Here is a 72089-nt window from a genome sequence, read left to right on the forward strand (position 1 = left end):
TCTTGTGGCAGCACTGCTTGTAATTGTGCTCAGTGATGACAGGACAGATCCTCTGATATGCAATGCCAAGGAATTTAATGTTACTGACCCTTTTCACCTCTGTTCCCCTGGTGAATCTCCTGTGATCAATAGTCAGCTCTTTAGTTTCGCTGACATTGAGTGAGAGGTTGTTGTTACGGCACCGTTCATCCAGATTTTCAATCTCCCTCCTATACGCCAATTCATCATCATCTTTGATTCAGTCAAGTCATCAGCGAACATAAGTATGGCATTGGGGTTGTACTTAGCCACACAATCATAGGTATAAAGTGAGTAAAGCAGGGGGCTAAGCACATAGCCTTATGGTGCACCTGTGCTGATGGTGATTGTGGAGAAGATAGTGTTGCCAATCCGTACTGACCAGGATCTGCTAGTGACCTAGTTGCACAAGGAGGTATTGAACTCTAGGGCTAGGAGCTCAGTGATTAGTTTCGAGCATAGTGATCTCATATTTTACACTAAGGTTAAATATACTACCTACTCTAATGCAGAATATTTGCACAGGTCTGCCAATTCTGCATGAGACCATGATCTTTTGTGCTCCCCAATATGGATGTGCCACTAGACTTTAAGATCTAATGCCAAATGAGTAGCAGGGGCTTGGAAAGTTTCCATAACGGATTAGATGTCCTCCTAAATTCCATGTGGAGTATCACCTCTCAAGATTGTTCCTTTTTAAAATGAAGGAGCTTACATATCAGCTTACATATTTAAAATGTAGATTGATGAGAAAAAAGGTCAGTTGTTGTGTTTCCCATATCACAGCAGTGAGTGCACTTGAAAATATAACCACATTAGCATAAAATACAGAACATCCTGTACATTAAACATAATATGAATGCAGCTGTTTTATACATTATAAAAAACCTGTTTTATTTACAGTGTTTGAAACTGATTTGATACTTTACATGTGTAGGTCCTTATCACTGTGCACACTAAGGAAGTGTGGTGAATAGTAGAATTATACTCCATAAAGCATTATGTTCAGCAAGGTGTGGGATTAATAAATATTGGGTGCTATTACACGCAAACCAAGAATTGCTCAACGTCAACCTGTTTGATGACATTGTGTGGGCTACTGGCCATTTGATCACAGCATGTGGACTCGTAATCAAAGAAGTCAGACAGTTGATGGGATTGAATGCTGCCAGCAATCCTCAGGCAAGTTTGATTAATAATTATATGGGCTTTCATGTGAAAATTGAGTGAAGCGACAATACAGGAAACAGGACGATGAAAAATCACATGCCAAGTCGTAGGAAAGGCAGAAATAAAAATCTTCATTTACACAACGCCACTCACATTCTCGTAGTGTTCCAGAATGTTTTGCAGCCAATGAAATATTTGTGAAGTTTAATATAATATAAGAACAATGGTGACCAACTTACAGACAGTAAACTCCCAAAGTAGGAAAGACTGGGTAATCTGATTTCATCATGTTGGTTAGGGGATGTATACATGCCAGAACACAGGGGAAGATTCCTCTTCAAAAGCCAAGGGTACTTCTAACTGTTCAGTGCTCCCTCATTAGCCTGTTAGTTCTATGTTTGGGACAATAGATCCACCACCATCTCACTTAAAGGTATCAATACCATCAACTGTAAAGGAGCTGGGAAGCTCATGGTGGAAAGCCAGGATTTACACCTCAACTACAAGGAGCAGACCCTTCATTACAGCAGTGATTACATTTCAGAATTCATTCATTTGCTGTGGGATATCCTGAAAGGAAGATGAATGGTGTCTTATAAATGCAGGTTTAGTTTTCTTTCTTTAATGCTGTTATTGATTATTTCTATCTACCAGGTGTCGTATTTTCTCTAATCGCTCCTTGTCATTGTCATTGCTACACCACATTTGATGTGTAAGGAAGGAAAAGCCAATCCATCATACTTACAGCTCTGCTCCACCTGCGAGGAAAGGTTACATTAACAGAGACGTGTCTCCCATCAGCCCAGGATACAGGTTTCAAACTGGAAGAAAATCAACTTGGTGTGACAACTGCATTACCTAGAGTGCACCGTCTGGCATCTTGGTAAGTAGTCAATGGTTCATTTCCTCTTCAGAAGTACTGATCTTGAAGTCTTACACTCAGTATGTAACAAGAAACTTTTTGATAGTGTAGATAGTTTCAGCATATTGTTTGAGACATTTTTTTAAAATCTAGTCATCACAAATGTGAAGATTATAAGTGTTACACAGTGGCATAGTCAAGGGGGACAAGTCAAAATTATGCTACATTTTGTGCTGCTTTATCATGGGATCATAGAACTATACAGCACAGAAACAGGCCTCCTCAGTCCACTTTGTCCACGGTGATGGTTTTGCCACACCACTCTAATCCCATTTTCCTGCATTTAACCCATAGCCTTCTGAACTATTCCAATGCAAATAGCTGACCAAACCCAGTAATAGTATCTAGCTCTTACTCAACTTATTCCAAATATTTATCATCCTCCAATGTGAAAACCTTAGCACTCAAATAGCTTTTAAATTTCTCCCTTCTCACCTTAAACCTGTGCCCTCTAGAGCAAAAGACAAACTGCTGGAGAAGCTGGCGGATTAGGCAGCATTTTGTGGAAGTAAAGAAATTGTCAACGCTTCAAGTTGAGCTAGTACAGTCCTGATACACGATCTCAGCCTGAAACGTTTCTTTCTCCGCAGACGCTGCCTAGCCCACCAAGTTCCTCCAGCAGTTTGTTGTCTTTTTTAGCTCTATGTCCCAGCTAAGATTTACAGTCTCTAGTGTCTCTGTGCTCTCCAATTCTAAAATAACTAGAAAAAAAAAAGATTCTGATTATCTATTCTATCTGTGCTCTTCATAACTCTGCAGACATCTACAAGGTCACCATTTGACCCCCTGTTTCCCAGTGAGAATAAACCCAGTCAATCCAATCTCTCCTTACAACAACCTCCCTCCATTCCAGGCAACATCATGATGAATTTCTTCTGCAATGTCTCTGTTGTCCACATCCTTCCTATAGTGTGGCAACCAGAACTATATACCAAGTATTGTCCAACCAATGTTAGATAGAAGCATGATATCCCAACTTTTATATTGAAAGTCTTGGCCTTCAAAGGCAAACATACCAATGTCATTTTCACGACTATATCCATCTGTTTTGCCACTTTCAGGGATCTGTGTGTTTGCATCCCAAGATTTCTCTGTACATCAGCGCTCTACAAGTCCTTGCCATTTACTTTATGTGCCTTACCAGATTTAGACCTCCCAAAATGAATTACATAACACTTGCATTTATTAATTTCCACTCTACCCAACTTTCCAGCTGACTTAATTTCCACCGTATCTTTGAATAGCTTCTTTGTTATCAAAACTCCACTAATTTGTTGTCTGAAAACTTCCAAAACACACACCCCACATTCTCACCTAACTCATTTATATACAGGTATAAAACCCACTTTTCCTGGGCATCTGTAGAAATGGCTTGTTAGCCCCTCACTAACAGCTACCGGATTCAGCACTGAGAAAACCCACCTTTCTCCTGCTTCATACACCTAGGGTATATCCAGCTTTGGTCCCACCAAATCCATGGGATTGGGATATGTCACACCCAAGCCCCAGTTTGTGTGAGTGCTGTGTGACTTACTGCCTGTTACAGTCCATCGGCAGGAAACAACAGATCACACACTGCACAAATTATGAAGAAGTATATTTGTGAACGTTAATTTAACTAAAGGGTTAGTAAAGAAAAGAAAGAAAAGAAAACAAAAAGGGCCCATTATAATTAAGCAGCCAAATGGCTACAGGTTGGAGCTCAAATCTTCCAAAAGCCATATTCACTGATACTCAGTAGACTCCCGTGCCTTGGCTCCATCGAATCACGTTTCCCACCGGATCAATCCTACGACCAGTTCTCTCCAACTTCTTCTCTCTTCATCTCCCACCGAATAACATTCACAAAGACCAAGACCAACCTCCGTGCACCTCACAAAGCTCTTCGCCCTGGCATTCTCTGGAACCTTCTCCCAGTTACCCTAATTGGATGGCAAACATTCTTAAGCATCCCTCATCTTCCACAGTAACCCAAACAGGCTGAAAGCAAAACAGACTGCTCTTACAGAACTGCTAAAATGAAATACCTACAGCATGGCAGAAAAAATGTGCACCAAGGTGTTACAGGCATAGTACAAAACACAAAGATCCAGCACCAATCCTTGTGTGCACCATTCAGGAAAGCACCCATCCATCACTACCCTCAGTCTCCTAACAGCAGTCAGTTTTGGATTCAGTTCACCAAAATACCTCAGATCCCTTGTGCCTTAACCTTCTGGACCAGGCTACCGTGCATCTCGTGAAGGTCCTTACTGAAGTCCATATAGACAATATCCATTACCCTGCCTTCACCAACCTCCTTTGAAATCTCCTCCTTGAAAACTCAAACACAATTGTGAGAATGGTCAGTTCTATGATTTCTTTAATCTTAGAAGTTTGAAACATCTAAGTAAATTCATTATCAAAGCACGTATACCATATACAACCTTGAGATTTATTTTCATGCAGGCATCCACAGGAAAGCCAAATACAATAGAATTCATGAAAAAAAACCTACATAACAGAGACTGTCAAACGTCAAATGTGCAAAAGAGGACAAATTGTCCACATAATAAAAGAGTAAACAAATAATACATGAATGAGCTGATGAGGCAAATGAAGCTGATCTGGAAGCCCGATGGCTGCAAGGCAAAGACTGCTCCTGGACCTGTCATCGTGGGACCTAAGACGCCTGCAGATGCCGCCCGACGGTATCAGTGAGAAAATCATGGAGACGGGTCAAACATAGGCAGGTGGGACAGGCTCAGGTGGGGGAACTTGGCTGGCACAGGGATAGCAGTGCTGAATACAGATTTGCTTTCCACTCTCAGGACTTGATGCTCTAATTCGGCTATCTCTTCCAAGGTTTGCCAAACTTCATCTGCTTCAAGGTGCTGTACCTGCATTTCTGACAGTTAGGTTCACCGAGTCCCTTCGGGAGATCGTAAAGTCTCTAGTTTGTTTAGACAGTTCAAAAATATGTTTCTTAAAGGGAAATTGCAGGCGGTGGATTGCACTGATCGTAGCTCATAAGAATTATATCTAATAGAATATCCAGTAGTTTTGTGAACTGTCTGCAAAACATCATCATATATTGCCAGCACGATCTTGGGAAAAAACAGTTCACGCTATGTTTTAACCACTACCATTCAAGGAGCCCTGTCTCTTGGGAGAGGAGATCAATTTCTCTTTTCTTTGTTCATCTGCAGATGTGTGTCAGTACATCAGAGGAATGTGACCAATAGGAATCTCATATCCAGGTCCATTAGGGCTTATGGCATGGTTTGTGATAGTCTGTGGGGAAGGTTTTGTGAGCACAAGGTGGAAAATAACATTGGCATTACACAGAAGTTGCTTTCTCAGCTCTGACTTCACTCTTGTGACATAAGCAAACTTGCGTGCTGAGGTGTAAATGACTGCCCAACAAAGATACAAGGGTGTAATCCCCCTTTTAAATGGCAATATGAAAAGCTGGCCATCTCCAAGTGACCTAACTTGCATCTTAATCATATAAAAATGAAAGCGCATTACACAAGGATCAATGGCAACTGCATATTCTCTCCATACTCCCTGCAGAGCGTAGTGCTTCCAAAAATTCCTTGTGCTGTATGATGTATATTTTCTATCACTTTACTACAGACAATAACAGAGAAACTACAGGAACGTTGCTGCACCCTACAGAATGCCCAGCTCTATATGCCTTACGTGGACGCAGTCTGAAAGACAAATGACATAGTTACCCTTTGCTATACTTTTATAGAATGCATGTTACATGAATGTTTACATGCCACATTGGAGGCAATGATTACACTGTTTTGGGGTTCCGATTGATTTGTGAAGCTATTAAGGAGCAATAGAACTAAGACTTCTGCAGTTATTGGTAATCTGTAATTAGTTTATTTTCGTCACATGTTGCAGTGAAAAGCTTTGATTGGCATGGATATCCAGGCGGATCACCCAAAATGTACAGTAAGTAGATCAAGACAGGACAAAAGCAAAACAATAACCAAATGCAGAATATAGTACAGTGCAGGTAGATAAACAAAGTGCAAGAGGCATGCCGAGATGAAGTGAGATGAAGAGTTCATCTTTATTGTACAAGAGTCTTGTAACAGTGGAACGGAATCTTTCCTTGCCTGTGGTTTTCAAATTTTCGTAGCTTCTGCCCAACAGAAGGGGGGGGGGGGGTGAGACAACAGGATGAAAGAGGAGGGAGTTAAGAACTCAAAGTTAGTAGGTGTAAATATCACCAACAATTTGACCTGGTCCAACCATGTAGATGAAATGACCAGGGAAGCAGTGCCTCTACTTCCTCAGAAGAATAAAAAAAAAACAGTGTTTGCCTGATGACCCACACCAATTTTTAATGGTCCATCATAGAAACTATCTTAATGGGGTGCATCACAGCTAAGTACAGCAACTGCTCTGCTTAAAACCATGAGAGATTGCTGAGTGTTGTGAGCACAGCCAGCATATCGTGAGCAGAGCCAGTACATCATGAAAAACACACATTGACTCTGACTACATTTCCTGCCACTTTGGAAAAGCTGCCAAGATAACGGCTTCTTCTGTAGATTGGGAAGTATATGTGTATCATATCAGGTCATGTTACTCCGAAATTTATCCCTAAAATAAACATTAATCCAAAAAATCTATGCTAGCAAATCCTATTGAACCATGTTGGCTAACCAATTTAGACACAATTAGGCAACTGGGAAGTAACTTAAGCTAACTCACAAAATTAAAAAGCACTCATTAAATATCAGTTGCTGCTGATGTTCAAATGGATTTGTCTTTTAAAAATTTGTTATTTCATCTGTTTAAGACAGAATCAAGTATTACCATTAATGTATCTCAAAAAAGAACTACAGCGCACCGACTGAATATGATGGACTTCATTTAACAATATAGAAGTTAATAAAACCATAAAGTAAATGGGACGATAATGTGAAAGTCTCATTTATTCCTATTATTTTCTGTTAGGAAGATTAATTCACTATAAACGACGCTATTATTCATGAAAATATTACACTCTTAATTAGTTATTTGTGTATCTTGCCAAAACACTACTGTAATATTTATCACTTCTTTCTTAGCAACCTCAGTACCCTGAGGATGAGTTTCACTCATCTCAATACAATAATAGTTCACGGCTGCTATTCAACAATGAAGCTCATTGGTAGCCCTTCCTATTCAACCACATGCACCAATGACATAACATGTCCATCATGTTTTATAAAGTGCCACATAATAAATTGATAGCAAACTGGAAGCTCCTGTAATGAAAGGGGCAGTGGTGACAATAGTACGAGACGGACTGATGGAGATAATGCAGCTAATAGTTGCAGGTGGTTGTTTTCTATATTAAAGTATGAAGTCAGGAGGTCCTTTTGGATGTATATTAATAAGCCAGATTTCAGTATGCAGGGCACATTGCAGCTCTGATCCAATGCAACAAAACACTGAAACAGATTACAGCACTGCAGTTTTGAAAAACACTAACGGACTGTGGGAGCAAAGGAAGTAACTGAATGGAGTTTTTGTGCTACTTTTTAGAGAACTGAGGGAAGACCCTGCTCTTCCGTAACATGTCGGGCAGAACCGTGACACAGCTAGTAGACCTGCTGCCTCAGAGCCCCAGTGACACGTCCTGACCTCCGCTGCCCTGTGTGGCGTGTGCACGTTCTCCCTGTGTCCACATCTGTCTCTCCTGCATGTCTTAGATTCATGGAGTCATAGAATCCCACAGCATGGAGACAGGCCATTCAGCCTAACTCACCCATGATGACCAGTGGGCATCCTCCCTTAGTAATTCCATCACACAGCACTTGATTTCCTCATACTGTCCAAAAGCATGCAATTTGGCAGGTTAATTGGTCTGTTGACTGTGCTTAGCATGTAGGTGGGAAGTAAAATCTTAACGGACTTCATAGGAATGTGAATAGATTAATATGAAAATGGGTGCTTGAGAGTTGGTGTTGAGACAGTGGGCCAGAGGGCCTGTTTCTGACTGTATGCTGTGTAACTTCCAAGCATCCCAAAGCTGTTTAGAACAAAATATTCTGATATATTTACATTGTTGTAAATCAAAAAAAGCAACAATTTTAATGCAATTTTAAGTCGCAAAGGGACGAAGTTGAATTTTATTTGCTGATGGAGAGATAAATATTTACTAGGATGCAAAGCATGATTCCCTTGCTCTTCCTTGAAGGAGACCTATGAGAATTTTTAAGTCCTCTTCAAATAGCAATTGGCAATTCAGTTTAACATCCCATTGGGTTACGTTAGTTTTGAAAATAAAATTGGGCAGGAAATAGAAGAAGAGAAAACTTAAATAAAGCAAATTAAAAGTGCTTACATTTTAAGTGATAATTGGTGTGGCTTTTAAACCCTGTTATAGAGAATAAATGTTACAATTTGAAAGCTGCTCCTGGCTGTAATTTTAATCCTGCAGTGTTTGTGTCTGTCAGGGGGATCAAAAAATATCTCAAGATGGAACTAACTTCTCCCTGGAGCCAAAGGCATGCAAATGGCAACAAGAACAGAAAGACATAGATTACCAAAATTCATAATTACACTTTACTGGAAAATATAGCATGAATACAAAAAATATAAATGTGCTTCAGAAGAGATAATGAGAACAGACTGATCCTTAAATTTAATAAGCAGCTACATAAGTGTATGATTTTCCAATTATATTTAACTGCTCAGTGACAATGCTATTAATTGATGCAGATTTTGGAACCCAGCTCAAGTTCATCCATACTGCTGGCAGTATCCACACCCAGACCAGCTCCTATTTATCCATTATATTTTCACTTGTTGACTTTTGCTGACCTCTAGTCCAGGGAAATCCCAAATTTTAAAATCTTTACCTTCATTTTTGAATCCCTCCAAAGCCTTATACTTCTCAGTCTTTGTATTCTCTTGTGGCTGCTTTTTCTGTTTTTCTGCCTCCAATTCGGTCTACCTCCAATTCTGGCCCCTTGCAAATCCTCAGTTTCTATTGCTCCAACTGAGGCAACTAAACTCTAGTCTAGGCACTAAAATACCAATATTCCCTTAGCTAAACCTTGTTAATGCTCCCTTTTCCTTTCTATCATTTCTTCACACCTTTCTCTTTAGGAAGCCTGTCAACTGCCCTAACACTCTACATGTGGCTCAGTGCCATATTCTATCTGATAACATTGAACTAAAACACCTAGGAGACAATTTGCATTATTAAAGGAACAAACTAATTACAACATGTTATTCTCAATGTACCCAACACTAATTCTTCCTCGAGGTGGAGAAGGCAAAACTTTTTATTTATGCATGAGATGCAAGCTGCACCAGTGATGTCTGCATTTATTGCCCTTTGGTAATTGCCTTTACAAAGGTGGCAATGAGCTGCTGCTAATCACATCTATTATTAAGACTGGGAACCTTACTTGTACATTTTTGCCACGTTTGTATTTTTAAAGTGTATCGATCGCATGGTACAAACCAAGAATGGAGAAATGAATGAGCTAAAGCTAAAAGAAATCACTGAAAATTCTTGAAAAATGTATTAAAAACACGACAAGGATGGAGAAAGAGAAAAAGCTTAATGCTTCAAGTCAACAATCTGATGAGTAGATCTGCAGGAAATGCACCCAGCTTCAGCTCCTGACTGACAAAGGTCAGGGAGTTGGAGCTGGAGCTGGATGCACTCAGGACCATCCAGGAGGCTGAAAACTTCATCGATGATACTCTTACTGAGGTGGTCACACCCAGAGTGCAAGTTTCAGATAGCAGATTGGTGACCACCAGGAGAAGTAAGGGGAGTAAGCGGTCAGTGCAGGGTTCTCCTGTGGGCATTCCCTTCAGCAATAACTATACCCCTTTAGATACTGCTGGTGGGTGGAGAATGACCTATTATGGCAAGGCAGCAGCACACAGGCCAGTGGCACTTTAGTGGCTTTGAGGCTCAACAGAGAAGGGTAAAGTCAGGAAGAGTGACAGTGATAGGAGACTCAATAGTTTGGGGATAGACAGCAGATTCTGGGGCTACAAAAGAGGAGCCAGGATGGTGTGTTACCTCCCAGGTCCTAGGGTCCGGATTGTTTCAAAGTGGCTACAGAAGTTTCTCAAGAGGGAGGGTGAGCAGCCAGAGGTCGTGGGGCATTATGGCACCAATGAGCTAAATAGAAAGGGGTAAGAGGTCCTGCACAGTGATTATAGGGAGCTAAGGAAGAGGTTGAAGAGGAGGACATCCAAGATTGCAATTTCTAGATTACTCCCAGTACCACATGCTGGTCAGGAATAGGATGACAGTACAGACGAATGAGTGGCTGAGGAAGTGGTGCAACAGGCAGGATTTCAGTTTGCTGGATCAAAAGAGAAGAGTTACACCTGAACCCAAGGGGGATGAAATCCTTGCAGGCAGGTTTGATAAAGCTAATGGGGAGAGTTTAAGCTATGTTGGCAGAAGGACGGGAACAAGAGTGATAGGGCTGAAGACTGGGCAGTTGATATACAAGTTGATGCAGAGTGTAGTGAGACAATGGGGAAGGGCAGGCACATGACAGGGCAAAATTGCATTCAATGAAATATGTTGAAGTGCATCATGGGGGCAAAATCAAAAAGGGTGAGCAATACAAGACTGAAGTATAAATATATATTTGAATGCACACACTATACAAAATAAAGTAGATGATCTTGTAGTGCAATTAGAAATTGGCATGTATGGTGTTGTGGGCATCACTGTGCCATGCTGAAAGAAGATCATAGTTGGGAGCTTAACATCCAAGGATTCAGCTTGTATCAAAAGGACAAGCAGGTAGGCAGAGGGGGTGGGGCTGGCTCTGTTGGTAAAATATTAAATCAAATCCTCAGAAAGAGATGACATAGCGTCAGAAGATAGAGAATCCATGTGGGCAAAGTTAAGAAACTGCAAGGGTAAAAAGATCCTGATAAGAGTTACATTCAGGCCCCTGAACAGTAGCCAGGATGTGGGTTATAAGTTTCAACGGGAAATAGAAAAGGCATGTAATAGGGCAATGTTATGATAGTCATGAGGGATATGCATTTAGTTTGGGAAAATTATGTTGGTGCTGGATCCCAAGAGAGGGAATATTTAGAATGCCTATGAAATGGGTTTTTAGAGCAGCTTGTGAATGAAACAACCAGGGAAAAGGGAACACAAAGTACACTGCAGGTGCTGTGGTCAAATCAACACGTACAAAAGCTGGATGAACTCAGCAGGTCGGGCAGCATCCATTGAAATGCCGAGGCCGAGATCTTTCGTGGAAAATGGATTTCTGGTTTGTGTGTTATGTAATGAAACTTGTTTGTTGAGGGAGCTTAAGGTAAAGGAACCCTTAGTGATCATAATATTATAGAATTCACACTACAGCTTAAAAGGGAAATGATAAACTCAGATGTATCAGTATTACAATGGAGTAAAGTGAATTACAGAAGCATGAGAGATGAGCTGGCTAAAGTTGATTGTAAGAGGACACTAGCAGGGCTGATGGCAGAACAGCAACGATTGGAGTTTTTGAGGGCAGTTCCAAAGGTGCAGGATAGATACATCCCAAAGATGAATTATTCTAAAGGGAGAGTAAGGCAACAGTGGCTGACAACGGAAGTCAAAGAGAGCATGAAGGCAAAAGAGAAGGCATACAAGACAACAAAAATTAGTGGGTACAAACCAACAGAAGGCAATTACAAAAGTCACGAGAGAAAAGATGAATAACTACTTTGGTTCAGTCTTCACTAAGGAGGACATAAATAATCTTCTGGAAATAGTAAGGGACCGAGGGTCTAGTGAGATGGAGGAACTGAGGGAAGTACATGTTAGTAGGGAAGTGGTGTTAGGTAAATTGAAGGGATTAAAGGCAGATAAATCTCCAGGGCCAGATGGTCTGCATCCCAGAGTGCTTAAGGAAGTAGCCCAAGAAATAGTGGATGCATTAGTGATAATTTTTCAAAACTCCTTAGATTCTGGATTAGTTCCTGAGGATTGGAGGGTGGCTAATGTAACCCCACTTTTTAAAAAAGGAGGGAGAGAGAAACCGGGGAATTATAGACTGGTTAGTCTGACATCGGTGGTGGGGAAAATGCTAGAGTCGGTTATCAAAGATGAGATAACAGCACATTTGGAAAGAGGTAAAATCATCGGACAAAGTCAGCATGGATTTGTGAAAGGAAAATCATGTCTGACGAATCATATAGAATTTTTTGAAGATGTAACTAGTAAAGTGGATAGGGGAGAGCCAGTGGATATGGTATATTTAGATTTTCAAAAGGCTTTGGACAAGGTCCCACACAGGAGATTAGTGTGCAAACTTAAAGCACACGGTATTGGGGGTATGGTATTGATGTGGATAGAGAATTGGTTGGCAGACAGGAAGCAAAGAGTGGGAGTAAACGGGACCTTTTCAGAATGGCAGGCAGTGACTAGTGGGGTACCGCAAGGCTCAGTGCTGGGACCCCAGTTGTTTACAATATATATTAATGATTTAGACGAGGGAATTAAATGCAGCATCTCCAAGTTTGCGGATGACACGAGCTAGGTGGCGGTGTTAGCTGTGAGGAGGATGCTAAGAGGATGCAGGGTGACTTGGATAGGTTAGGAGAGTGGGCAAATTCATGGCAGATGCAATTTAATGTGGATAAATGTGAGGTTATCCACTTTGGTTGCAAGAACAGGAAAACAGATTATTATCTGAATGGTGGCCGATTAGGAAAAGGGGAGATGCAACGAGACCTGGGTGTCATTGTACACCAGTCATTGAAGGTGGGCATGCAGGTACAGCAGGCGGTGAAAAAGGCAAATGGTATGTTGGCATTCATAGCAAAAGGATTTGAGTACAGGAGCAGGGAGGTTCTACTGCAGTTGTACAAGGCCTTGGTGAGACCGCACCTAGAATATTGTGTGCAGTTTTGGTCCCCTAATCTGAGGAAAGACATTCTTGCCATAGATGGAGTACAGAGAAGGTTCACCAGATTGATTCCTGGGATGGCAGGACTTTCATATGAAGAAAGACTGGATCATCTAGGCTTATACTCACTGGAATTTAGAAGATTGAGGGAGGATCTTATTGAAACGTATAAAATTCTAAAGGGATTGGACAGGCTAGATGCAGGAAGATTGTTTCTGATGTTGGGGAAGTCCAAAAATGAGGGGTCACAGTTTAAGGATAAAGGGGAAGCCTTTTAGGACCAAGATGAGGAAAAACTTCTTCACACAGAGAGTGGTGAATCTGTGGAATTCTCTGCCACAGGAAACAGTTGAGGCCGGTTCATTGGCTATATTTAAGAGGAAGTTAGATATGGCCCTTGTGGCTAAAGGGATCAGGGGGTATGGAGAGAAAGCAGGTACAGGGTTCTGAGTTGGATGATCAGCCATGATCATACTGAATGGTGGTGCAGGCTCGAAGGACCGAATGGCCTACTCCTGCACCTATTTTCTATGTTTCTATGAAATATGAAGGTAAGCTAGCCAAAAACATCAAGGAAGATACTAAAAGACTTTTTTCAGATATATAAAGAGTGAAAGAGAAGCAAGAGCAGAAAATGATGCTGCAGAGGTAATATTGGGGCAAAGAAATGGAAGGCACAATAACATAGTGGTTAGCACAATGCTTTACAGTATAGGAGAAATTATTTCAATTCCCACTGCTGCCTGTAAGGAGCTTGTATGGTCTTCCAGTGATTTCATGGGTTTTCTCCAAATGCTTCAGTTTCCTTCCACAGTCCAAAGACGTACCATTTGGTAGATTAATTGGTCATGTAAATTGTCCCATGATAGGCTATGATTAAATGAGGCAGTTTCTGTGCAGTGTGGCTGGAAGGGCCTATTCCATGCAGTATCTCAATAAATAAATAAATAAATAAATAAATAAATAACCATAAATGGCAGTTGGACATTAAATATTTTGCTTCAGTCTTCACCGCAGAAGACACTGGCAGTATGCCAGAAATTCGTGAGTGTCGGGGGCAGAAGAGAGTGGAGCTGCTATTACTAAAGAGAAGGTGCTTGGGAAGCTGAAAGGTCTCGAGGTAGATAAGTCACATGGACCAGAGGGACTGCACCCCAGGGTTCTTAAAGAGGTAGCTGAAGTGATTGTGGAGGCATTAGTAATGATCTTTCAGGAATCACTAGATTCTAGTATGGTTCCAGATCTCTGGAATATTTCAAATGTCATTCCACTTTTTTTTAAAGGGAGAGAGGCAGAAGAAAGGGAATATAGGCTGGTTAGCCTGACTACAGTGGTTGGGAAGATGTTGGAGTCCATTTTTTTGGTTGGAGTTTTGGGGTACTTGGAGGCACATGATAAAGAAGGATAAAGATGATTTCCTTAAGAGGAAATTTTTTCTGACAAACCTGTTGGAATTCTTTGAGGAAATAACAAGTAGGATAGACAAAGGAGAGTCGGTGGATATTATTTACTTGGATTTTCAGAAGGCCTTTGCCAAGATGCCACACATTAGGTTCTTTAACAAGAAAAGAGCTCAAGGTATGACAAGAAAGATACAAACATGGGTGAAAGATTAGCTGACTGCAAGGAAACAAGGAGTCGGAATAAAGGAGGCCTATTCTGGTTGGCTGTCGATGACAAGTGGTGTTCTACAGGGGTAGCTATTGGGATCACTTCTTTTTACATTATATGTCAATGATTTGGATGGCAGAATTTGTTTCTGACCAAGTTTGAAGATGAATCAAAGGTAGGTGGAGGGGCAGGTAGTGCTGAGGAAGCAGGGAGTCTGCAGAAGGACTTGGACAGATTGAGAGAATGGGCAAAGAAATGGGAGATGGAATATAGTGCAGGGAAGTGTAAGGTCATGCATTTTGGAAGAATGAAAATCCTAAAATCAGATACAAAAGGACTTTGAGATCCTTGTGCAGGATTCTTTAAATGTTGAGTTGGTGGTCTGGAAGACAACTGCAAGGTTAGCATTCATTTTGAGTGGACTAGAATATAAGAGCAAAGATATAATGCTGCAGCTTTATAAGGCATTGGTCCAAACATACTTGGAGTACTGTGAGCAGTTTTGGGCCCTTTATCTCAGAAAAGATGCGCTGGCTTTGGAGAGAGTCCAGAGGAATTCATGAAGATGATTCTGGGAATGAAAAGGTTAATGTATAAGGAGCACTTGAGTTTCTCTGTCCCTCTGCTAGAGTTTAGAAGAATGAAGGGGATCTCATTGAAACCTATTGAATATTCAAAGGCCTAGATAGAACGGATGTGGCGAGAATATTTCCGATGGTAGGTGAGTCTAGGATCAGAGGACACAGCCTCAGAATAGAGGGGTGTCCATTTAGAAGGAATTAGATGAGAAGGAATTTCTTTAGCCAGGGAGTGGTAAATCTGTGGAATTCATTGACATAGACGGTTTTGGAGGCCAAATCATTAGGCATATTCAAAGCAGAGCTGATAAGTTCTTGATTAGTAAGGGCATCAAAGGTTATGGGGAGAAGACAGAAGAATGGGGTTGAGTGGGAAAATATATCAGCCATGATGCATTGGCGGAGGATTTTCAGGTTTAGAATCAGAAAGAACTTTTAAAGTCATAGATAATACAACACAGAAACTTGTCCCTCAGCCCATCCAGTCTGTATCGAGCCATTTAAACAGCCTAGTCCCATCAACCCACACCTGAACTTGAACAATAGCTGTCCATACCACTGCCATCTAGGTACCTATCCAAATTTCTCTTGAACATTGAAATCGAAATTGTATCCATCGCTTGCACTAGCAGCTCATTGAAGAAATTTTCCCTGAAGTTCACCATAAATATTTTACCTTTCACCCTTAACCAATGACCTCTAGTTGTAGTCTCACCCAACCTCAGTGGAAAAAACCTTTTTGCATTTACCCTATCTATACCCCTCATAATTTTGTATACCTCTTTTAAATCTCCCCTCAAACATCTATGTTCTAAAGAATAAAGTTTTAACCTATTCAATCTTTCCCTATCACTTGGGTACCCCTTTCCTGGAAGCATTCTTGTAAATTTTCTGTGAACCTTTTCAATTTTATTTACATCATTCCTGTAGGTAGGTGACCAAAACCACACTCTATTCTCCAAATCTGTTGTCATTAATATCTTATACAACCTCAACATAATATCCCAACTCCTGTACCCAATACTTTGATGTATGAGGGCCAATATGCAAAAATTTGCTGATCCAGTTAACCACGTTATCATCCAGATCATTGATATAGATGACAATCAACGGACCCAGCACCAATTCCTGTGGCACTCCACTACTCCCAGACCTCCAGTCAGAGAGGCAACCATCTACTACCACTCTCTGGCTTCTCCTGCAAAGGTAATTTCTAATTCAATTTACTACCTCATCTTGAATGCCATGTAACTGAACCTTCCTGACCGACCTCCCGTGCAGGATCTTGACGGACGTCTTGCTGAAGCCCATGTCGCAACATCCATTGCCTTGCTTTCATCAACACTCCCAGTGATGACTATCCCCATCCAGTCCTTGTCTAAACAAGTACTTATTTATTCAGTCCCATGAAATACATTCTGATAAGTTTCCCACCATTGAGGTCAGGCTCACTGGCCTATAATTTCCTGATTTATTCTTAGAGCCTTTCATAAACAGTGAAACAACATTAGCTATCCTCCAATCCTCCAGTACCTCACCTGTCACTAAGGATGATTTAAATATATCTGCTATGGCCCCTCCAATTTCTGCATACCTCCCAAAGGTCCAAGTGAATTCCTTGTCAGGCCCTGGGGATATGTCCACCCAGATTTGCCTCAAGAAAACAAACATTTCCTCCTCTGTAATCTGTATAGGGTCCATGACTTCACTGCTGCTTTGCCTAACTTCTATAGATTCTAAGTTCTGTAGTTTTATAGACTCTTTACACAGGAAGTTTTAGAAAGTTAGTTTGCTATCTCATTATATAGTAGATGCCGGGGCAAAATGAAATTATACACAACATACTTTACTTAGAAGAGGGCTTGAACAAATATGGATCTAAGATGAATAAAAATGTTTGTATATAAATCATAGGAACATGTTAAACCCACTCATCTTCTCAAGCTGGATCTGTCATTCAGTTGGAGAACTGCTAGTGTGTATCTTAAAAACATTTACCTGCCTAAGTTCCATTGCCCCTTGTACAACTTTGTTTTAAGGTTATGTTCGCTTGTCTTGCACCTCTTCACAAAAGCACAGGAATATAAGGAGTAAACTATTTAGCCCATCAATCACATTTCACCATTCAATGCAATTAAGGATGATCAATAACCTATCAGTTTAAACCTCCAATAACTGGTTAGCAAAAGATTACGTCATATCAAACAATGTCAATTAATCCATCAGATAAAAAGTTACAAAGTTTTAACTACAAAGTTGTCTTTCCTGATATCACATCTGACAGCTTAGATTTTCAACTGCAGAACATGCCTTTATAGCATTGTCAAACTAGCCAACTGGTTAAAATGATTTCTCGCCAGCTTTCATCAGATCTCCAAAATATCTTTAAAGATCCAATCAGATTACAATTAATCGAGGATTACAGCATTTATTTGTACAATCCCTTCTTGTGATTGAACTCCAGGTGTGATTCTGATAAATCAACACAGCAACCCTTCCAGGTTCAGGGTAAACACATCTGCCCTAAGGTCTGGTGTCAGAATTGCACAAATGTAATCTAAACTTTATTGCAAATATATATGTGACATAATTTCCACCCTCTTAAAATTCAGTCCCCAGCATTAAAGATCTGAATTCCATTAACATTTCTCATTATTTTCTGTACTTGTCCATAATATTTTAATAGTCCTTATAAATGGATCTTGCACATCTACTGCTTCTAGTTTTTTTCAACGTTAAGAATGTATTCTGTTCTTTTTCTCCTTTTACACATACAGTAGGTGTCCACTTGCCTTTTGTCCTTTAGTTTTAACTATTTTTTTTTTCAGTTTTAATACTTGCCATCATGTAATCAGTAAACATGTGTCTGTAACTTTCTATCCTACCCTATAAGGATAGTGACTAGTTGTGGAATTCAATACACCAAAGTTCCTTGCAGTACATCTTAATGCCAATCTGCCAATATGACTGCCTGTTACCCTCCATCCCCAACCACACATCAAATTCTTAGTCAGCTCGATAATTTGCCTTCAATTTCATTTTTACCTCCTGGTGTCTTCTGCAGGATTTCATCAAATGCTTCTGGAAATCTATAAAAGTTATATCCATAGGCACTTTTTAAATCATTCTTCAAATGAAATACTATCGGGTTCTTCAGACATGACTTGCTTTTTTACAAGTTCATGCTGGCTCTCTCTAATCAGCTCCCATCAGGTGTTCAGTCACTCTGTTCTTAGTATTTTTTTCCTTGATTGTGGGATCACTGATTTCTTTCTCCCATCTTTTTTCAAATAACTGAGTTACAAGCACTTTTCCAATCTAAAGGAATGATTCTTAAAGTAAGAGGTCTTTGGAACGTTAAATCAAGAGGCCTTTGGAAGATTAAATCAAAAGCATTCTAGATTTGGCCAGCTCCATCACGGGCATAACCCTTCCTGCCATCAGAGACATCTTCAAGAGGCAGCATTAAACACCCTTACCATCTAGGACATGCCCTCTTTGTGTTACTATCAACAGGAAGGAGGTATGGGAGCCTGAGGACACCCTCTCAGTGTTTTAAGAACAGCAACTTCTCCTCCACCAGATTTCTGAATGGTCCTTGAATCTATGAACACTACCTCGTTATTTGTCTTTTGCACTATTTATTTATTTTGTAATTTATAGTAATTTTATATCCTGCACTGTATTGCTGTCACGAAATAAATTTCATGACATATGTCAGTGATAATTAAGCTGATTTTGATTCTAAATTCATGCAACATCCTCATAGTTTAACCATTTTACCTATAATCTAATCTGAATGATGAAAGTGACCTGAGGGTCTCAATAGCTCCTCCCCCTATTCAGACTCTGTTGGCTTGACTAAGTAGCCATTGAATGTGATGTAAACGTCAGTCTCATCGCTGTAAACAGCACTTTCCCTGGTGTTTCGGTACAGCCTGACCCACACCTCATCTTTCAGCCGCAGTTCCAGCATGACACTCTGACTCTGCATGATGCTGCGGTCACTGGGCTGGGCGTACAGGATCACCACCTCCTCTGAGTTGTGCATTAGGTGGAGATAAGTCTCCTTGAAGTTCCAGGTATGCACATTGAGGTTGAAATAGTAGATACCTGGGACGTAACAGTAGAACCTTCCAGTGAACATACTGAAGTGCTGATAGAGATTCACAAACTCAATGTCAAAGGTCAGCTGTGCCTGAAGCTCTTCACTCTCCATCCACTTCCTTCGGCCGACTGAAAATGCCGCATAATACTGTTTGCAGCTGTTCCCTGGAGTTCCTGGCAGTCCTTTGTTCCCTTTGGGACCAATAATGCCAGTGGAGCCTTTGAGTCCTTCTTTGCCTGTTTTTCCTGGCAATCCCCTCTCACCTTGCTCTCCTTTTGAACCTACAGAATAGAAATTAATGTTTTATTGTTAGCATTTTAACGTGGAGAGGGTTTAACCTTGCATGCATTTAAACAGAATTTGAGGCATAAAGCAGGCCACACAAGACAGCATGCGTATTCGCTTTTCCATAGATGCTGTCTGGCCCGCTGAGTTCCTCCAGCATTTTGTGTGTGCTGCCTGGTATATTCTGTGGTCATATTCATTTTATTTCATTATTGAATCAGCATAAGCTCTTACTCTGCTCGTGCTCATGCATTTACCAAGTGAATTCGCAGGATAAGAGGGTTGTCTCATTGAGAGAGCACTATTTGGGACTACATTCCTTGAGAGGTGACCTTATTCAGATGCGAAGGGTAAATGTCAGATGTTTTCATTAGTGAGAGAGTCAGAAACAAGGAGACATAGCTACAAGACAGGAGGCAATCAGTTAAAGCCAAGGTGCTGAGAAATTTCTTCTCTCGGAGGGCAGTGGATCTCAGGAATTCTCTGTCACTGATGATGGTGGTGGTCAGGTCATTAGATATATTTACAGATGAGATCAATAAATATTCAAATGATTGAAGAATTAAGGGTTATGGGAACTGGTACAGAAGCGGGGTTGAGACCAGTGTAAATCATCCAGGATCATATTTAGTGGTAGGACAAGTTTGAAAGGCCTGGTGCCCCACTCTTGCTCCTATTTTCTGATGTGTGCATAGCTTCTTCTTAAGTGTATTAATGAAAGAAAATCTTACATTAATATAGTACCTTTTACAGCCTTAACTGAACAACCAAGATGAGGTCCAAATAAGGATGTGAAAAACAATATATAAAGTATTTTTGAAGTGCGGTCACTGATGCCATGTACAAAACAGCCAGTTTGTGTTCAGCAAATTCCACAAGCACAAGGGTAATCATCAATAGAATATTAATTTTCCATGCAGATGAGTATGGTACATATATATACCAGGCCACTGTGAATCTGGATTTTGAATTATATGCGTCAGATTCCTCAGTGTTGTGGTAGATAAGCAGCCTGGACCACATGCTCAGTTCTTAGCAGTGGAGCTTAGAGCCTTGAGCCTCCTGTTCAGATGTAAAATGCTACCAATGAGTCATACTGACATCAAAGGGATCATTCCACATTTAGTCCCAGAGGTGAAACAAGGAATTTAGGAGAAAATTATAAATCTCACCTTTCAGTATTGTAATGTCTATCTTTGGCTTGATTTCGGGCAAGCGGTAGGTATGTTGTTCACTTACAATGTCGTGAATTTGTGATAATCCACGTGGATAAGGAGGCTTCTCCATTGGTCCACAACATCGCACACATGAAGATGGGGCCCTCTGCTTTTTAGAATGAATTCTTTTCGATAAACTGACAGAACTCAGCAGAGAAATAATCAGAGTAATGGGAGCCTTCATCCTTCAAAAGCAGTTTGAGCTGCACGCTTAAGAGTATAGAAAAAAAAAGTCAATAATCACTCTGTGCATTAGTAAATCTGGATAGAGTCACCAACCTAAAAATATTAGTTGATACAAATGATACTAGGGGAAATATTAAAAAAAATTAACAAAACCTTCCTTCCTTTCATTTAACACTAGTTTTAAAGCAAAAAAAAAATTGATAAGTAACATGCTGTTTGACTGATGGGTAAGAATCATCCAGTCAAGTAACTAACCATCGTGGAAAGGCAGGGCAACAGAAGAATCAGCATATTTTGTAATCAATATAACGTGTGCGGGGGCTGGCTGGTTGCAGACACTGAGATGGAGTGAATATGTAGTTCAACCAAAGACAGCAAGGCTGCTCCAATCCAGAGAATGGAATCTCCTTTCAGTGCACAAGCATTTTCCCTGGATATCCACAGCACCATGTGAGTACTTTCAGGATGAAGATTTAGATGGCCCAATCACCTCCTCAAACAAGAGATAAACTATCAGGTGATTATTAATAAATGTCTGCCATTCTGGTGATCCCAACATCTCACCTTAATTAAATGGATAAAATAATTAGATTATTCACATGCACAGCCATAAATAAAAAAGAATCTCAATTGTGAACCAAACAAGCATTTAACACCCTAGTGTAAAAGATTCAAAGGTCTACCCACTATTTTAAGCTCACTTTTAAGCTCACTGATGAAAAACTAAAGCACCTTTGTATATATTAATTTTTTTTTTTAATTTAGGGTTTCAGCTCAGTACCAGGCCCTTCCAGTCCCATGAGCCCACACCACCCAATTACCCCCATGTAACCTACTAACCCGTAGGTCTTTGGAATGTGGGAGGAAACCAGAGCACCGGAGGAAGACCGCACAGTCATGGGGAGAGCATCCTTACAGATGGCGGCGGGAATCAAACCTGTATTGCTGGAGCTGTATTTGCATCATGCTATCCTTTACACTACTGTTGTTGTCCCTTTCCACACCTCATGGTAAATCAGGTGGCAACCTTGCCCTTTCTTTTGCATTTGTCTGCTTTTTTCTCTGAGGCTGAGTTGCTGGTTCAATGCTCACCCCAGCATGGATGGAAAGCGTGCGAGGAACCGGCCAGATTCAAACCCGGACCTATTCAGCTTGAAGTCCAGTGCTGATGCCACCACACCACATTTTACCCTACTGTGCCACCCCCTAAATACCTGAGTAGTATTCATGCTAAATCTTGGTTGTGATTGAAATCTCAGGCTAATTTGGCAGCACTGCTGCCTCAGGATCAGATAGTTGGGAGGTTAACCACCATTCTGGAGGACTGAGCTCAAAATCTAGGCTGAAGATGTGCTTCAAGATGAGAACAAAAATAATGCCCCATCTGTTCTCGAGAAGATCCCATTTCATTATTTTGAAAAAAAAGAGCAGAATAGATCTCACAGTTCTGATCAATATTTATCTCTCAATCAACATTACTGAACACTAATTAACTACTGACTTGAGGGAGCTTGAAAACCACCACATTGCCTACATTGCAACAATGACTAAATTTCAAAATGTATTTGATTATTTGTAACGTATAAATAGTGTGCCTAGAGACTCACTAACAAGGACTCTACAACTCATGTTCTCAGTATTACTTACTTACTTTTTTATTTATTATTGGCTTCCTTTGTACATTGGATGTTTGTCAATCTTTATGATTTATAGCTTTTCACGATCTCTATTGCACTTCTTTATTTTCATGTAAATGCCTGCAAGAAAATGGATCTCAAGGTAGAACATGGTGACATATAAGCAGTTTGATAATAAATTTACTTTGAACTTTGATCATTGGGGCAATGATTTCAAAGGGACTCAACAGAAGACTTTCTTTTGATCTTTGTATAAGGCCAGTCTGTGTCAGGTTACCAGCAAACATTTTGAGACCCAAAAACACTTGAGTAGCGGCTGTGCAACACAGTCTTGGTTATTATTGGCAAAATTGAGTTAGTGGTGCACCATTTCAAAATATGCATTGCTAGTGAAACAAAGTTGCAAAGTAGTCAGAACTTGAAGGATATACAATAAGTAACACCAAGTGATTGCAATGGGTTCGAATTATTGAATAGCTCAATAGCACGGTGAAAATTATCCTACTTTACAATCCACTCAGAGCTCAGTTTAAAAAGCCATATTTATAGTCTCTGCCCATTGATTGACTCTCATACCCTGGGGCCAAATGCTCTTTTCAGCTTTTGCCATTTACAAGCAAGGAGATTTATGGACACTTTCCTTTAAATGCCAAAATGTGAATTCTTTTTTTGAAAGATCACAAACTAATATCAGGAGGATAAGTGTTCCATTTTATTTCACGAAAAGAAAGGGCTGATGTATGTTGACTATTCAGCAACATACCTTGTAAAATATTACCTTGTAAAAATAAAATCATAAAACATAGTGCACAATCTACAAACCCCATTTCCAGAAAAGTTGGGATATTTTCCAAAATGCAATAAAAACAATAATCTGTGATATGTTAATTCACGTGAACCTTTATTTAACTGACAAAAGTACAAAGAAAAGATTTTCAATAGTAAGACCAACATAACTGTATTTTGTAAATATACACAAATTTAGAATTTGATGGCTGCAACACACTCAACAAAAGTTGGGACAGAGGCATGTTTACCATTCTGTTACATCACCTTTCCTTTTAATAACACTTTTTAATCATTTTGGAACTGAGGATACTAATTGTAGTAGAATTGCAATTGGAAATTTTGTCCATTCTTGCTTGATATAAGACTTCAGCTGCTCAACAGTCCATGGTCTCCGTTGTCTGATTCTCCTCTTCATGATGCGCCATACATTTTCAATAGGAGATAGAGCTGGACTGGCAGCAGGCCAGTCAAGCACACGCACTCTGTGTCTACAAAGCCACACTGTTGTGGCCCATGCAGAATGTGGTCTGGCATTGTCCTGCTGAAATAAGCATGGACGTCCCGGGAAGAGACGTCGCCTTGATGGCAACATATGTCTCTCTAAAATCCTAATATACGCCTCAGAGTCAATGGTACCTTCACATACATGCAACTCACCCATGCCGTGGGCACTGATGCACCCCCATACCATCACAGATGCTGGCTTTTGCACCTTTCGCTGATAACAATCAGGATGGTCATTTTCATCTTTGGCACGGAGAACTCAACACCCATTTTTTCTGAAAACTAGCTGAAATGTGGACTCATCTGACCACAGCACACGGTACCACAGTCTTTCGGTCCATCTGAGATAGCTTGGGCCCAGAGAACTCGCCGGCATTTCTGCATAGAATTGATGTATGGCTTCCTCCTTGCATAATACAGTTTCAAGTTGCATTTCTGGATGCAGCGACAGACTGTGTTAAGTGACAATGGTTTTCTGAAGTACTTCTGAGCCCAGGTGGCTATAATTGTCACAGTAGCATGACGGTTTCTTAGGCAGTGCCGCCTGAGGGCTCCAAGATCACGCGCATTCAACAGTGGTTTCCGACCTTGCCCTTTACGCACTGAGATGTCTCTGAATTCTCTGAATCTTTTCACAATATTATGCACTGTAGATGTTGAAAGACCTAAATTCTCTGCAATCTTACATTGGGAAATGTTCCTGTTGAACTGACTAACAATTCTCTCGCGAATTTTGGCACAAAGGGGTGAGCCACGACCCATCCTTGCTTGCAAAGACTGAACCTTTGATCGACGCTACTTTTATACCCAGTCATGATCCCTCACCTGCTACCAATTAGCCTGCTTAATGTGGAGTCTTCAAAACCGGTGTTACTTGAATATTCTGTGCACTTTTCAATCTTATTTTAACTCTGTCCTAATTTTTGTTGAGTGTGTTGCAGCCATCAACTTCTAAATTTGTGTATATTTACAAAATACAATTAAGTTGGTCAGCAAAACTATTGAAAATCATTTCTTTGTACTTTTGTCAGTTAAATAAAGGTTCACGTGAATTAAAATATCACAGATTTTTGTTTTTATTGCATTTTGGAAAATATCCCAACTTTTCTGGAAATGGAGATTGTAAATAACTCTTCGTTAATCTGTTCAATGTCGACCTCATATTAGTTAATAATGTTATCAATCATGATTATAAAATGGATGTCAATTTGTTGCATTATTAACATTATGCCCTGTCAACTCACTGTCTTCAAAACAAAAGTCAGCCATATCAACAGTGCTCTAATGAATATCTATCACCTCTAGTTTCTCATCTTGAGTTCCTCTCACTCCACAATCTCGATGCCCTTCCATTTCTGTCCTGACTCTTATCATTCTGCCTTTTATGTGAAGGCTGTGGAAATACCTTTCCAAAATCTCACTATTGTTCTTTCCTTCTTTTAAGGTGCCTTTTTCAACCAAATTTTAAGCCACTTGACCCAATTTTCTCTCTTAGCTGAGTAATTTTTTGTTGATTACTTTCCTGCAATAACCATGGAGAATTTTCACTATAATAAGTACATTGTTATTGTTGTGTTATGTGTAATAATTTCTAGAATCAAAACAAATTTTACATAGTTCTACATATCTACAAATGCTTTAAGATGGAAAAGGGAAGCCAAATGGACAGACCACAGATTATGTTAAGTTATAACACAGAAATGAAAAGAGAATTAATCAGGATGATTGTTATCTTCCTTTTTGCCATCTGCCTAAGATCACCTCATTCTTCAAGACATCTGTCAGTGCTTCCCTCCTCCACTATGTGGCAACCCAAGTTTAGCATCAAGGACTAACCCTAACCCTAATGCATGGTAAAAATGAAGATCAGAATAGTCCCTAGAAGATCAGAGATGTAATCTATGTGTGGAGCCAAAAGAGATGGGGGATATCTTAAATGGATCTCTTGCATCTGTATTTACTTGGGAAGTGGCAGCAAGAACATGGACTCTATATAGAGATTACAGAGGAGGAGGCGTTTGCTGTCTTGAGGCAAATTAGGGTAGATAAATCCCCAGGGCATAACAAGGTGTTCCCTTAGACCCTACAGAGCCAAGTGGAGGAACTGCTGTAGCAGAGATATTTAAATCTTCCTTAACAACAGGTGAGGTACCAATTGATTGGAAGATAGATACATTACTATTGCACATCATTGCAAATTATTGCATGTTGGATTATTATTATTATGTACTTTATTATTAATAAGTCTGAACACTGCTAAATGTGTTTTGAAATGTTGCTACTGTAATGAAAGAATTTCCCACTCGGGATCAATAAAATATTTATTATTATTATTATTAATGTGATTCCACTGTGTAAGAAATGCTTTAAAAATAGAGCAGGAAATTATAGGCCGGTAAGACTGACATCAGTAGTGGGAAAGTTATTGGAAGATATTCTAAGGGACCAAAAATCTGAGAATTTGAATAGACATGTACTGATTAGGGATAGTCAGTATGGCTTTGTGCAGGGTAGATCTAACTAATCTTATAGTTTTTTTGAGGAAGTTACCAGAAGAGTTGATGAAGGCAAAGTGGTCTACATGGACTTAGGATGGCATCTGACAAGGTCCCACATGGGAGATGGGTCAAGAACGTTCGGTTACTTGGCAATCAAGATGAGGTAGTAAATTGGATTAGACATTGGCTTTGTGGGAGAAGCCAGAGAGTGGTAGTAGATGGTTGCCTCTCTGACTGGAGGTTGGGACTAGTGGAGTGCCACAGAAATTGGTGCTGGTTCCATTGCTGTTTGTCATTTAAATCAATGACCTGGATTATAATGTGGTTTACTGGATCAGAAAATTTGGTGATAACTCCTAGATTGGCTGTGTGGTAGACAGCGAGGAAGACTATCAGAGCTTGCAGTGGGATCTGAACCAGCTGGAAAAATGGGTTGAAAAGTGGCAGATGGAATCTAATGCAGACATAAATCAAAGTATTGAGTACAGGAGATGGGATGTCATTTTGAATTTGTGTAAGGTGTATAATTTGGAGTATTGCATGCAGTTTTAGTCATCTATATGCAGGAAGATGTAAGTAAGGTTTAAAGAGTACGGCAAAAGTTTACACAGATATTGCCGGGACTGGAGAACCTGAGTTATAAGGAAAGATGAAATAAGTTAGGACTTCTTTCCAGAAGATTGAGGGGAGATTTGATAGAGGTAGACAAAATTACAAGAGGTATAGATATGGTAAATGCAAGCTGGCTTTTTCCACTGAGGTTGAGGGGACTACAACTAGAGGTCATGGGTTAAGGGTGAAAGGTGAAAAGTTCCAGGGGAACATGAGGGGAAACTTCTTCACTAAGAGGGTTGTGAGAGTGTGGAAAGAGCTTCCAGTGCAAATGGTACCTGTAAGCTCCATCTCAATATAGATAGATAGAAAGATAGATACTTTATTCATCCCCATGGGGAAATTCAACTTTTTTCCAATGTCCCATACACTTGTTGTAGCAAAACTAATTACATACAATACTTAACTCAGTAAAAAATATGATATGCATCTAAATCACTATCTCAAAAAGCATTAATAATAGCTTTTAAAAAGTTCTTAAGTCCTGGCGGTAGAATTGTAAAGCCTAATGGCATTGGGGAGTATTGACCTCTTCATCCTGTCTGAGGAGCATTGCATCGATAGTAACCTGTCGCTGAAACTGCTTCTCTGTCTCTGGATGGTGCTATGTAGAGGATGTTCAGAGTTATCCATAATTTAAGATAAGTTTGGGTAGATACATGGATGGCAGGGGTATGGAGGGCTATGATGTAGGTGTAGGTCAATGAGACTAAGCAGTTGTTTAAATGGCTCAGCATGGACCTGTTTCTGTGATGTACTTCTCTATGACTCAATGACTCTATGAAGTCAATGGGCATTAAGGGAAAATGACTCCAATAGTCAGAGAGGTTACTTGCATGAAGGAAGATGTTGTAATTGTTGAAGATTGATCTGACTGGCCAGAAGCCATCATTTGTTTTCACAAATCATCCCAAACTGCTTTAAGAGCAACCAACATCAATTTATTACAGTACAGAAGCAAATCAGCTTTCAGCATGCAAAGAAATAAACTGGAAATCCACCAAGAGCTCCCATACTTCCCCACAAACTTGATGCAGGCCTTCAATCTGAAACATCTAACAATTTCTCCTCTCCACCTTTCCCCTACTGAGTTTCCCCAGCAGAATTTTTTTGTTGCTTCTGATTCCAGCATCTGCAGATTAATATGCTCCCATGTTCTGTGAAGCTGGAGAACTGTGAGTAGATAGTTCCTACATCAATCATATCACCCTCCCCCTGACTCTATCTGCCTAACTGGGAAAAAAAATCTCTCTAAACTCCTGCAGCAACAGAAAACAAGTTCGAGTCAGCTTCTAAGTATTAGCTAACGCAATTTCAGCTGCAATCAGCAATTAGAATGTGAAAAGGAAGGCAAGATTGGAAATGTCAATACCATCAGCCAACCAGAAATGTTAATGAAACTTTGGATAATCAGCAATATTTCAGGAAGGTAAAGTATAGTGTGGTTAGCCCCAAGATACTTAGTGGCTGTGAGGTGTGAATGTTTCCCAAAAACCAGACAGAATTAATGTTTCATTAGGAAGCAGTTTTGTGTTTATATACCTAGTACCAGACTAGGTTTCACCAAATTATTCAGAAGATTGGAAGGATTCTGGTGCCATGTTAGTTTAGAGGTTGGGAAAACACTGTAATATTTCAGGGCATTGGAGTTCAGAGTTCAATTCCAGTGGCTTCTGTAAGAGATTTTGTGCATCCTTTCTGTGAGCACATGGGTTTTCTCCGGATGCTCCGGTTTCCTACCACAGTCTGAAGACAAGACGAATCTGAAGGTTGGTTAATTGGTCATTGTAAATTGACCTGTGATTAGAATTGGGGTTAAATAGATGGGCAGTGTGATTCTATCAGGGTGAATAAAATAGATATGCCACCATATACAACCCTGAGATTTGTTTTCTTGTGGTAGACTTTTCTCAAATGCTGTCAATAACATTCCTTCCATTACTCTTTCAGGTAATATATTCCAGGTACTCAACACTAACTAGGTGAAGAAATGTCCCTTCTAAATCTCTTAACCCTTAACCTAAATTTGTATCCTTTAATTTTATTCACCTTGATATGGGGAATAGTTTCCTGAAGTCTACCTTATCTATACCCTTCATTATTTTAGATACCTCTCTTATCTTCCTCTACTCCCGCAGGAAAAAGAGACACAGCCTCTCCTCACATCTAACATACTCCATCCCAGGCAAAATCCTGCTAAATATCCTCAGCACTCTCTCCAGTGCTATCACATCTTTACCATAGCTTGATAATATGAGCTGTACACAAGTACTCTAGCCTAAGTCAGACCAATGTTTATAAAGCTGGAAGATAGTCTCCCTGCTCTTATATTCAATGTCCTGACTAATGAATGCCTGTATGCCATATGCCATCTACCTTCTTAACCACATAATTTTCCTGCACTGTCACCTTCTAGGATCTTTGGATTTAAACGCAAAGATTCCTCTGTTCTTCAGTGCTCCCTAGGATCCTGTTATCCAATGTATATCCTAGCCTCAGTGGTGCCCCTAAAATGCATCATGTCACTTTTATCCGGATTAAACTACATCTGCCATTTCTCAGACAATTTCACCAGCATATCAATATCTCCCTCTAGCCACACAATCAACAACTGCAATCATCATGTCATCTGCAAATCTGCAGAGTCAGACCTGCTCTGTGAAACTTGCCCTAATGCAAGCACATTTGCAGTTGGATTAGATTTGCATTTAACTCTGCATTTAACTGCTGACATAATCTTCCTACTTAATGTAAAAGAAATGTTTGTCTTCTAAGATTTAGTGCACTAAATCAAATTTAGTGAGCATAGAATGAGTAAATGTTTGGAAAAATCCTTATAAATCCTTTTTCACAGCATAAATTATTTCAAGTCCTCAAAAGCATAAATGAAGACCAGGAAATCATACAGATATCTTGAATGGGGAGATAAAATGACTTCCAGTGAGAAGTGTTTGGTGGGACAAGATTCTGATGAAATAAAATGCAAACAACAACTATAGCTGCTGGAACTCTGAAATTAAAACAAAATTTTCTGAAAACATAATGGTGGAGAAGGAAACAGAGTCAATGTTGAAGGTAAGTGGCCATTTGTCAGAATCAAGAAAAAATAGAAAGTGTTCATGCTTCAAGTTGCACAGAAGAGGGAGGATAAAAGGAAATGTCTTTGAAAGAGTGGACTCCAAGACTAACTGAAGGCAGACTCCTTTGCTTGCTTCTCCGGAAACAGCTCTATTTCTATCTTTAATATCTCTAATTTTATCTTTCAGGGCTCTTTTGAAGACACAGACGTGGAGTTACACACTGACGACAGTTCTTTGCAGGAATGGGACCTGCTGTCAGGGTTCCATAAATGGCCATTGTTCAGCATGCCAAAGGCTCGGCCTAAGAGTCTGACTTGAATTCAGAAGCCTAGGATCTCGGGGCTCTGGAGACGGGCGGATTGAGAGCCGGTGTCACAACAGGAGACCCGTGTGTCGTCGGGGAAGTTGGGATAACTGCTGCATGCCTGGAGACACGGGATCTTTGCAATCTTCAGGCACAGAGCTCGAAGAAAGCGATGTAACAGACTTTTAACATCGTAAACCAGTGAGTTGTTTGTTGCGTCTCTCTGCTCGCTGGGAACATGGAGACACCTCTTTCTCCCTTATTAGGGAGAGCGAGAACCTGTGGTACATCAAATACCAGATAAAATGCGAAGTCTTTGGGGTAACTGCAAGTCTGTGTCTTTGCTATTGCTTTGCTCATGCTTGAGTGCTCGGTGGTGGTGCCAATGTTTTACGCACGGGAATGGGGAGCTGGCGGACTTTGGAGTTCTAACATTTAACTGTCGTTCATGCTTTGGGGCACTCCTCTGTTTTGGTGGATGGTTACAAAGAAAAAGCATTTCAGGATGTATATTGTACACATTTCTCGGACATTAAATTGTACCTTTGAGGAGTGATTGAAGGATAAAAGTCATAGTGGGGCAAAATGAAAGGCGGTGGAAGCTTATCAATCAACATCTGATTTGTCTGGAAGAAATGGTATTGGAAGAAAATGAAATGGAACAGGGAAAAAGAAAAATAAGACTAGAAAGGTGAGAAACAAAAATTTGGGATCCTACCTGATTTTATTGAGCAGACACAAAGGAACAAATGGCCTTCTTTTTTACTGCTCCTGTTTCTTCTACTATAAAACTCAGCAGTTGCTGGAAATCCAAAATTTAAAAAAAAGAAGGCTGTAAAATAGTCAGCAGGTCAGGCAGTATCTGTGGAGTCAGAGAAATAAAATGGGAGCTGATTATAAAGAATCATAGAGCAATACAGCACAGCTACTGGCCCTTTGGCCCAACTAATCTATGCCAAACTCAGTGACACCCAACCAGTCGTAATTGCCTCTTTTGGCCATACCTTTGCCCTCCGTGCACTTTTTAAATGATATTGTTTCAATCAGAATCAGGTTTATTATCACTCTCTTACATAACATGAAATTTTTTCTTTAACAGCAGCAGTAAAATGCAAAGACAGAAAGTTACTATAAATTATAAATTAAATAACTTGTGCAAAAAAAGAAATAAAGAGGTAGTTTTCATGGGTTCATGGAGCATCCAAAAATCTTCTGGTGGAGGGGAAGAAGCTGTCCTAAATCAATGAGTATGGGTACTCAGGCTCCAGTACCTTTTCCCTGATGGTAGGGCATGTCCCAGATGTTGACGATCTTTAATGATTGATGCCCCCTTCTTTAGGCACTGCCTCTTGAAGACATCCTTGATAGTGGAGAGAGTTGTGCCTGTGTTGCAGCTGGCTGAGTCTACAAGCCTCTTCAGCCTCTTGCAATCCTATACATGGGAGTCTCTATACCAGGCTGCGATGCCACCTGTCAGAATGCTTTCCAGCATACATCTATAGAAATTTTCAAGAGTCTTTGATGTTACAGCAAATCTCCTCAAACTCCCAAAAAAAATAGAGCTGCTGATGTGCCTTCTTGTGATCACATCATTATGTTGTGCCAGGGTTAGGTTCTCCAAGATGCTGGCACCCAGGACTTGAAGCTGCTCACCCTTTCCACAACTTGAGGTGCATATTCTCTTGACTTACCCCTTCCTGAGTTACACAATCAATTCCTTGGCCTTGCTAATGTAGAGTGAGAGGTGGTTCTTGAAACACAAATCAACCAGCCATGTATCTCCCTCCTACACACCTCCTTGTTGGCATCTGAGATTTTACCAACAGCAGTGATGTCATCACCAAATTTGTAATGTGATGGATGTTCATGTTCCAGGACCTAAGAGGCTTATTGCTAGCCTCCACTTTCTGGCATGGCAGTATAACCTTTCCAAAAGGTCAGAGTTGTTTGTGACAAAGTTAAACTTCTAACCAATATTCCTTGCTCAGCTTCTTCTGGTAAATAAGAATCAGTCTTCAGTATTAATGTAAATAGGGAGCAATAATCAGTCTGATTAAAGGGTCAGCTTTGTAAATGAATAACCCTGTCTATAGAGCACAGGTGACTGGCTTCAGAAAAGTTGCAGACCTGACTGATTTTGTCACTTAGCAAACATGGTCACAAGCACAGTTGGTCAATCAATATTTGGGGTATCTGTGTACTGATAGTCAGCCCTCACAGCATTAATTTTGGATATCCAGGATCTCTGTCCCCAGAGGATTACTTTGTCCCAGTAAATGTATTTGAAAAAAACATCACATGCAGATAATACCACTGAGGCAACTCATCTCGCTCTTCTTGGTCACCACCCGGGCAGCTTATTCCACATATTAACCATTCTCTACATGAAAAAGTCAGCCCTTAGCTCACTTCCGAATCCTTCCCCTTTTATTATAAACCTACACCTGCTGGTTGTGGTCCCGTCTAACCTGGAATACATAGACTGTTACCATCCACTTTTTCTCGGCTTCTCTTAAGTTTAAGAAGTTGCTTCACATTCTCTTACACTCCAAGGAATAAAGACCTAGGTTGGCCAACATCTCCCTATAAATTAGGCCCTTTTGCCCTGGCAGCATGCTTGTAAATCTTTCCATTTTAACCACATCTTTCCTATAACCAGGTGACCAAAACTGTACACAGTACTCCGAGTGCAGTATCAAGAATGACTTACACAATTGCAACATAATATCCTATCTTCCATACTCAGTACCTTGACTGATGAAGGCCAGCATGCTGAATACTGTACCTTTTCCACCATCCTGTCTGTGATGCAGCTTTAAATGACCTGTGCCTGGGTCCCTCTTTTCCATTCCTCTCCAAGTACCTTATCATTCATTGTACAAATCCTTCACAGTTGACTTTCCAAAATGCATCACTTCACACTTATCTGAACATTTTAATGCATTATCTGAAATATTGAATTGTGATGTGCTTAGTTGGAAGATGAGATGTTGTTCCTCAAACTTAAATTTGCCACTGTTGTATGAGCCCAGCAATGGCACAGGAAGTTAGAATGTCAGTAAAAGTGAAAATTCAAATGATAGCAACTAGATGCACAAAGTCACGCTTGAGAACTGAACAAGGGGGCTCTGTGAAGTGGTCACACAATTTGCATTTGATTTCTCCAGTCAAGAGGAGATTACTTTGTGAGCACTGAATGCAGTGCACAGTTTTGGAAGGAGTATATTTGAGTTACAACTTCTTCATCTGGAGGAAGGGAAGAAGTAAAAGGGCAGGTTTTGTACCTTCCCCTGATGCACAGGAGGATGCCATGAGAAGGAAAATGGGTGCTGGTAGAGAGTGGTATAGCGATCAGGGAGCTGCAGAGGGCCCAGTCACTTTAGAGTGGAAAATGAGTTTGATACTGGAAGAACCTACAACATATGATCTATTGGATGCAGAGATGGTGGGGTGGAAGATGGGAGTTAAAGGAGTCCTGTCTTTGCTTGTGGATGTGAGAAGAGTGATTGAGAGGGGAAGTGCAGGAATGGAACAGACAACATTGTAAGCTCTATTAACCATGCATGGTAATTCAATATTGAAGGAAAAGGAAGATATTTCAGACACAGTGCTGTAGTTGATGCCTTCATCAGTACCAAAGGACACTGGGCCAATGGAATGGACACTGCACAGAGAGTACAGTAGATGGGGAGATGGTTGTCAACTTAGCTGCAAAAGTCTGAGCTGCTGGCTAGTCAAGATAGAGACAGAAAAGTCAAGAAAAGAAAGAGGCACAGAATATAGAACAATTCCAATGCTGAACAGTTCATCTGCTCCCATTTCCACACCCATCTCTTCCCTATACTTACCTCCCTTCCCTACTATACAACCCCAGTCTTTCCCTTCCACTTTGATCTCTTTTAATTCTGTTCACTTTCCCCCTTCCTCCTGTTTCCCTGATTCCTTTACCTACTTTGTCCCCTTCCTCACTCTCTTTCCTTTCTTTCCATTATGCTCCCTTCTCTTTCATTCCCTTTGAATCCTGTATCCTCTCCTCCTTTCCTTGTCTCCTTCAAACTAATGTGTTTCAACTTCAGAATGCAGATATGACCATGATTTAATGTCTTATCAAAAAAAAAACAGCACCCATTCATTCTTGTGCTGGATTTCTACTTTGACAATGTATTCTAAGCGATGAAGACAGACTTGAATCCCCAAACCTTTGGATCCATAATGAGAGTGATAGATACTGAGACAGGCTTAGCATGTAATGAGACACCCGTACGTCAAGTCATCTATTCACCACCTCTTCCACACATTAAGCCTTCATTGTGTAGGCTCTTCTTTATTGTGTTTATAACCAAGGCTGTCATAACCAAGAGGGCTGTACCTCGAATATACACCATCAAGGAATTAATAAAAGAAATCCATTTTGTAGAAAAACAAGACTAATATGTCAAATGTCATAATGTGGTGATATTATGCACTTGGGATTATATTATAGCTTTACTCCACAAGATATGTAGTTGGTGTTTTAATGTATTCTTACAACTATCTGTGTGTGTGTGTGTGTATATATATATATATATATATATATACACACACACATGAGACTGTACATACTCATATACAGCATGAGGCTTCTACAAAGGTTCCAGTGGCCTTGCTTTTCACTTTTGCTTAGCCCTGATTCTGTTCCTCTGTGATCTTCTGTTCTGAGGGCAACTACTTTTCTTCAAAATTAAACTACAGATTGACGTTTTTCACAATCACCTGAGAGAACAACCAAAGGCTGTTTAAACATTCATCTGATGAACTCCCATGGTGTTGCATTGCCTCAGAGCACAGTGTTGCTACCAGGGAATGCCACAAGCTGATTCAAACCAATGCAAGAACTCCTCTCAAGTTATAGGGTAACTTGCTGCAATGCTTTTTTTTCTGAGTTTGGTTGCTATTTGATTAGATGCATATACCCGCAAAATTTTCTTCTTGTTGTTGTTTGTTTAACACTTTTCTTTAGAAATAGCAGGCCTCTACATGCTCATCGCCTCATAGCACCCAGCATTTACCAAAGGATTATTTCTGCAATATAACTATTGGAGAAGTTCCAATTGCAAGTTGACAAGTATTAGCTCCTGGAACATCAGCCACCACTCCTATTTGATTCAGTCCTGAAACCTGTATCTCTCAATACTTGGTTTGAGTAGAAAAGACTTCCCACCAAAAATACACATTTATGTCAAATAAATATGCCCTTTGTTGTAACACATTTCTGTCCCTTGAGGTACATGCCAGGAGACGGACAGCTGAAGAAGGATATTTGACCTTCATTTACTGTTTTAATACAGAAAACTAGCAGTAAGTTTGTGTACTGCCAGCTCCCACAAACTGCAATATAATTACTTGTTCCTATGCTGTACTTTCCTATGTTCTGTTGTTTTAGTGATGTTTATTCGGGGTAAATATAGGCCAGGCATCCAGGGAAAATTCTTCTGTGCTGTTTTGAAATGGTGCCATAAGGCCATTAGAAGGCAGATGGAATCTTTGTTTTTACATGCCATCTTTAATACAGAATATCCCCTAACATGGAGGCAGGGAGGTATAGTTCTGATGCAGTATTCAAGTTACTACACAGGGCCTGAACTATCAATCCAGAAATTTGAGTTCAAATTCCACCATGAAAGCTGTAGAATTAATAACCGGGAAATAATCTGAAATTAAAAACTATTTTTATTTCCATTCTGAGTGGATCCGGACACTATAAGAAGGATGTCATTATGGTGGAAATGGTGCAGAGAAGATTTACAAGAATATTGCCACAGTTGGAAGACGCGAGTTCTAAGGAGAGGCAGGGTAGTCTGGGACTTTTTTCCATGCGAAGGAGGATGAGGGATGACATAATTGAAATGAATAAAATTTTAAAGGACATAGATAATGTGGGCAACCACTGTTATTCTCCATAACTAAGGGAGTCCAAAATCAGATGGCATAGATTTAAGGTGAGGGAGAAAAATTTAAGAGCCCTAAGGAGGAACTTCTTTCCATACAGAGGGTGGTTGGTATGTGGAATGAGCTGTCAGAGGCAGATGTAGAGTAAAAGAAAATCTGAGCACATTTCACCAGTCTTGGGATCATTAGACTGGCTGCCCATGTCCTTTCGGATCAATTTTAAAATCCTCTTAATTGTATATAATGCTCTGAATAATCTAATGACACCATATACTTCAGAGAGTCCATCCCCTTACATCCCTAATCATAATCTTAGATCTGCCAAAAGTGGTTTGTGCAGTGTTTCTAGAGCCAAGCATACAAGAACTGGTAATGTGCCCTTTTGCTCTTATGCACCAAAAATCCGGAATACTCTACCAACTGAGAAACACCAGGCTGGTACTTTGGAAAATTTCAAAACACTTCTAAAAACCTACTTTGTAAATTTTTCCTGCTTATAGCATTACTTAATACCTGTGATGTTGATTATATCTATCTAATTCAGTATATTTCAGTACATTTTATTCTAAATAATGTTAGCCTTTACCTATGAGTTTTAATTTTGCCTCATATTTTTGTGGCTAGTGACTTATCTTTACAATTTATTTAAAGCACTTTGAGCCTCCATCTTGATGTATGAAAGGTGCTATATAAATAAAGTTATTATTATTATTATTATTTATTACAATACTTACACAGAGAACAGAATATTATAGCACAGTATAGGCCCTTTGACCCATGATGTTGTGCCAGTCTTTTAACCGCCTCTAATATCAAACTAACCCTTCCCTCCTTCATGCCCTTCATTTTTCTTGGAGGGTTTAAAAGACAGCTGGAGAGGTATTGGATGGAAAAGGGCTAGACGTGTTACGGTCAAACATGGGCAAATGGGACTAATTCAAATAGACATTTTGGTTGGAGTGGACAAGTTTGTTGAAGGGCCTATTTCTCTGCTGTATATGGTTCTATGATAATAAAATGGTCAGACTGGCATGAAATATTTCTGATTCACTAATACCCTTCAAGAAATCTGTTAACAGTCTATATGACTCCAGACTTGGTTGATTTTTTTAAAAATCTGGAATGATCTAGCTGGTCACCCTTTTCAGAGTAGATGGGCCAGTGATGCCCCCAGCTTGAAAGATGAATGTGCAGAACCTCACTCAGCACTATACAAGAGTCTCCACCTAGTTTGAAGTACTGAAGTATCTGCAAGGGGATTTGAACCCAGAATCTCCTCCTCAAAAGGGTAAGTGCTAACAACTAGGATGGGAGATCTGATGTGTGAAGTGAAATTGACATTCAGCTCCCCAAATCTTCAGCCATCAATCCTGAATGCTCAGCATTTCAACCTCTTTTGCTTCCTTTACTCTGGGTTTCCTGATACTCTCACCAAACAAAAATATCCATGCAAGGAGATTCTAAGTATCAAAATATATTCCACTGTTTTCCTATACTTTTTAAGTGTTCAGCAATGTTTAATTTATACTTAATAAGTAATTATACTTACAAATACTTATAAATTTATACTTAATAAGATGTTGTGGGAATAACTGAGACATGGCTTCAAACGGACAGGGCCTGGGAAATGAATATTCAAGGATAAACATCTTATCGAAAGGACATTCTGACTGGCAGAGGGGGTGGGGTGGCTCTGTTTGTGAGGAATGATATTCAGTCCCTTGCAAGGTGGGACATAGAATCTGGGGATGTAGAGTCAGTATGGATAGAACTGAGAAATTCTAAGGGTAGAAAGACCCTAATGGGAGTTATCTACAGGCCCCCAAACAGCAGTCTGGATGTAGGGTGTATGTTGAATGAAGAGTTAAAAATGGCATGTCGCAAAGGTAATGATACAGTTGTCATGAGGGATTTCAACATGCAGGTAGACTGGGAAAATCAGAATGGTACTGGACCTCAAGAAATGGAGTTTGTGGAGTGCCTCCGAGATGGATTCTTAGAAAAGCTTGTACTGGAGCCTACCAAGGAGAAGGCAATTCTAGATTTAGTGTTGTGCAATGAACCGGATTTGATCAGGGACCTCGAGGTAAAGGAACCATTAGGAGGTAGTGACCATAATATGATATGTTTTAACCTACAATTTGAGAAGGAGAAGGGAAAATCGGATGTGTCAGTATTACAGTTGAACAAAGGGAACTATGGAGCTATGAGGGAGGAGCTGGCCAAAATTCAATGGAACAATACCCTAGCAGGGAAGACAGTGGAACAAAAATGGCAGGTATTTCTGGGAATAACGCAGAAGGTGCAAGATCGGTTCATTCCAAAGAGGAAGAAAGATCCTAAGGGGAGTAAGGGGCAGCCGTGGCTGACGAGGGAAGTAAAAGGCAGTATAAAAATAAAAGAGAAGTATAACATAGCAAAGATGAGCGGGAAACCGGAGGACTGGGAAGCTTTTAAAGAGCAACAGAAGATAACAAAAAAGGCAATACACCAAGAAAAAATGAGGTATGAAGGTAAACTAGCCAAGAATATATAGGAGGATAGTAAAAGCTTCTTTAGGTATGTAAATAGCAAAAAAATAGTTAAGACCAAAATTGGGCCATTGAAGACAGAAATGGGTGAATTTATTATGGGGAACAAGGAAATGGCAGATGAGTTGAACAGGTACTTTGGATCTGTCTTCACTAGAGAAGACACAAACAATCTCCCAGATGTAATAGTGGCCAAAGGAACTAGGGTAAAGGATGAACTGAAGGAAATTTATATTAGGCAAGAAACGGTGTTGGATAGACTGTTGAGTCTGAAGGCTGATAAGTCCACGGGACCTGATGGTCTGCATCCCAGGGTACTTAAAGAGGTGGCTGTAGAAATTGTGGACGCATTGGTAATCATTTTCCAATGTTCTATAGATTCAGGAACAGTTCCTGCTGATTGGAGTGTGGCTAATGTTGTCCCACTTTTCAAGAAAGGAGGGAGAGAGAAAACAGGGAATTATAGACTGGTTAGCCTGACGTCAGTGGTGGGAAAGATGCTGGAGTCAATTATAAAAGAGGAAATTATGACACATTTGGATAGCAGAAGGATCAGTCCGAGTCAGCATGGATTTATGAAGGGAAAATCATGCTTGACTAATCTTCTGGAGTTTTTTGAGGATGTAACTATGAAAATGGACAAGGGAGAGCCAGTGGATGTAGTGTACCTGGACTTCCAGAAAGCTTTTGATAAAGTCACACATAGGAGATTAGTGGGCAAAATTAGGGCATATGGTATTGGGGGCAGAGTACTGACATGGATTGAAAATTGGCTGGCTGACAGGAAACAAAGAGTAGTGATTAATGGGTCCCTTTCAGAATGGCAGGCTGTGACCAGTGGGGTACCGCAAGGTTCGGTGCTGGGACCGCAGCTGTTTACAATATACATTAATGATTTAGATGTAGGGATTAAAAGTAACATTAGCAAATTTGCTGATGACACAAAGCTGGGTGGCAGTGTGAAATGTCAGGAGGATGTTATGAGAATGCAGGGTGACTTGGACAGGTTGGGTGAGTGGGCAAATGTATGGCAGATGCAGTTTAATGTGGATAAATGTGAGGTTATCCACTTTGGTGGCAAGAACAGGAAGGCAGATTACTATCTAAATGGAGTCAAGTTAGGAAAAGGGGAAGTACAACGAGATCTAGGTGTTCTTGTACATCAGTCAATGAAAGCAAGCATGCAGGTACAGCAGGCAGTGAAGAAAGCTAATGGCATGCTGGCCTTTATAACAAGAGGAATTGAGTATAGGAGTAAAGAGGTCCTTCTGCAGCTGTACAGGGCCCTGGTGAGACCCCACCTGGAGTATTGTGTGCAGTTTTGGTCTCCAAATTTGAGGAAGGACATTCTTGCTATTGAGGGAGTGCAGCGTAGGTTCACAAGGTTAATTCCCAGAATGGCGGGACTGTCATATGTTGAAAGATTGGAGCGACTGGGCTTGTATACACTGGAATTTAGAAGGATGAGAGGGGATCTGATTGAAACATATAAGATTATTAAGGGATTGGACACACTGGAGGCAGGAAGCATGTTCCTGCTGATGGGTGAGTCCAGAACTAGAGGCCACAGTTTAAGAATAAGGGGTAGGCCATTTAGAACAGAGATGCGGAAAAACCTTTTCACCCAGAGAGTGGTGGATATGTGGAGGCCAAGTCTCTGGATGCATTCAAGAGAGAGTTAGATAGAGCTCTTATAGATAGCGAGGTCAAGGGATATGGGGAGAGGGCAAGAATGGGGTACTGATTGTGTATGATCAGCCATGATCACAGTGAATGGCGGTGCTGGCTAGAAGGGCCGAATGGCCTACTCCTGCGCCTACTGTCTATTGTCTATGATTTAAAAGTTAGACTAAGACATTAAATCCTGAAATTACAAAGCAACAAACAGATCTTCTTACGATGACAAAGTGGGAAAACATTTCTCAATGATAAATTATGGATAATTTGGGAAAGAATCATTGCAGCAAATCCAGGCAATATTTCCTTGTGCAACTAAGGCCCGAAATAACTTACTTTTCAGTTCCCATGCCCTAAAAAGAGCACATGATGGGTCAGTAGTTTTTCCTTCAATGTATACTTAAAAGGGAAAATATTTGCAATGCTTCAGGAAAGTACCGAGCACAGCCATACAGTTCTTGAACCAAGAGGCAAAACAGTAATCACTGCAGTTTCACAGTATTATGACCACTCCGATCACTGCACTAAAATGGGCTTTCGGCTAATTATGTATTATTCTTGTAAAAATCTGGAATATATTTATGTTCAGTTTATGTTTCTTTTCTTGTGAATGCTGCTTATATGATGTCAATTGCCCGTGACGCTCCTGTAAGTAAGAGTTCCGTTGCACGTCTGTATACATACACGTCTTCATGCATATGACAGAAACACAATGTTGACTTCACTAACAGTGTGCCAAAGTGGAAATATTTACTGAAGGGCTGGCACGAACAAGATGGATTGAATGGTCACTTTCTGTGTCGTTCTAAGATGCACTGCTCCTGTAAAATGGAATAAACTTAATGAGATAATAATAAACTCTCATTTTCCTTCAGATTCATGGCTGAAAGGATCACGCTTGGTACTTCTCTTCTCACTTTTACTAATTATCAAAATTAATTAGTGCAAATAAATTACATTTTTATCTCCATAAGTCTGACACGACAAATATAGTGTTAATCCCATAATATCTATTACTCCCTCTGTAATAGAAATGTGTTTTATATTAAACTGAGCCTCCGATTATCCTTTTACCAAGTGAGAGGCCAGAAACAATAACCAAACTGCACAACGACGACCCAGAGGAACAATGAATTCAACAAACAATTTTCAGCAGTTTTAACTGTGTACAATGAAACAAATACTTTCACCAGATCAAGCAGTTGATATCATTTCATTGCCATCATACATCCAACGCTCTTAGCTAGCGATCATCTATCATTAAAACACAATTTACAAGTCTTAATCAAAATTTCACATCTCAATCCTTATGTGCATATTATTAATTGTAAGCACTAACAAAGACAAAGAATCAATCACAGTTATTACAAGTAATACTTATTTTGGTCGCTATGCCACAAATACATGTAATGGAGAAAGAGCTGCTCAGTCACTGAAAGAATCATAGACCATTCAGCCTATTGTTCCTGTTCTGTCCAATTAGTTCCATTCCCCTGATCACCCCCTAGCCCTGCAATATTCTTCCCATTGAATTTACCTATCTGACTATGTAATGATTTAATAAGCATTCATTATTTCTATATGCCTGAAGTGGTCGAATGGTGAGATTATACACTTGATGATCTATATGAACCCATGAAGGAGCACTGGGTCAATGATCTGAATAAGGTAAAATACTACCACCTCCATTTGCCTGGTTTTAAACAACTTACCTGAGGGTTGTAACCATTCTTTCTCAAAGAACCATCTGCAGTTATTATGAATGCTCGCTGAACTCTACGTGGCTGTCTCTCCCTCCACACTTGAGATGCCAAAGTCGGCCACAATTTAGGTGCTGATCTGATCCCTGCTCCCGTTTGCCTCTGCAGGAAGGTCTTGCTTGCATCAAATACCCCTTGCATTGGCCTGAAAAGCTGCAGATGTTGTCCTTTGAATCACTGGACTCGGTCTGCTACTTAGCAAGTTCCGTCTCCATAGCTGCAAATGCCCTCTGTTCAAGATCCAACAGGAAAAATAAAGATTAACAAAATGCCCTCCAGGTAAAGGGAACAAAAATGTCGTAAAACCAGCTGTAAGTGATTTTAGAGTAGAAGCTGTTGGCAATGGGTTAGAGTAGAGTACAAGTCCGGACTTTGAATTATTTCAGAAGTGATGAGAAATTAGAAATAGAGAAATCACATATGCATTTTTTGCATATCCCTGTCCTTTTACTGATCTACCTCCAGGCAGAAATAGAAAGACATGTTTATTTTGCATCTTTCACAGGCTCCAGGCAAAAGGATGTCCTTTACATCCATTGAAATGTTTTAAGTTCAAAGACATATCCTGATAAAGATTTCATTAAAGAAATCCCTCCATAGATACTGAGTTCGTTGAACACTTATATGTGCTACTTAAGTAGCCAACTTACACATCGAAAGCTCCCACACTAAGGAAACTGGATGAAGAACAACAATATTACAAATAATTTCATGTCTATAATGTGGGGTCTTTTACATCTACCTGAAATGACAGGACCACAGACTAGCATCTTGTCACTGGACAATAAGCCTAGATTTTGTACCTAAAGTTCTGAAGTTCAGTCAGACTTCTATAGAAAGCTTTTGAAATTAATGAGGACTTCTTCACTTATTTAATAAGCTTATGGTTTAGTGGTCGCCAACCCGTCGATCACGATCGACTGGTCGATCTTTGAGACTCTCCCAGTAGATCCCGAAAGAAAAATGAAAAATAAATACACAAATACTGTTGAGCGATTGTTTCCGGGTTGCGGGGTTTTAGTTCTGTTCTTTCTGCCCAGTACGCATACGTGTAGCTCCCCCGCCACGCACTACAGTGTACTTCAGTGGTCCCCAACCACTGGGCCGCGAGGAAACGATATGAGTCAGCTGCACCTTTCCTCATTCTCTGTCACTCCCACTGTTGAACACAAGCAAGGTCATCAGTCACCTAAACGTGGTGACACCCTCGCGCCAGGGATCACTGGTTGGCCTCGGGTAACCAGCAGCCTCGCGCGGCCGGCGGGAAGTGCCTGTGGTGAACTACATATACCTGTCTGGACACGCCCCCCCCGCTGACTGCTCCTGTGGCTCCTCCCACGGACCCCAGTATAAAGGCAATTGGGGACTCCACCCCGGGCTCAGTCTCCAGGATGTAGTGTGGTGGTCAATTGCTGCTTGTTCTTTCTTCCAGCAAATAAAAGCCTATATCTCGCCTCACGTCTCCAAGAGTTATTGATGATGCATCAGTGCCATTGCTACTGGCCTGGAGCGCAGACAGATGGGCACCGCCTCTGAACCTGTTTAGCACTCCGAATGTTCGTGGGGAACCTGGTGCTAAAATATTCGCAGACGACCTAATTCGGGCTCAGGGTTTCATAAGCAGCAGAGCAGCTACCTCGCTGCGATCTAATGAAAGTCATCCCTCGAGACAAACTTTCATCAGCTGATAGATCCTACAAGGGGGAGCGGGCACCCTGTCGCACCCCTCGCTCGGTCGGTCACTCTGTCCGGACTGCGACTGCCACGGCCCTGACACGGGGACCTCCAGCCCTGACCTTGTCCTCTCACCCCACCCACGACCAGCCGCACCTGGCCAAGGTGTCTGGTGGTGGGCAGGCGGGAGGCTGTCTAATGAGGCAATGAAGCCCTCAAAACTGCTCTGGTACCTTGAGTCCAAGCACCCTGCACTTAAAGACAAACCCGTTTGAGTTTTGTGAGCGGAAAAAAACGTGAGCAAGCTGGACAGCAGCTAAGTGCTGAGAGCCACGAAAACTAAATTGCAGCATAGACATAAGGAACCTGCTTCGAGTATCGCTGTCATGATTAACACCACCCCCCACCCCATCGGCTGGTCCGCAAGAATATTGTCAATATTAAACCGGTCCGCGGTGCAAAAAAAGGGTGTTGACCCCTGGTGTTCATAAATTATTTCTACTTCCGGGTTGCGGGGTTTTACTTCTGGTCTTTCCTGCCCCAGTGCGCATGCGTGTGACTAATCGATTTAATAGGTCGATCTTGCCTTTCACTAAGGCCGAGGTAGGGGATCTTGGGCTTAAAAAGGTTGGTGACCACTATTATAGATAATACTGATTTTGATAACCAGTTCTTGAAAACATGAAATAAAGTCAATCTAAGAATCTGATCATTGTCTACTTAATCGAGCACATAGTGATTCCATTATAACTGCATGAAATCCAATGTTATAGCTTTTTCCTTTCCAGATAATACTCACTGAAAGTTGCCCAAATAACATCTATTCCCTAATAACAACTTAAGACCCAGTTAATACTATTAACAGACAGTTTAACTTCATGGCCTAACATTCTGAGTCTACCTTAGCTAATAGAAACTAAAGACAAAATTTATCACCATTTACTAGAATATGAAAGACAACATTTTAATAACAACAGAGTTATGGAAATGATAAAATGCTGCTATTAAATATTCCTATTAATTATTGCAGATATCATGTTCATTAACCATAAATTGGGCAATATACAACTCTTAGCACCAAAATGGAAAGCTGTCAATAGTAAACTACATTAAGAATAAGATGCCAAATGATTAACTCCAAAACATGAAATTAATTGAAAGAAAAACATGGAAGAGACCGGGACAAACGTGTACTCTTTGTTTTTACTTTTACCAGGGTCTCACTGTCAATCTATGCATAATTTTTACCTGCGGCAGTAAGTGAACATGATGCAAAGGCTGTGGGGCGTTCACTTCCACCACTCATAACATGTGACGTAACTGCACCTATACCGTAAGGCAAAGCATCGCAGGCAAGCTTCACTGAACGACGTGTGAGTACAGTGTCTGACGTCACCATTTTCTTTACCTTTTGGAAAACCACCTCATGCTGCTTCGTCCATTGCCATTTCTACCCACTCTGTACTAATGAGTTCAAGGGCAGAGCAGAGTAGCCAGGTTCGGCAGGAACCTGTTATAGTAATTGAAAAATACTAAAAAGAATAGAAACGGTGACAGCATCTGCAGATTTTCTCTTGTTTAGAAACCGTGACACATCCTTTATCTTTGGGGCATCCATCACTGCTTGAATTTTCTCAGCACACTTGTGTGATCCTTGTGTATCAATTGTGTGACCACAGTAAGTGATGCTTTGTTTAAAGATTTCACACTGTTGCTTCGCGCTCTGAACCCATAATCTTCTAATCTTTTTAACACTATCTCAAGATTTTGGTGACGTTCCTTCTCATCCTTACCAGTAACAATGATGTCATCCAGATAACATTGAGTGCCTGGGCAGCCTTACGGAACCTGGTTCATAGCTTACCGCCAGAGCGCAGGTCTACATGCTACTCCAAAAATAAGCCCATTATCGTGATAAAACCCTTTGTGAGGGTTTATAATGAGAAACACGTAGGACTCTTCTTCCATCTCCATATGCAGATAAGTCTCTGTTAAGTCCATTTTGCCGAAGTGTTTTCTTCCAGATAGGTTTGCAAAGATATTTTCTATCCTGGGCAGAAGGTATTGATCTTCTTTCAGTACTGGGTTGATAGTGACCTTAAAATCCCACAAGTCCTGACATATCCATCCTTCTTAGCTACTGGGACCAGGGGCATTGGCCTTGGGCTCAACTTAAGCTTGGAAAGAATTCCTTCAGCTTCTATGCGATCAAGCTCGCTGGCTACTTTATCATGGATGGTGTAAGGAACCGATGGCTTTGTAAAACTTGGGTGTGGCATTTTCATTTAATACTATCTTACCCTAGATATGTCTGAGTTTTCCTTGAACACTGCTGTGGCATCATTCAGTAACATTCTTAAATCACTTTCAGTTGACTCTATTACAGGGGGTCTGGCATAAAAATGGTGAATGAATCTCCAATCAAGTTGTAGGTGTCTCAGCCAGTCACATCCCCACAGAGCAGGCCCTCCTCTTTTTTACTATATTCAAGCCCAATATAGCTTGTTGACTGTTGTATTTCATTGTTACAAATGTTAATCCCACAGGAGTTATCCTTTCTCCAATGTAAGTTCTAAGTAGGTATCTGCAGGCTTCAGTTTAATATCTTTGAAATGTGTTTTAACTTATTTTGTGGAACAACTGGAACAGCTAAGCTGGTGTCCAGTTTGTGATGTGCTTTTGTGATATCATTCTGGAGGAACGTTGTCTCATTTTTTTAACTGCATTGCGTTTGTGGTTTCTAAATGACAGTAAACTGAATCTGAATCTGAATCTGAATTTGTCGTTCACTTCTGGCGTAAGCCATAGAAACATAGAAAATAGGTGCAGGAGTAGGCCTCAAGCCTGCACTGCCATTCAGTGTGATCATGGCTGATCATCCAACTCAGAACCCTGTACCTGCTTTCTCTCCATTCCCCCGATCCCTTTAGCCATATCGCTTGTCTCGTGTTAGTTTTCACAGTATAAACCTCAGAGCTACTCAGACCTGTGTCACCCTCATCATTATCAAATTTTTCATTAACAACATGCAGATTAGTGCTCTTTTTGAAACTTCAACTTTTTGTCCACCTGCCCCATGCTCTTTGCCCTGCATGTGCCCTACTTTGTGGCTTTTTCTGCATTACACCTTTGTGTAATGTCTGATATATGTGAGCCCCTGCCACAATGGTAACACAATTTGTTCAGCCAGGCAGGTTTCTGTTTAGACGTCATAAGTATATTCACACTCACTTCCATTTCTGACTGCAACTCAATTGTGTCACTGTCTGTTGCTTCTACTGATGCAGCGATTTCAGCTGCTCTGTTAAATGTGACCTGTGCTTTAGTTAAAGAGCTTTTGAATGCTTTATTGTAAGATTCCACAAACAAAGTGATCTCTTAGTGCATCAATAAGTCCATCATTGAACTGACAATTTCTTAAATTTAACCACATATGCTGAAATGTACTCCCTCTCTTTTTGATTCATCTAATGAAACTGAAAACATTCTGCAATCAACAATGGTTTTAGTTCTAAGTGTTCCTACATTACTTTCACGATAGCAAAGCTCATTTTGGCTGGTTTGGTTGGAGCAGCTAAACTTCTAAACAAAGTGTATGCTTTCATACCTATAATACTCAGCGAAACTGGTGTTCATTTCTAGTTGACTATTTCATTTACTTTAAAAATCTGCTTAATTTGTTTCTTATTTAACTCAAACATCTCACTGCACTTCATCTTGCATCTTACATTCAGTTAGTCATCTGGCATTCATTTTAAAACTTATTCATCTCCACTGTAATGTTCTGTAACTCGAAACCATAAAACTAATTGGAAGTAAAAATGAAATTTACACACATCTCTTGGGCTTCCTTGTCTTTCTTTCAATTAGTTTTATGTTTTGGTTCCACCAAACATAACAATTACTTTGCATTATTTATCAAGAAAATTATTTTGGTCTCATCCCTGTTATAATTGACCTTGAAAAGCTTGCTGTAGACAATAGTTATTAATGTCACACAAAATAAGCATTGGTAAACATCAGTATTCCTTCTTATCCTCAAAAATAAAACAAGGCTGAACACATATCAGGTAGTGAGGCATTTCTTCACACAAGCAGTAGTGAAAATTCAGTCTGGGGAGATGATGTTTTATTTCATAATTTTTTATTGATTACAATACTGACTAAATCAGAAATGAAAACAACAAAAAAACTATGCTCCTGGGTTTAAATCCAGTTTATATTTTGATTACAAATCTTCTACCTGTTTAATTTTTAGAGTCACCAAATTGCCTTAAAGGGGAATATTTAGTCAATATTTACATCTGTGACACCTACTGAGAAGACTGCAAGTACGGCTCATAATTGTGGCTGGTATCAGACATATTTTATAGCCCCTAACCTTATGGTCACAAGTTAGCATGTAACATGACCTTCAGGAGAGAAACAGGAGGAAGTGTAAGGGAAGAAAACCATCTGAATAATGAATTGTTACAATTTGACCTTTTGTGGTTGAAAAGCAATAATTTTAACATGAACTGCTGGTAATGAAGAACAAGCTGAAGTCCAATCACGTTACATCACTGAAAGCAAGAACATTTCTTCCCTGTTGCTGCATTAGTTGGAATGAAATTGCTGATGACTGTGAATTAATTGAAGGGCTTTCCTCATGAGTTTATCTCTGTGAAAAAAGGGGAAAACAATCCGTGATCTGAATACTTTGGCTAATTAGTACATTTTACTCCAATTTTATGAGATGCCTTTAATTATTTTTGAAATGTAGTCACTGTAGGAATGCAAGCAAAATAACAATAAGTTTGTACACAGCAATGGTTTAATTTTAAATAAAGTAAGATATATTCATGACAATTTTAGTGCTAAGTACAGCCAGAACAGTAACCTGTATTTAATTTAGTAAAATATTCTCTGATAGACTGATAGAACACCAATTAACAATGACCTCATGGGGAGATAGCAGGAAGGTAACTAAGCACTGGGTCAATGAGGTAGATGCTGAGGAGTATCACCAAAGAGGTAAATGCATTAAGGAGGTGGTTAATTTTGGAAGGTACTTCCAGGTTTAAGAGCCTTGGTATGTGATGGCACCTACAACGCAGATGAAATGAAAGGCTCTGGAAAATATTCACTCCTCCTTTCTGATTAGAACAAAGAGATCTTCACATCGATCTCAGAACTTAAATACATCTCCTGAAAAACCCATCTGGCATGTGCTTCAAATAGAGTATAGAGTATATTAACTTACAGTGCATGCAAAAGTTTGGGCACCCCCAGTCAAAATTTCTGTTACTGTGAATAGTTAAGTGAGTAGAAGATGAACTGATCTCCAAAAGTCATAAAGTTAAAGATGAAACATTCATTTCAATATTTTAAGCAAAATTAGTGTATTATTTCTGTTTTGTACAATTTTAGAGTGGAAAAAAAAGGAAAGATGAACCATGCAAAAGTTTGGGCACCCCAAGAGATTTGAGCTTTCAGATAACTTTTACTAAGGTCTCAGACCTTAATTAGCTTGTTAGGGCTATGGTTTGTTCACAATCAATCATCATTAAGAAAGGCCAGGTGATGCAAATTTCAAAGCTTTATAAATACCCTGGCTCCTTAAATCTTGTCCCAACAATCAGGAGCCATGGGCTAAGCAGCTGCCTAGCACTCTGAAAACTAAAATAAATGATGCCCACAAAGAGAAGGCTATAAGAAGATAGCAAAGCGTTTTCTGGTAGCCGTTTCCTCAGTTTGTAATGTAATTAAGAAATGGCAGTTAACAGGAACAGTGGAAGTCAAGTTGAGGTCTGGAAGACCAAGAAAATTTTCCGAGCAATTGCTAGAAAGGCAAATCAAAACCCACGTTTGACTACAAAAGACCTTCAGGAAGATTTAGCAGACTCTGGAGTGGTGGTGCACTGTTCTACTGTGCAGCGACAGCTGTACAAATATGACCTTCATGGAAGAGTCATCAGAAGAAAATCTTTCCTGCATCCTCACCACAAAATTCAGTGTCAGAAGTTTGCAAAGGAACATCTAAACAAGCCTGATGCATTTTGGAAACAAGTCCTGTGGAATAATGAAGTTAAAATAGAACTTTTTGGCCACAATGAACAAAGGTATGTTTGGAGAAAAAGGAGTGCAGAATTTCAGGAAAAGAACACCACCTCACCTGTTAAGCACAGGTTGGATCAATCATGCTTTGGGTTTGTGTTGCAGCCAGTGGCTGGTAGAGGGAAGAATGAATTCAATTAAATACCAGAAAATTCTGGAAGCAAACATCACATTAAAAGCTGAAGATGAAAAAAGGATGGCTTCTACAACAGGATAATAATCCTAAACACACCTCAAAATCCACAATGGACTACCTCAAGAGGAGCAAGCTGAAGGTTTTGCCGTGGCCCTTACAGTCCCCTGACCTAAACATCACGAAACTCTGTGGCTAGACCTCAAAAGAGCAGTGCATGCAAGATGACCCAAGAATCTCACAGATCTAGAAGCCTTTTGCAAGGAAGAATGGGTGAAAATCCCCTAAACAAGAAATGAAAGACCCTTAGCTGGCTTCAGAAAGCGTTACAAGCTGTGATACTTGCCAAAGGGGGTGTTACTAAGTACTGACCATGCAGGGTGCCCAAACTTTTGCTTCGGGCCCTTTTCCTTTTTTGTTATTTTGAAATTGTAAAAGTTAGAAATAAAAAAGTAACCTTGCTTAAAATATTAAAGAAATGTGTCATCTTTAACTTTATGCCTTTTGGAAACCAGGTCATATTTACTCAACTATTCACAGTAACAGAAATTTTGACCAGGGGTGCCCAAACTTTTGCATGCCACTGTATATTGTATTTTTAATTGCTAAGCTACCTCATCACATTCTACAGGGGTTGTATTGAGAGCATCCTGAGCAGCTGCATCACTGCCTGGTTCGGAAATTGCACCATCTCAGATAGTGAGGTCAGCTGAGAAGATCATCGGGGTCTTTCTCCCCGCCATCACGGGCATTTACACTACACGCTGCATCCACAAAGGAAACAGCATTATGAAGGACCCCAGGCACCCCTCATACAATCTCTTCTCCTTCCTGCCGTCTGGGAAAAGGCTCCGAAGCATTCGGGCTCTCACGACCAGACTATATAACAGTTTCTTCCCCCAAGCTATCAGACTCCTCAGTTGATGCACCATCAATAACTCTCAGAGACGTGAGGCGAGATAGGCTTTTATTAGCTGGAAGAAAGCTAAGTCCAGTGTAGGTCTGCAGTCTAGTATAGCTTTCTCTGTGTATTTTTTTTAATACGTAGTTCAATCTAGTTTTTTGTATTGTGTCATGTAAACCATGGTCCTGAAAAATGTTGTCTCATCTTTACTACGCACTGTACCAGCAGTTATGGTCGAAATGACGATAAAAGTTGACTTGACTTGAGATGATCAAAATTCTGCCTACTAAACAGTGAATCAATAAGTATTTTCCTTCTAAAGTTGCCTGCCAATTATTTTCCAAATCTTTTGTGATCAAGGGTCGTTGCAAGAAGTCGAAGTAGCAATCTAATTCCTCTCAGTCAGAAGCTCAGAAATAGAGCTTCTCTTATGGAAGCTGCTTATATTCACGCTTCATAGATGTTGTCTGCCTCCTCCCTCTGAAATAAAATAACCAGCTTGGCTGCAACTTTACAGAGATCACACCGTAGGTTTGTTAGGACAGGTACGGACCTGCAGAAGACAGGCACCAAGGGATTGACCTAGACTGGGTCTAACATCGAGTATACAGTATGTACAAAATTTGTTTGATATGTTGACGTGACAGACTGTTACATTCACTGTTTGTGTTCAAGTTGACACAAGGTTCACCAGCAAGGGAATGATAGCAACATGGGAGCCATTTTACAACGGGGTCTGTAGTTATTCATTGTCACTTAGATATCTGATGTTGTTTGTATATGGAATGGTCTCATGGGTAAATTTATAAACAACATGAAAATTCATGAAGTTATGGATAATGAGGAAGATGCCAAAGAACTCAGCAAGATATAGATCGGTTGGAAATTTGATCCTTGAAATGGCAGGTAGTGTTTAATTGGGACTAGTGTGAGGCACTGCATTATAGGGGGTGAAATGAAAGAGGGAAGTATAGTTAAGTGGCAGAACCTTTCAGATCTTACTAGCAGGAGCCCCACTCCCTCTCTGTTTTGGTCCTACTCTTTCTTATTAGAGATTAAACATAATCTTACTTTTAGGAAATGATGTCTTCATGAGAAATCACACTGCTTGATTTGAGGGCTTTAATCTTCAAAAGATTATCAGCATTGGTGGTGACATCCATTAGTCTCACAAGACCATGGATCTGCGCCAGAAAAGTCTACTGCAGTGTCCTCTCCAGGGTGTAGGCCTGGGCAAGGTTGTATGGAAGACCGGCAGTTGCCCAAGCAGCAAGTCTCCCCTCTCCACGCCACCGATGTTGTCCAAGGGAAGGGCAAAAGCTGAGACAGCTTGGCACCAGTGACGTCGCAGGAGTTGCCAGAACAAGGTTGAAGACAACGTCGGACTGCCTCAGGGACTCCAGCTCCGGATTTGTCCTCAGAGTTTACTCCCGAAGCCTTTCCCATGAGTGGGTATGGCAGCAAGGCAGCGGAGGTTTGAAATCAGAGTTTTCCCTCTCTTAGATGGACTGCCTTCCCAGGTTGACAAGCTCTATCTACCCAAAGTTATCATCTTCAGTTATCAGCATTATAACTGTGTTAGTCCACTCTGATCCTTGCTATCCGAGAAGACGAAGGCAGAAGCAATGACATTCAAAATATGGACTTGCAAGTTCAGCTTTCTCCTAGTTCTACCTTTAGATAAACGTTGGGCAAAGTTCTACCCTAGCGAAGCCCCTTCAAATTAAACTGGAAGTGAACCCAGTTTTCTTGAGGAAATCTAAATGCCCAACTGCAAAACCAATCTTGCAATAGATTCCCAAAAGGGCATCAAGCCTCATCTTCAACATAATATTTTTACCCCATAATAGGCACATACATTCTGCTCATCACATTAGAATTTTGGAAGCTTCTTAGCAACTAAAAAATAGCATGTTCTGTGAATCAACTTGGCCATTCCTCACTTGAGTTATTTAGCTAACCAACAACCCCAGTTGGGAATATCAGGAGAATAGGAATTAAATTCTCTGAAGCCCATCTTCAGTATTATTCTTTAATACACTGCTCTGTAGCTGGGAACAAAAGTTAACTTTCTACACTAAACTGGAAGAAGCAGGGATGATAATAGTACTGGTGGAAATTTCATTATGTGATTGAGTACTGTGAACATCTCTCGGCCAAGAAAAAATTTGATTCTACAATACATAAGTACATAAGAAAGCTTTAACCTACCTTTTGCTCCAATTTGTTTGGCATCTGTACTTCCATTATTCCTGACAATGGAAATTTTACGACTGTTTTCCTGGTAACTGACCTCAAACATGATAACAAAATCAGTTTCTATGTTACTTTGAGGTGTAACCACTGTGGCAAATATTAATTAGCATTCGCAGACAAGCAGGGATAAGTGCAAGTCGAGATTTGGAAAAAATGATACAAAATAACTGTGGCATTTTGGATTATATTTTGTATGAACTTTAGGCTTCTATAGTATTAAATCCAAGTGAAGTTCTATAGGAAGGTTACATTTTAATTTCCATGGACAAGACCAGTGAAAATTCAAATTCACAGAACAGTGCTTTGTCTGCTTATAAACAAGAAAAACTAGGGTCAAAGACAAGTACTAATGTTTAACATATTTGTGCAATGCTGCTTCTGATATACTCATTAGGGAATTCACAAAGTTAAGTAAATGTGTTTGGCTAAACGTAACATTCCAGAGTGATGATGTGTTCATCAAGGTTTTGCTATTGCTCCCTAGACTCCTTCTTGATCTCTTGCAGTGTATTTTTTTTTTCATTTTATTTTTCTCCATGGTGAATTCAGGCCTCACTGCATATTGAACAAAGATAGGCAATAAAGTGGCTCGGATTTTGCCATAAAAATAACAAGAGACTAACAGTACTCTGTTATTGCAGAGTAAATCTGAAAGCAACTTCTGGCATCTGTGAGGTGGTGATGAATATGAAACAGCTTTCCTTAGCAGCTCTCTATCGGGCAATAAATTGGATATTGGGTGAGGGCACATCTAAGATTACACCAAACTGTTGCATGTATAAGGTAGAACATTTTCCTCAGAAAATAGTGTAATTAAAGAGCTGGAGGAAACAAGATGAGAAAGAGATAACAGCAAATTCTCCCAATTCTATTTCTGTCAAAAATGCAGGAAATAAAGGATGGCGACATGCTCAGTTCATTCTCAGCAAGGTTTGACTGTCAGGGGATTAGCCAAGCATTCCCATTTTGTTGTGTAGATACTGTTAACTTTAATGGTAGCCTACATAAAGAAAGATCTTCTTGCTGTCCAATATACCCCACTACCCTACAGGTTATGCTGTTCCAATCCTAGCCAGTAGACTCAGCAATAAAATCTGTGTAATAACACAAACTTCTGCTCAAAAATGCAAGTGCCAGTTAGGACTAATGCAAAAACGCAGGAAATTCCACAGATGCTGGAACAAAGGAAAGGAATAAACAGTCAGTGTTTTGGGCCAAGGCCCTTCTTCAGGACTGGAAGGGGAAAGGTGCCAGAATAAAAAGGTGTGGGGAGGGGAAGGAGGACAATTAGAGGATGATAGGTGAAGGCAGTTGGGTAGGAAAGCTAAGGGGCTGGAGAAGAAGGAATCTGATAGGAGAAGCGAGAGGACCACAGGAGAAAGGGAAGAAGGAGGAGATACAGGAGGAGGTGATAGGTGAAAAGTGGTTGTTACATACTCATAGTTTGAACACAAGACAGTGGGACGATGTAATGGTCTTGTGAGTGGGATGATGTAATTGTCTCATGACCGTGGGGTGATGTTATGTCATGTGATGGCATGTTCCAAACGGTATTTAAACAAAGCCCGCGGTCTATGACGCAGTTCTCATTTTTATTTTTGTGCAGCATTGTTGTTGCTAGGCGGAGGTGTGGAGGCTCCACGGGTTTTGTTTGTTCCACGTTTATTTTTCCCTCACAGTCCAGTATCGGAGCGTGAAGGCATTACCAGAGTTATCCGAGTTCAAAGGATTGGAGAAAATTTATGTCGTTCAGCATTTTGGGGAATGATAGACCTTTGTGACAATTCAGGAATTTGGGCATGCATATTTGAGTTAAACCCCTGCAAGGTGGGGAAGGTTTATGCAGTGACCACCCTCCAGTCAAAAGGTCAGTTCCTTTTATATCCTCGTGATTTCTTCAAACAAGGCATCTCTCGGGGATTCGTCATTACTTCGAAGGAATTCTTGTTTCAGGGAAGTTTCTCCTTAATGATTGTATAAATCACATGGACTTTTGAATTTATCACTTTAGGTCTGTGCTTGGATGAAAACTCATTAAGAACAGTTTCATATTCATTGCTGCTGCATTTGTAACTGTTTACTTTTCTAAGTTTTGAGCAGAGGTTAATAAATCTCGGGATTTGTTTATAAACTCAGTCTCAGTTTCATATCGGTTGCTGCTGCATTCATAACAAGGTAACAGGCCAGAGTGGGGAATAGAAGATGAGAGGAGGGGGAAGGATACCTTTGTATTAGAAAGAAAAATAGATATTCATGCCATCAGGGTGGAGGCTACTCAAATGGAATATAAGGTGTTGTTCCTCTGCTCTGAGGATGACCTCACCATGGCACGAGGAGACTACGGGCCTACATGTTGGAATAGGAATGGGAATCAGAATTAAAAATGTTTGGCCACTGTGAAGTTCTGCAGTTGGTGGATGGAACAGAGGTGCTCGATAAAGCAGTTTGCCCAATTTACAATGGAGAGGAGGTCCAATCGGGAGCACTGGACACAATAGATGACCCCAGTAGATTGCAGGTGAAGCATTGCCTCACTTGGAAGGACTGTTTGGGGCCCTGAATGGAGGTGAATGGGCAGTTGTAGCACTTTGGCTGATGGTAAGGATATGTGCCAAGAGGGAGGTTAGTGGGGAGGGACTGATCCCTGTGGAAATCAGAGGAGGGTGGTAAGAATATGTTTGGTAATAAAATCCCTTGGAGATGGCAGAAGTTGCAGTGGATGATGTGTTGGATACAGAGAGTCATGGGGTGGTAAGTGAGGAAAAGTGGAAGTCTCACTGTTAAGGCAGCAGGAGGATGGGGTGAGTGCGCATGGTGGGAAAATGAAGAAGATGTGGGCAAAGGCAACGTCAATAGCGGAGAAAGGAAAACTCTGTTCTTTGAGAAGAAGAACATCTCTGATGTCCTGGTAAAGAAAGCCACATCCTGGAAACAGCTGCGGAGGAGACAGACGAACTGAATAAAAGTAAATAGCATTTTTACAGGAGACTGCGTGAGTATAGACAAGTAAGATTATAAAAAATGTCAGTTGAAAGTTTATCTCCAAAGATGAAGACAGAGAGATCAAGAAAGGGAAGGACCAAATCCCAGGTGGACCAAGTGAATTATATGGCAGGGTAGAAGTTAGAGACAATGTTGGTGAAGTTGCCGAGTTCAGCATGAGTGCATGAAACAGCACCAATGCAGCTGTCAACATAGCAGAGGGAAAGTTAGGGAGCTTTTAGTGGAAGGCTTGGAACATGGATTATTCTATGAAACCACAAAAAGGCAGGTATAATTGGGGCCCATGTGGTTGCCCATGAGTACCCCTTGAGTCTGGAGAAAGTGGAAAGAGCTGAAGGAAAAGTTATTGAGGGTGAGGACCATAGAAACATAAAAAACCTACAGCACAATACAGGCCCTTAGGCCCACAATGCTGTGCTGAACATATACTTACTTTAGAAATTACCAAGGGTTACCCATAGCCCTCTATTTTTCTGAGCTCCATGCACCTATCCAGGAGTCTCTTAAAAGACCCTATCGTATCCGCCTCCACCTCTATAACCGGCAGCCCATTCCACACACTTAAACTTACCCCTGATATCTCCTCTGTACCTGCTTCCAAGCACCTTAAAACTGTGCCCTCTCTTTTTAGCCATTTCAGCCCTGGGAAAAAGCCTCTGACTATCCACACGATCAATGCCTCTCATCATCTTGTACACTAGTTCTGCCAGCTGAAGGCAGATAATGAAGGAGGCATCTAGTTGGATCTTACATTGAGAAAGATGCAGAGAGCTTTAAGGCCTTTTGGATGGAGGATAGAAGTGCATAGGGTCCAAACACCTATGGTGAAAATAAGCTGTTAGGGCCAGGGTTTAGAAAGTTAGTGAGGAGAATGAGAGCATGAGAAGGTTGGAAGGGACTGAACCAAGGGGGAAAGAATAAAGTCAAGGTATGAGGACACGAGTTTCAGCGGGGCAGGGCCAGACAGAGATAATTGGCCTACCCAGACAGCCAGGTTTGTGGACCTTGGGTAGGAGGTAGAAGTGATCAGTGCAGGGTAAGGGAACTATGGATTTTGTGGCAGTGGGTGGGAGTTCTGCAGAGTTAATGACAGAGGACTAATGCAATCTGGAGTAAAGTTTTGTAGCTATAACTGACAATTATTTCTGAACAACAGATGGTCTTAAAATATTAATTTTGTGGAATCTTGTTTCTTCAGAAGAAAATTAATGTTATATATCATATAAAATTGATCGTTTCGCTTAGATTATCTGCTTTGCTCTTTCACCTCTAATTCAAGCTGTGAATTCCTAGCCACACTTTGCTTCCTGTACATTGATTTCAATATAATTTCAATTTCCTGTTTCCATGCTTTCTATTTTGCGGTCTGGATGTTTCAGGATATTTTGATCTGATTGATTGATGAGCTATGCTGTTGCTTTGGCTGCTCACCTCCCCACAGATCACCCGCAGAAAGGGCCATGCTGAATCAGATACCAATTAGTGGCAATTCCTGCAGACAAGCCTGTGAAATCTCAGAGTAACTGTACGTGAAGTCAATGGTAAAAGCCATTCCTTTACCACTAGAGACAAAATCCATGCCATTACAATTGTGATTCTAAATCAACAGGTAGTTCACTGACTGGAGGCGTCTCTGGAGATGCCCTGGGATTGTAAAGAGCTTGCCATTAATGCAGGGTTTTTTTTCTTTTTACCAGCACTGGGATGTTCTGAACTTTACTAATATTGTGAAAAGGTACAATATTAACATAAGACTGTAGAAATTTCTCTGTAGTAAATTGAGTAATTATTGTGCTATTCATGTAGGCAGCTGATGTACATTCACACAAAGGCACCTGGGAATATGTTGACACTCCACACAGTGTGAACTACGTGATTTAACATCAGATGCAGCAAATATATTATATGTATGTGGTCTACAAACAACTTGGGCTGGGAAGCAGAGTGCTATGGATTTCAACCACCAAGATATTAAATGTAAAGTAGATCTGAAAGTTTGAAGGTGAGCTTGTCCTCCTTCCCCTCCCCCCCAGCTTCTTATTCTAGCTTCTTCCCTATTCCTTTCCATTCCCAATGAAGAGCCTCAACCCAAAATGTCAATTGTTTATTTCCTTTCATCTGGGGCTCCCATCCTGAGATCCACAGAACCCCTTGCTTAATGGTATTTGTCCATGGCACGAAAAAATATTGGAAATCCCTGCCCTACATAGATGCTGCCTGACCTGCTGAGTTCTCTCAGCATTTTGTGGTTGTTACCTGGAGAACTGTGTTCAGTTCTGGTAGACTCATTATAAGAAAGACGTGGAAGCTTTAGAGAGGGTGCAGGGGAGATTTACCAAGATGTTGACAGGATTAGAAAACATGCCTTATGAGGAAAGGCTGAGCTAGCTAGGGCTTTTCTCTTTGGAAAGAAAAAGTTTGGGAGGCAACTTGATGGAGGTGTATGAGATTTAGGAGAGGGATAAATAAAGTGGACAGCCAGCATCTTTTCTCAGAACAGCAATGGTCAAAACCAGAGGACATCCATGTAACAGAGTGAAAGAGAGCTTTGGGAGGGATGCCAGAGGTAGGTTTTTATTACACTGAGAGTGATAGATGCTGGGAATGCACTTCCAAAGGCAATGGTATAGGCTGATACAAGAGGGGCATTTAAAAGACTCTTGGATAGGCACATGGATCTAAGAAAAAAATGGAGGGCTATTATCACTGACATATGTGGTGAAATTTGTTGTTTTGTGGCAACAGTACAGTACAGTAAGTACATTGTGGCAAGCATTTGGTCCATAATGACAGACGAGGAAGCTCTTTAAACTCAACAACAGTTTTTATTGTGATAAACACTACAACAGACTGGGCACCATAACCCGGAGAGAGAACAGCTCAGTTTCATACCGATGGGGGAGGTTACGGTTAGGGTGACCCACAAGTACACAAGCAAATAACTTTATAACCCAAGCTAAAATGGAACAACAAATGAACTGAAACTTCCCACCATAATTCCACAAAAGCATTTTAACACAAGAACCATAAACAATGCTAGTCGTTAGAAATGCAAGGACAGGTTGTTGACGCCCCTCCCACCGGAGTATCACAATATTATAAATTATAATAAGAAATATGAAGTAAGTATTTAAAATGAAATTAAATAAATAGTGCAAAAAGAGAGCAAAAGTAGTGAAGTAGTGTTCATGGGTTCATTATCCATACAGAATTCTGATGGCGGAGGAGAAGAAGCTGTTCCTAAACCATTGAAAGTGTGTCTTCAGGCTCCTGTACATCCTCCTTGATGGTAGCTTTGAGAAGCTGGGTTATGAGGGTCCTCAATGATGGATGATGTCTTTTTGAGGCATCGCCTTTTGAGGATTTCTCGATGGTGAGGAGACCAGTGCCCATGAGGGAGATGGACAGATTGATTATGGAGTATGTTTATATAGGTTATCACAACAACTTAGGCTGAATGGCCTGCACTGTACTGTACTGTTCTATGTTCTATGATCAAAGCAGAAAATGCTGGTAATAATCAGCAGTTCAAGCAAGCAGAAAGTAGGAGTGAGCTATGTGGGGCTGAGACACCTCATGGTCAAAGATGTCCAGAAGGTAGAGTGGGCTGGGCAGAATCTGAACAGCTGTGGGGTTTTTTTTTTGGAATGTTCCATATCTAATTCAAAAGGTATACAATATTTAATTGGCAGTGTGAGAAGTCTTACAGGTATGTGCTTGTAGAACTGAAGACAATGAATTGGTTAACAGACTTGATACCCCCTCATCCAGAGTTGGCTGAATCCACTGCACATTAGTGCAAAAAGACGCAGTTATAGCCAGGGTCTTTTAAGCATCATCAGAGTGCTACAGACATTGGACATCAATGTAGAACATGTCTCTTCCAGACTCTTCTTTCCAAACACATTACTGGATAACAGATGCAGACATGAGGAAAGTAGCTTGCCTACCAAGTGCTTGCTGAATGCTTTTGTTATAAACTAAGATCGTTTTTAAAGGTCCTGCAAATATATGTCACATGCCATATATTTTGAAAGGAGCTGTTGCAGATACTTTGAGATATGGGCAGAGACTAACATTTTAATAAAGCCGTTTGATGCAAGTCTATTGCTAAATCCAGCCACTTCATGAAGTTGCAGTGCCTCAGATATTATGTTCAATACATTTGCAGAAATGGATTCTGTACAACCTACCTCAGTCATTCAGATTGGTATATAATGACCCGCAGAATGAGTGACTAGAGAACTAGAAAGAAATTGCACGTTCTGAGCAATGATGTTCATGAATTACTAAGCAAGTGATCTTGGGTATGTTGGAGCATACGTGGGATGTATGGGGTGTCAGGAAGGGGTTGCGCCTCTGATGGGGTGCACATGCCATCCTCCCTTGGGAGTAATTCATTCACCATTGGTCCCAATTCTCTCCTGTGGCTCCAAGCAGCCGTTTGCTAGCGACAGCGGCCACACCCTGGTAACCGCTTTGACAAGTGAGCTAAACAAGGTGAGGGTAACCAGTAGGTTCTAGCCCCTCCGTGAGTACAGACTTGCCTATCTGAGCTAGTGAAGACTGGATCCAGCAGACTGCACAGAGGTAACAACTAGTTTGGCTCAACAGGCAGGAAGGCAGACCCAGCAAGGTGCTCTGGAGCATTTAGAGCATGACGACGCACTGAGAACATCACGGCCATCCATTGCATCTGATTCCACCTACAGCCGTCTAAACTATGCCTTGCAACTGGGTACAGGTCATCTCAGGCGAGTGACTGAGGTCAACACTGAGCAACTCTTCCTCACTTTAAACTAAGACTTTGTGTAAATCACTCTTGCCAACCATCCTTTCCAACCCAAACTAACTAATTCCTGTGGCGACAGGCTAACGACAAAGCGGCAGGTGTGGGTACACTGCCAGCCACAGCAGCAATCCTGCCTACTGGCGGCTAACGCCACAGGGTCGTTATCCACCGACATGGAGCAGCAGTGGCTTTTGGCAGCAGCCCTGGTCTGAAATGCACTGCTCACCTGCTCAGTATGAGGAAGGGCCTAGAAAAAGGTGCCCTAAACATTGCCTGCTCCTTTCTTTCCCAGGCTCATTTACTGTGGGGCAGGGCCCCGATCACAGCAGTCAAAATGCATCAAAGAAAAAACTATGGTCTATTCCCCTCACCCTAAGTGTGTGGAATGTGTGCACTCTGTTGGACAGAGTCAACGCTGACAGACCTCAGAGGAGAACTACATTAATAGGCAGAGAGTTGGCCCAATATAACATTGAAATAGCAACACTGGCTTGTGGAAGAGGACAAACCTTGTGAAAGGGGTGTGGGATAAACATCCTTTTGGAGTGGAAGAGGAAATCAAGACATGAAGCTGGGGTTGGATTTACTGCAAAGATGAGGATCACCGGCAAGCCTGCTGGACCTCCAAAGGGCTTGAATGACTGGCTCATGACTGTGAAACTCCCCCCGTCACATGGCAGGAAGCATGCTTATGCCCCACCCCCAACCAGGAGCTATCCAGATGATGTCAAGGACAAGTTCTATGAAGAACTACACTTAGTTATTGCCACTGTTCCCAAAGCAAACAAGCTTGTCATCCTTGGTGACTTCAATGCAAGAGTAGGCGCTGACAACACCTCCTGGGATGGGGTCATTTGGAAATACAACGTTGGCTGCTGCAACAGCAACAGTCTTCTGCTACACCAGGCATGTGTGTTCCGTCTTTCTTTATCAATCTTTTTATTAATTAAAAAAGTACATATATATAAACAAGAGGAGAATTATCTCAAATATCTATATTGATAACAATTCATATAAAAGGTAAAATAAACATTATCAAGATCATACATAGTATATAATAAAAAATAAGATAATCAATTCTCCTCTTATTCCATGAAAAGAAGAAAAAAGATAAAGAAACTTTTATAATTTTTATAAACACAAAAAAAAAACAACTAAACAAAAAAAAACAAAAAAAAGGAAAAAGAGGGAAAAAAGGGGACTGGACAGCCCATACTGAGAGTAAAAGCAAGAAAAAAGTGAAACTTTCTGATCAAATCCAAAGTTTCGAGAAAGTAACTGGAAGAGCAATAAATCATGAGAAGACTGGAAGAGCAATAAATCAAACCATATGAAAATATTGAATAAAAGGTCGCCAGGTTTCTTCAAATTTAAAGGATGTATCAAATGTCCGACTTATTTTCTCTAAGCTTAGACAGGACATAATGGAGGTAAGCCAATAAAAAACATGTGCTAAACATGAATTGTCGATCACCTTTTTCGCCTTCCTACCCATAACAGAACATCATGGATGCATCCCCACTGGCATCTAATTGTCTATGTCACAGTCAGGAAGAGACACAGGCGGGATGTAAGGAGGACAAGATCAATGAGTGGTGCTGAATGCTAGACAGGCCACTGTCTCATTGCTTCTAAACTGAACAACCATATCCTACCTAAGATACGCCCACGAGGAAAGAAAGCCATAAGATAGCTGAATGTCTCCAAGCTGAAAAGCAGCAACATAAAGCAGTTTTTTGTTGACTCTCTGGAAGACTGCTTAAACTCCACCCCACTGGCCAATCAGAATGTGGAAACTGGTCAATCCTTTGAGAGCTGATCTACATCAATGCTACAGAGATTCTGGGGCCTGCTGCCTGACAGCACAAGGACTAGAAAACTGTCAACAGCAAATAAGTGCAGGATGAGAAATACCATCTCCATAAATCTTTCCTCAGTGACCCTAAGTCCATCTCAAAGAAGGATGCCTTCAATTACATACAAAGGACTCTACAACACAAACTTCGCCAGATACAGGATTTCAGGCTGAACAATAAAGCCGATGAGATCCAGACGTATGCAGACAATCATGATTTAAAGAATTTCTACGCTGCTGTAAAAGAAGTCAGTGGCCCCACTTCATCAGAATTATTCCCTCTCGTTGGTTCTGATGGGATCACTCTGACCTATGAGGTATAGGTGGGCTGAGCACATTCTGAATTATCCTTCGACTATAAATGATGAAGTCATTAATCGCCTGCCCGAGTACCTGTTAATGAAGCACTGAATGTTCCATTGACCTCAGCCGAGACCCAAAAAGTGTTACATCAGCAATCTAATGGCAAAGCGCCTGGAACAGATTCAACACCAGCTGAGGCCTACATGGAAGGTGGTGCAGTGCTAACAGAAAAGTCCCACCAGCTCTTCCAATTCATGTGGCAGCAAGAGACAATTGCACAGGAATTTAACAATGCATCTAAAACCCACCTGTATCAGCAAAAGGGAAACCAACAGTGCTCCAACAATTATCACGTAATATCCTTCTTGTCTATTGCAGGATTTGTCTCAACTGTCTCACACTACACCTTGACTGAAGACTGTTACTAGACAGCCAGCGTGGATTCTGGAAAGAGTGTGGGACTATTGACGTGGTGTTTGCTGCAAGAGAAATCTCAGGAGCAAAAGCTGATATGTTCTCTTACTATATCGATCTAACTAAGGCCTTCAAAACTGTTAGTAGAGAGGGTCTGTGGGAGATCATACTGTAGTACGGATGCCCAAGGAAATACATCACCACGGTCAGCAACTCCACGATGGCATGCAAGTTTGCGTTCAGGATGATGACATCCAAGCCCTTCCCTGTCTCAAACCGCATCAAGCAGGGCTGTGTCTTGGTGCAAACGCTATTCAATCTAGTGTTTTCCGCCATGTTGACTGATGCCTTCAGAGCCAGTGGCAATGGCATTGGTATTATATACAACACTGATGGGAAACTGTTCAACTTAGAAAGCTCCAAGCAAGTTTTCAGGTTATGACAGACATTATCAGGGGTTTCCCTTTTGCTGATGACTGTGGCCTCAGTGCTGGTTCAAAAGATGATATGCAGTGCTGTGTCAACAGGTTTTCTGATGTCTACCAACTTTGAGCTTTCCAGCAACACCAAGAAAATTGAACTAATGAATCAGACACTTTCAGTGGAATCATACATTGAGCCAAACTTCACAATCAAAGATCAACAACTCAACCCAGTGAACAGGTTCACATACCTTGGTAGCACACTGTCCCAGAGCATTATCACTGATGATGAAGTAAATGTGAGGATCAACAAAATAAATGCAGCCTTTGGCAGACTTTATACCAACATCTGGAACAGAAGTCTACAAGCAAAGCTGAAGGTGTATAGATCTATAGTCCTTCCCATTCTGCTTTACACCTGTGAAACATGGACAGCATGTCAACAACATGCCAAGAAACAGAACCATTTCCATACAATCTGCCTCAGAAAGCTTCTCAACATTAAGTGTCAAGACAGAATCCCTGACACTGAGATACTTACCAAGCCAGGTCTGCCCAGTATCTACACCATCATGATACGATCCCAGTTACACTGAGCTAGACCACTGGCTGCCTAAGAGACTGTTTATGGCAAACTACAGAAAGAAGATGTTCCCTTTTAGACCAAAGGAAACGCTGTAAAGACACCCAGACACATGGGAACTTATTGTCCAGGATCAGGTTGAATGGGTGTTCTTCCCTCCATAAGTCTGCAGTGACACGAGGCAGAAAGGACAATTGGAACAGAGAGATATAGACTGGCCAGGAAAGCCCAACACAGCTACTGGAAACCCAACATGGCTGCCATTCTCTGTCCACACTGTCAAAGAACTTTTAAAGTGTCGATTAGCCTCCCCAGCCATCTGTGTACCTAGAGACCAGTCCAGCCACTCCAAGTTACAGATGACTAGAATGTTTGTCATCATTGTACAATGGACAAACTGAACTTACTTAAGTAGGGGGAAGACCAGTTGGTACATCAACATTAACCTTCAAGCAAAATTTCTTGAACATCATTAGTTGCTTCCCATTTATACAGCAACAACATTGATTCCTTTTGCATCTTTAACATAGCAAAAGTTTGCAGGTCACTTCATATGAGTATTCCAAAGCAAAAGAAGGAAACAATGCCAACAGATTAATGTCAAAGCAATGGGTGCACTGCAGGATGAAATGCAACAGCTTACACTAGTTGCCAGGGTCAACAAATGCATATTTGCTGACCACTAGACTTAGGCACTGACCATTTGCCAACAATAACCATTGCTCAGTTACCAACAGTTTTCACCAAGTAGTGTCCTTATCAGATATTCCTATGCTTCACACCACATAAGTCAGCCAGAGCCAGAGAAAGTGGAAAAGAGTAAGCGGACTCTCGGTCTCCAGAGGTCAAATGATGACTTTGTTGACCGGGCTTTAGAAACAGATAGCTGGGTGTGCACCCAAATCAAAGTTCGAAGTAAATTTATTATCAAAATATGTATATGTTACTATAAGTTACAGTGAGATACATTTTCTTGTGGGCATTCACAGTAGAACAATGAAATACAACAAAATCAATGAACAATTATACACCAAGACTGATAATCAAGTGATGTGCAGAAGACAAACACAAATACAAGAAATAATAATAATAAATGAATAGTAAATCTATAAAACTGAGACCATGAGAGGTAGAGCCCATGAAAGTGAGTCCATAGGTTGTCCTATATACCTGAAATGCCTCATGTGCTGGGAATGCAGCTCAAGGCTACATTGTTGTTGAGGAGCATGAAAGAATTCAGCACTCATCTGACCTGGGGCGCTGCACAGAAATTGGACTCTTGTGGAACCAGAGACTGATGGATAGTGTCTCAGTTTCCGTTGCAGAACTTGCAGAGGCTGTACGCTCTCTTATGTTGCTGATGACTCAGAGAGTCAACAAAGGTAACTGTACCAAAAAACACTTTACTGAAGACATTCAACTCTCAGTCAGCATCAGCAGCTGGTAGCATTAAGCATCAAAAGTCTCACCACATTGTACAAACAGCTTGAAATTCACATTCACACTCACTTAAATCAAACTATCATTTATTAGTTGGATATATGAAATAATACAATTAACGAATAAGTATATACAGTGGATTCTGGTTAAATGGGACACATTGGAACCAGTAATTTAGGCCCAGTCAAAGTTTCATGAAAATAGATAAAAATGCATAAAAAAGACAAACTGAGTAACAAATTATGTGTTTAAATGAAACATAAAATAAATTAGAACATTACCAATACTACTGCAGTACTGTAAACTGCATGTTAGTTCTTAATACTTATCGGAGGAGGAATTTATCCGCATCGTGTTTTTTTGACTGTAAATGAACAAAATCAGTGCAGACACCTAATGCAGATAATGGACTGGCATCATACAATGCTGTCGACGATTGCATCCTCCAAATCTTCACTTTCATTGTAACACTGAAAATAATTGACAATACTTTAAATTCTTCATAGATTCTAACTTGCTGAAGTTGTCAAATCATTTTCACTCCCAGAGGTTTCCGGCATCTTCAAGCCTAAGTGTTTGAAACTGCAGTGAGCAAAACAGTTCTGAATTGTCTGCTGCTTATTTCTCATCAACTATCAGTGACAAAAGTTGTTGCTTTTTGAATGCAAACACACACAACTAACGCAATTTCAAAAACTGCTCTCTCTAAGCATGGCGTTCTGTCTAACAGTACACAAATGCATGTGACAGACGCAAGTTGGAAGTTGTTCAACAACAGTCTCCTGCCATAATTAAGTGGCATAGTGTCCCGAATAAATGAAGAGAATCCTGGCTATTTTCTCAATTAGTTTTTGTTCTTTAAGAGTTGTTCCAAATAAGCGGCTGCCCCAATTAACTGATGAACCAAATAACCGGAATCCACTGTATACTGTATATGTACATTTAAACAGGAATGAAAGTAGTCTGCCAGTCCGTTTGACAATAATTTATACAAAATAAGCTAAACATAAATCTTGCATTAATTACATAGACCTGCCTATTTTTAAACATCAAATTTTTTAAACATTAGGTTCACAAATGGTAATAACATATTATCTACTGTGGAAGGAGCTTAGTAACTCTGCCCCAAGCATGACAATATTCATGGCATCTTTGGAGCTTTTGACCTGCCCTTATCACAAAATTGTCGTGTGTTAAAGCATGCAGCTTGGTCTGAGTTTCATTCAGTCCCTTAATTAACTTGCATTTATTTATTTATTTACTTGTTTATTTGCTTGGAGATTCAGCTTTGTAACAGTCCCTTCCAGCCCAATGAACCCGTGCCACCCAATCACAAATCTGCAGCTGCTGGAAATCCAAACAACACACACAAAATGCTGGAGGAACTCAGCAGGTCAGGCAGCATCTAGGCAAGGAGTACAGTTGGTGTTTCGTCCCAAAACATCGACTGTACTCCTTTCCTAGATGCTGCCCGGCCTGCTGAGATCCTCCAGCACTTTGGGTATGTTACCCGTGCCACCCAATTACACCGAATAACTTACTAACACAAACACCTTTGGAATGGGAGAGGAAACCAGAGCACTCGGAGGAAAGCCAACCAGTCACAGGGAGAACATACAAACTCCCTACAGACAGCGACAGGAACTGAACCCAGGTAGCTGGCATTACACCAATCGCTACATTACCGTACTGCCCCCTACTCTACCTTGCAGCCCCCAGCTTCATCTTGTCTAGCAGTATCAGCAGCTGAAATGAAGCTACTTTGCTTTAGGGCCCCATGACCAGTTTGCCTTCCGCCATCTGTGGACTCTTGCAATGGTGCAACAATCATAGCGGCAGCAAAGCTAATTCAAAGTCAAAACAAAACTTTTGCCGCTTGTTATACTTGCATGGCACGCCCTCAGCTCCAATTAAATGATTGTTCCCAAGAGTCAAATCCTTTATTAGCAATTAGCAAACATGCAATCCTGAAGCAATATTAAGTGGTCAACAAAGGTATGACCTCCACCGGTCCCAAGCCACAAACTGTCATGAAATAAGCAAGAATATTCATTTTGCTTTTACCTTGCCCCCTGCTCATGTGACTGGTCACATAATAAATATAATAAACACACAACGCAGACTACAAAGCAAATAGAGAACTGATTGTCGCTCCTACAATCTCTAAATTAGTTCTCACATACTGTCCAGGCAGGTTAAATGAGAAATAAGATAGATAGATAGATAGATAGATACTTTATTGATTTCAAAGGAAATTACAGTGTCACAGTAGTACTGCAAGCGCACGGATATACAAATATTAGAAGAGCAATAAGAAACAATAAAAAGTAAGTTACCTTAAAAATAAGATGTACAGGATTTACAAGTCAAAGATTACAAGATTTATAAGTTCACACTGTTAAGATGGTAGTGGAAGAATTACCACAATGTACAGTAATGGGTGAACATTCACACCATCCAGATAAGAAGTGATGGTAGCAGTGCACAGTATTATGTAGGGTGCCCGCAATAGCAGGGTGTGGTAAACAGAGCTTTGGCAAACGGAGGTTAAAACAGTCTAACAGGAGGAGGTCATCACTTCCCCGGCTATAGCTGGATTCGTTATAGAGCCTAATGGCTGAGGGTAAGAATGACCTCATATAGCGCTCTTTGGAGCAGCTCAGTTGTCTTAGTTTATTACTAAAATTGCTCCTCTGTTCAGCCAAGGTGGCATGCAGAGTGTGAGAAACATTGTCCAGAATTGTTAGGATTTTCTAGAGAGACCTTTGTTCTACCACAGCCTCCAGTATGTCCAGTTTGATTCCTATAACAGATCCAGTCTTTCTAATCAGTTTATTGAACTTGCTAGCATCACCTGTGTTGATGCCATTGCCCCATCATACCACTGCATAGAAGACTGTATGGCAACAACAGACTAGTAGAACATGTGAAGGAGAGGCCTGCATACTCCAAAGGCCCTCAGTCTCCTCAGGAAGTAGAGGCAACTCTGGCCCTTCTTGTACATAACTAATAATAAATATTCAGGTGAGTCTATATGAAGAAAAGAAACTTGATTTAGAGTGGACTTGCTCAGACATTTATCCTTGAGGTCCGATGTCATATACAAACCCCATTTCCAGAAAAGTTAGGATATTTTCCTAAATGCAATAAAAACAAAAATCTGTGATATGTTAATTCACGTGAACCTTTATTTAACTGACAAAAGTACAAAGAAAAGATTTTCAATAGTTTTACTGACCAACTTAATTGTATTTTGTAAATATACACAAATTTAGAATTTGATGGCTGCAACACATTCAACAAAAGTTGGGACAGAGGCATGTTTACCATTGTGTTACATCACCTTTCCTTTTAATAACACTTTTTAATCGTTTTGGAACTGAAGATACTAATTGTAGTAGATTTGCAATTGGAAATTTTGTCCATTCTTGCTTGATATAAGACTTCAGCTGCTCAACAATCCGCGGTCTCCGTTGTCTCATTCTCCTCTTCATGATGCACCATATATTTTCAATAGGAGATAGATCTGGACTGGCAGCAGGACAGTCAAACACACGCACTCTGTGTCTACAAAGCCACACTGCTGTAGCCCGTGCAGAATGTGGTCTGGCATTGTCCTGCTGAAATAAGCATGGACGTCCCGGGAAGAGACGTCGCCTTGATGGCAACATACGTCTCTCTAAAATCCTAATATACGCCTCAGAGTCAATGGTACCTTCACATACATGCAACTCACCCATGCCGTGGGCACTGATGCACCCCCATACCATCACAGATGCTGGCTTTTGCACCTTTCGCTGATAACAATCAGGATGGTCATTTTCATCTTTGGCACGGAGAACTCGACACCTGTTTTTTCCAAAAACTAGCTGAAATGTGGACTCATCTGACCACAGCACACGGTTCCACAGTCTTTCGGTCCATCTGAGATGAGCTTGGGCCCAGAGAACTCGCCGGTGTTTCTGCATAGAGTTGATGTATGGCTTCCTCCTTGCGTAATACAGTTTCAAGTTGTATTTCTGGATGCAGCGACGGACTGTGTTAAGTGACAATGGTTTTCTGAAGTACTCCCGAGCCCAGGTGGCTATAATTGTCACAGTAGCATGACGGTTTCTTAGGCAGTGCCGCCTGAGGGCTCAAAGATCACGCGCATTCAACAGTGGTTTCCGACCTTGCCCTTTACGCACTGAGATGTCTCTGAATTCCCTGAATCTTTTCTCAATATTATGTACTGTAGATGTTGAAAGACCTAAATTCTCTGCAGTTTTGCATTGGGAAATGTTCCTGTTGAACTGACTAACAATTCTCTCGCGAATTTTGGCACAAAGGGGTGAGCCATGACCCATCCTTGCATGCAAAGACTGAACCTTTGATCGACGCTACTTTTATACCCAGTCATGATCCCTCACCTGCTACCAATTAGCCTGCTTAATGTGGAGTCTTCAAAACCGGTGTTACTTGAATATTCTGTGCACTTTTCAATCTTATTTTAACTCTGTCCTAACTTTTGTTGAGTGTGTTGCAGCCATCAACTTCTAAATTTGTGTATATTTACAAAATACAATTAAGTTGGTCAGTAAAACTATTGAAAATCATTTCTTTGTACTTTTGTCAGTTAAGTAAAGGTTCACGTGAATTAACATATCACAGATTTTTGTTTTTATTGCATTTTGGAAAATATCCCAACTTTTCTGAAAATGGAGTTTGTACATTATTATTTCCATTCCTCTGCACTGATCTTACAGCCTTAATGCAAGGTATATTGCTCGATAACAGATGTATTTTTGTTCTGCAAAGTAAAGAGCAAATACAGCATCCTACAAATATTCTGCATGATTATTTTTATTTTTGGAGATGTACATATTTCTGCAGACTGGTAAATCCTGCTCTTTTTATGTTAGCCTTGGTACAATGCTCAGCATGAGAGATGCCTAGGTCAAATTGTATCACTGATATAGAAATTTGGTCATGAAATTAAAAGTGCTGCAATAGCTCACTTCAGTTAAACATTCACCCTCCATCAGATTATCTATTAGAGGACAAGTCTGTTCTTAATGTGGAAAATATTGACCATATAGGAGAGAGATAAAGTGGGCTGTCATCTTGCCACCCCTGAGTCAGACTATCAGACAGCATTGTGCATGGTGCGTGCGTGGCACAAGAAATTACTTCATATACAGCAGCAAATCCACAATGTTCATTATCCACTTTGCATGTTGATCTTCCACCATTAGCTTCTGTTCCGGTGTAAAACAGTGTGATTACAACAATCTGCTTGGAAGTGGATGTGAGAAGGCTAAGAGGGCAGGACAGGTACCAAAGTTAACCCCAAATCTGGTTTGACAGCTTCAAATCAGATAGTGGAATACATAAATGAATAATCAAGGTCAGCTGACTCTACCATCAGTTTGCTGGTAGTTAAGAAGGCAAGAAATACGACTAAAATATCATGAATAACACTTTTCATGAGGTAAATTGCGGTATACTATCACCGCAAACAATGAAGAGGCAAGTGGAGGTGAAGCTGACTCGAGGGGTGAGCCGTGCTGGTTGGTCAGGGTGCAACATGTTCGAGGTGATTTCAGAGAAGAAGACAGAGTTGGAGCAAGTGATTTGAAGAGGAGTCCAGGTGGAGAAATTCTGCTGCCCATGTGAGGCTGAATCGTTCTAAGCGCTGAGCCGATTTGGAGAGGTGACGAACCACTTCAGGCTGGGCGGCAAAGTCTAGGCCCTGAGCTGCGGACTGCCGGGGCGTGACCCAGTGTTTGGACAATTTAAACGCCAGTCCATCCAGACTGGAAAGACAGAGTGCTGGGACCAGAGGTGAGGGTCAGGGAGATTTCACTTGCTTTCCCGTGATCTTCACTCCTCTTTCCGCAGCACTGAGGTCATGAGTCTGCTCCCACTGCTACA

General features: G+C 40.7%; 1 protein-coding gene across 1 annotated transcript; it reads right to left on the reverse strand.

Annotated features, from left to right (window-relative positions):
- Positions 1-18899: 18899 nt before the first annotated feature.
- Positions 18900-42416, reverse strand: LOC140735087 (complement C1q tumor necrosis factor-related protein 1-like). The gene is made up of 5 exons (XM_073059884.1): positions 42254-42416; positions 31124-31267; positions 22633-22738; positions 20751-21005; positions 18900-19574 (listed from the first exon to the last, which is right to left on the reverse strand). Exons 4-5 carry the CDS (start codon positions 20977-20979, stop codon positions 19024-19026), a joined length of 780 nt encoding a protein of 259 aa, XP_072915985.1. The 5' UTR covers positions 20980-21005; positions 22633-22738; positions 31124-31267; positions 42254-42416; the 3' UTR covers positions 18900-19023.
- Positions 42417-72089: the final 29673 nt, after the last annotated feature.

Source organism: Hemitrygon akajei, chromosome 11, assembly GCF_048418815.1.
Source record: "Hemitrygon akajei chromosome 11, sHemAka1.3, whole genome shotgun sequence".
NCBI classification, from domain to species: Eukaryota; Metazoa; Chordata; class Chondrichthyes; order Myliobatiformes; family Dasyatidae; genus Hemitrygon; species Hemitrygon akajei.

Excerpts from the sequence above, each read along its gene's own strand:
- LOC140735087 (XM_073059884.1), bottom strand. The coding sequence starts at position 20,979 with ATGAAGGCTCCCATTACTCTGATTATTTCTCTGCTGAGTTCTGTCAGT. Across the intron at positions 19,575-20,750 it reads AGACATTACAATACTGAAAG|GTTCAAAAGGAGAGCAAGGT; the intron begins GTGAGATTTATA and ends TCTATTCTGTAG.